The 72,089-nt window shown below is 41.3% G+C and overlaps 1 protein-coding gene across 1 annotated transcript; it reads right to left on the reverse strand.

Moving 5' to 3' along the window:
- Positions 1-27,327: 27,327 nt before the first annotated feature.
- Positions 27,328-51,445, reverse strand: KLF15 (KLF transcription factor 15). Its single transcript, XM_053720847.1, has 3 exons — positions 50,756-51,445; positions 42,229-43,315; positions 27,328-31,629 (listed from the first exon to the last, which is right to left on the reverse strand). The coding sequence occupies exons 2-3, from the start codon at positions 43,251-43,253 to the stop codon at positions 31,461-31,463; spliced, it is 1,194 nt and encodes a 397-aa protein (XP_053576822.1). The 5' UTR covers positions 43,254-43,315; positions 50,756-51,445; the 3' UTR covers positions 27,328-31,460.
- Positions 51,446-72,089: the final 20,644 nt, after the last annotated feature.

A 72,089-nucleotide genomic window follows, 5' to 3' on the forward strand; every position in this document is an offset into this window, starting at 1 on the left:
AATTTGGCACTATCTGACTACTTTTGCAAGTTAGCAAACTTCTAACAGGTACGCTCGCCACTATTCCGGCCCAGCGTACCTGATTTACAATCTGCCACCCTGGAGGCTGCGGATGCCAAAGGAATCAATGGGAGTCTGAAAGCAGCGAAAGCTCATGTTCGATGCTGCCAGATATTCCATTGATTTCTATTCTAGAATAAAAGTTACGTTTACACCTAACACCCTAACATAACCCCTGAGTCTAAACATCCCTAATCTGCAGCCCCGACATCGCCGCCACCTACATAATGTTATTAACCCCTATTCCACCGCTCCCGGACCCCACCGACACCTACATAATCTTATTAATCCTAAACAGCCACTCCCAGACCCCACTGCAACTACATAATGTTATTAACCCTTATACCGCCGCCCCTGAAGCCCTCCACAACTAAATAAATGTATTAACCCCTAAACAGCCAGCCCCCACATCGCCATAAACTAAATTAAAGGGCCATTATACACTCATTTTTTCTTTGCATAAATGTTTTGTAGATGATCTATTTAAAAAGCCCATAACGTTTTTTGTTTTTTTTTAAATGTATAATGTTGCGTATTTTAAAATAACATTGCTCTGATTTTCAGACTCCTAACCAAGCCCCAAAGTATTATTTGAATACCATCAGCTACCTTCTCCAGCTTGCTCCTGTTTGTGTAAAGGGTCTTTTCATATGCAAAAGAAGGGGGAGGGGGGGGAGTGTCTTATTTCCCACTTGCAGTGGGCTTTCCAACTGCCTTTTCAACAGAGCTAACCTGAAAGCTTCTAAGTACGTTTTTAAACCATTTTATACTGGATTTTTATATCAGTATCTGTGCATCTTATTCTTTAAAGTAGTGTCTATTACATGCAGTTATATGAAAATGAGTGTATACTGTCCCTTTAAGCTATTAACCCCTAAACCTAACAACCCGCTAACTTTATATTAAATATTAATTCATCCCTATCTTATAATAAATTTAAACTTACTTTTAGAATTAAATTAAACTATATTAAACTATTAATTAACCTACCCTAACTATTATACTAAAATTACATTAAACTATATTACATATTTAAATACCTAACCCTACTCAAATTATTTAAATCTACAATAAAGAATTACTAAGTTACAAAAAACTGACAACTAAGTTACAAAAAATAAAAAACACTAAGTTACAAAAAATAAAAAATAAACTATCAAATATTTAAACTAATTACACCTAATCTAATAGCCCTATGAAAATAAAAAGCCCCCCAAAATAAAAAAAAACCCTAGCCTACAATAAACTACCAATGGCCCTTAAAAGGGCCTTTTGCGGGGCATTGCCCCAAAGAAATCAGCTCTTTTACCTGTAAATAAAAATACAAATACCCCCCCCAACAGTAAAACCCACCACCCACACAACCAACTCCCCAAATAAAAGCCTATCTAAAAAACCTAAGCTCCCCATTGCCCTGAAAAGGGCATTTGTATGATCATTGCCCTTAAAAGGGCATTTAGCTCTTTTTCCTGCCCAAACCCCTAATCTAAAATTAAAACCCACCCAATAAACCCTTAAAAAAACCTAACACTAACCCCGAAGATCCACTTACAGTTTTTGAAGACCAGACATCCATCCTCAACGAAGCGGCAGAAGTCCTCAGCGAAGCCAGCAGAAGTCTTCATCCAAGTGGTCCGAAGTCTTCATCCAACCGGGCAGAAGTCTTCATCCAGACGGTATCTTCTATCTTCATCCATCCGGCGAGGAGCAGCTCCATCTTCAAGACATCTGGCGCAGAGCATCCTCTTCTTACGACGTCTTCTTTACAATGAGGTTTCCTTTTAAATGACGTCATCCAAGATGGCGTCTCTTACATTCCGATTGGCTGATAGAATTCTATCAGTCAATAGGAATTAAGGTTGAAAAAATCCTATTGGCTGTTGCAATCAGCCAATAGGATAGAGCTCGCATTCTATTAGCTGATTGGAATAGCCAATAGAATGCAAGCTCAATCCTATTGGCTGATTGCAACAGATTCAAGTTCAATCGGATTGGCTGATCCAATCAGCCAATCAGATTGAGCTTGCATTCTATTGGCTGTTCAGATCAGCCAATAGAATGGAAGCTCAATCTGGTTGGCTGATTGGATCAGCCAATCGGATTGAACTTGAATCTGATTGGCTGATTTAATCAGCCAATCAGATTTTTCCTACCTTAATTCCGATTGGCTGATAGAATCCTATCAGCCAATCGGAATTCGAGGGACGCCATCTTGGATGACGTCGCTTAAAGGAACCTTCATTCGTCGGTAGTCGTCGGTAGGAAGAGGATGTTCCGCGCCGGAGGTCTTGAAGATGGAGCCGCTCCTCGTCGGATGGGTGAAGATAGAAGATGCCGCTTGGATGAAGATGTCTGCCGGTCCGGATGTCCTCTTCTGCCCGGATAGGATGAAGACTTCTGCCGCTCCGGATGTCTTCTTTTGGTCCATCGGTGCTCGGCTGAGTGAAGACGACTCAAGGTAGGGAGCTCTTCAGGGGGGTAGTGTTAGGTTTATTTAAGGGGGGTTTGGGTTAGAGTAGGGGTATGTGGTGGTGGGTTGTAATGTTGGGGGTGGTATTGTGTTTTTTTTACAGGCAAAAGAGCTGATTTCTTTGGGGCATGCCCCGCAAAAAAGCCCTTTTAAGGGCTGGTAAGTTAATAGAGCTGTTAACTATTTTAATTTAGATTAGGGTAGGGAATTTTTTTATTTTGGGGGGCTTTGTTATTTTAGTAGGGGGCTTAGAGTAGGTGTAATTAGCTTAAAATTCTTGTAATCTTTTTTTATTTTTTGTAATTTAGTGTTTGTTTGTTTTTTTTAATTTAGTTTAGTTTATTTATTGCATGTAATTGTAGTTAATTTATTTAATTAATAGTGTAGTGTTAGGTTTAATTGTAACTTAGGTTAGGATTTATTTTACAGGTAATTTTGTAATTATTTTAACTAGGTAGCTATTAAATAGTAAATAACTATTTAATAGCTATTGTACCTAGTTAAAAAAAATACAAAGTTGCCTGTAAAATAAATATAAATCCTAAAATAGCTACAATATAATTATTATTTATATTGTAGCTATATTAGGGTTTATTTTACAGGTAAGTATTTAGTTTTAAATAGGAAGACTTTAGTTAATAATATTTAATTTATTTTGTTAGATTAAAATTATATTTAATTTAGGGGGTGTTAGGGTTAGGGTTAGACTTAGCTTTAGGGGTTAATACATTTATTAGAGTAGCGGCGAGGTCCGGTTGGCAGATTAGGGGTTAATACTTGAAGTTAGGTGTCGGCGATGTTAGGGGGGGCAGATTAGGGGTTAATACTATTTATTATATTGTTTGCGAGGCGGGAGTGCGGTGGTTTAGGGGTTAATACATTAATTATAGTGTCGGCAAGGTCCGGTCGGCAGATTAGGGGTTAATAAGTGTAGGTAAGGTAGCGGCGACGTTGGGAGGGGCAGATTAGGTGTTAATAAATATTATGTAGGTGTCGGCGATGTTAGGGGCAGCAGATTAGGGGTACATAGCTATAATGTAGGTGGCGGTGGTGTCCGGAGCGGCAGATTAGGGGTTAATAATATAATGCAGGGGTCAGCGATAGCGGGGCGGCAGATTAGGGGTTAATAAGTGTAAGGTTAGGGGTGTTTAGACTCAGGGTTCATGTTAGGGTGTTAGGTGCAGACTTAGAGAGTGTTTCCCCACAGGAAACAATGGGGCTGCATTAGGAGCTGAACGCTGCTTTTTTTGCAGGTGTTAGGTTTTTTTTCAGCCCAAACTGCCCCATTGTTTCCTATGGGGGAATCGCGCACAAGCACGTTTTTCCAGCTAGCCGCTACCATAAGCAATGCTGGTATTGAGAGTTGAAGTGGCGGTAAATATGCCTGTACGCTCCCTTTTTGGAGCCTAACGCAGCCCTTCAGAGAACTCTAAATACCAGCGTTATTTAAAAGGTGCGGGGGGGGGGGAAACACGCGTAGCTAACCCACCCCTTTGGCCGCAAAACTCTAAATCTAGCCATTAGTGTTTTTTATTTTATGTAGCTTAGTGTTTTTTATGTTTTGTAACTTAGTTGTTAGTTTTTTGTATCTTAGTCTTAGTAATTCTTAAATAATTTGAGTAGGGTTAGGTGTTTAAATATGTAATATAGTTTAATGTAATTTTAGTATAATAGTTAGGGTAGGTTAATTAATAGTTTAATATAGTTTATTTTTATTCTAAAGGTAAGTTTAAAATTATTATAAAATAGGGATGAATTAATATTTAATATAAAGTTAGCGAGTTGTTAGGATTAGGGGTTAATAGCTTAATTTGGATAATGGTGATGTGGGGGGCTGGAGGTTTAGGGGTTAATAGGTTTATTAAGTAATAGAGATGTGGGAGGTCAGGGGTTTAGGGGTTAATACATTTATTTAGTTGCGGAGGGCTCCGGGAGCGGCGGTTTAGGGGTTAATAACTTTATTTAGTTGTGGTGGGCTCCGGGAACGGCGGGAAAGGGGTTAATAACTTTATTAGAGTTGCGGTGGGGTTCGGGAGCGCCGGGATAGGGGTTGAACATTTTAGTATAGTGGCGGTGTTTAGTGACAGGGTATAAACAAAGCTGGGGAAAAGCCCTGAACCTTACCCTAACACCCCTAACTTAAATATAATTAAAATAAATCTAAATAAACCTTACAAATATTACCTAAATAATTCCTAATTAAAACTAAATACATACTTATCTGTAAAATAAAACCTAAGCTAGCTACAATATAACTAATAGCTATCTTAGGTTTTATTTTTATTTTACAGGTAAGTTTGTATTTATTTTAACTAGGTAGACTAGTTAGTAAATAGTTACATCCATTCTCATCCAGGCGGCAGAAGTCTTCATCCAAGCGGGCAGAAGTCCTCATCGAATCCGGCAGAAGTCTTCATCCAAGCGGGCTGAAGTCTTCATCCAAGCGGGCAGAAGTCTTCATCCAGACGGCATCTTCTATCTTCATCCATCCGACGCGGAGCGGGTCCATCTTCAAGACATCCGGCGCGGAGCATCCTCTTCTTCCGATCGCCGCTGTAGAATGAAGTTTCCCTTTAAGTGACGTCATCCAAGATGGCATCCCTTATATTCCGATTGGCTGATTCTATTCTATCAGCCAATAGGAATTAAAGGTGAAAAAATCCTATTGGCTGTTGCAATCAGCCAATAGGATTGAGCTTTCATCCTATTGGCTGATCCAATCAGCCAATAGGATTGAGCTCGCATTCTATTGGCTATTCCAATCAGCCAATTTTTTTTATTTTATTGTAATGTTAGTTTTTAGTGTAAGGCAGGTTCGGTTTTAGTTTACAGGTAACTTTGTATTTATTTTAACTAGGTAGTTAGTAAATAGTTAGTAAACGGCCCTTCAAGCTCCGTTCGGAGCTTGATAGATAGGCCTCCTAATCTGTTGGCGTGAACATCGCCGCCACCTACCTACACTTAATCTGCCACGCCCAATGTCAACGCCACTATACTAAAGTTATTAACCCCTAAACCTCTGGCCTCCCACATCACTAACACTACATAAATATATTAACCCCTAACCCTAACGTAACCCTAAGCATAAGTCTAACCCTAACTTAACCCTGAACCTATCCCTAACACCCCCTAACTTAAATATAATTAAAATAAATCTAAATAAACCTTACAAATATTACCTAAATTATTCCTTTTTAAAACTAAATACATACTTACCTGTAAAATAAAACCTAAACTAGCTACAATATAATTAATAGCAATCTAATAGCTATCTTAGGTTTTATTTTTATTTCACAGGTAAGTTTGTATTTAGTTTTAAATAGGAATTATTTAGGTAATATTTGTAAGGTTTATTTAGATTTAATTATATTTAACCCTTTCATGACAGGGTTAAAGTGTCTACATCGGAACACCTGTTCCGATGTAGACAAATTGAAACTACGCGATCGTGCATACGATCGCGAGATTTCAATTATTGGATCACATCTGGGGGGCGTCCCTACAACCCTAGGAACGCCCTCCAGACCGCGATCAAGTCCTTGAAGCACAGAAGGCTTCAGGACAGCCGTTTGTTATGACGTTCTATTCCGTCATAACGGCTTTAAAGCCCAGTGTAAATATGACGGAATAGAACGGCATAACGGCGTTAAAAGGTTAAGTTAGGGGGTGTTAGGGATAGGTTCAGGGTTAAGTTAGGGTTAGACTTATGCTTAGGGTTACGTTAGGGTTAGGGGTTAATATATTTATGTAGTGTTAGTGATGTGGGAGGCCAGAAGTTTAGGGGTTAATAGGTCTAAAGACCGCTGCTCCATAACCCTGTCCACCTGCTCTGATGAGGCGGACAGGAATCGCCGGAATTCAACCCGATCGAATACGAATCGGGTTAATTGACACCTCCCTTCTTGGCCGCGAGTCTGCAGGGGGGGCATTGCACCAGCAGCTCACAAGAACTGCTGGTGCAATGCTGAATACGGATAGCGCATTGCTCTCCACATTCAGCGAGGTTTTGCAGACCTGATCCGCACTGTCGGATCAGGTCCGCAAGACCTTTAATTAATTGACCTCTAGGGGTTAATAACTGTAATGTAGGTGGTGGCGATGTTAAGGGCGGCAGATTAGGGGTTAATAACATTATGTAGGTGGCGGCGATGTTAGGGGCAGCAGATTAGTGGTGTTTAGATGTGTTTTTTATGTTAGGGTGTTAGGTTTAAACATTTCTTTTTCTTTCCCCATAGACATCAATCAGGCTGTGTTACGGAGCTTTTATTTCCGCAATCGCAGGTGTTAGGCTTTTTTTTTAGCCGACTCTCCCCATTGATGTTTATGGGGAAATCGTGCATGCACACGTCAAAGCAGCGCTTGTATTTGGGTGAGGTATGGAGCTCAACGCCACCATATCGCCCGTACAAGCTGGGTTTTACAAAACCTGTAATTGCAGCACTATAGGGAGGTGAAATACCGCCACTTTTGTATTTAGTTTTAAATACGTTATTTAGGTAATAATTGTAAGTTTTATTTAGATTTATTTTAATTATATTTAAGGTAGGGTTACATTAGGGTTAGGCTTAGGGTTACGTTAGAGTTAGGTTTAGGGGTTAATATATTTATTTAGTAATGCGGGAGGGTGGCAGTTTAGCGGTTAATAGGTTTATTATAGTGGCAACAATGTCGGGGAGCGGCGGAATAGGGGTTAATACATTTTTTAAGTGGTGCGATGTCCGGAGCGGCAGATTAGGGGCTATTAACTTTATTTTAGTGTTTAGGGGTTAATAGGTAGTTTATGGGTGTTAGTGTACTTTTTAACACTTTAGTTAGGAGTTTTATGCTACAGCTTTGTAACTTAAAACTCATAACTACTGACTTTAGATGGCGGATCTTGTCAGTATAGAGCGTACCGCTCACTTTTTGGCCTCCCAGGCAAACTCGTAATACCGGCGCTAGGAAAGTCCCATTTAAAAAGGACTTTTTTAAAAGTGAGGTACTGACATTGCGTGACGGCCAAAAAGGTGTGAGGTACACCTATACCTACAAGACTTGTAATAGCGGCGTTAGGGGAAAAGCATCGTTATGAAGCATAATGATGCTTTTTTACTCATAACACAAAACTGGTAATCTAGCTGATAGAAAATAATGCACTTTTTTATTATTAAATATATATTTCTATATTTATCTGATAATGTTCATGTAAAATGCATATCTATAAATATATATTTATAGGAATACATATGCAGGTATGGGTATATACACACAAATATAGAAATATGTATTTAAGAACCCAGAAGCAGAACTTTTTTTCATTTTCTGCGATGAGATTTTTTTTAGTGAAAATTTTTCTGCAGTGTCTTTAACCTTTTAACGCCGTTATGCCGTTCTATTCCGTCATATTTACACTGGGCTTTAAAGCCGTTATGACGGAATAGAACGTCATATCAAACGGCTGTCCTGAAGCCTTCTGCGCTTCAAGGACTTGATCGCGGTCTGGAGGGCGTTCCTAGGGTTGTAGGGACGCCCCCCAGATGCGATCCAATAATTGAAATCTCGCGATCGTATGCACGATCGCGTAGTTTCAATTTGTCTACATCGGAACAGGTGTTCCGATGTAGACACTTTAACCCTGTCACGAAAGGGTTAAAAAGCAGGTGTTGCTGTGTCTGTTGCCCTTATTCGGTGTGCATGAGGACAGGTTCATGTACAGCCTGTGTATACACCATATACACAGGGCCGCCATCAGGGGGTGACAGGGGTGACTCCTGTCAGGGGCCCAATGAGCCAGGGGGGCCCCATGAGGCAAGAACTAAAAAAAAAAATTTATTTTTTTTTAAAAAATTTTTAAATTTTGCCAGCCACCAGTGGGTACACTACAGCAGAGTGCTAATTGAGCATGGGAAATGTTATTACAAGGAGTAAAGTATTAGCATTTGAGAGGATTTCTGAGTGTGCACTAAACCACTATGCACAGTGAGACAGACTTGGCACTTTGTTTGTACAGTGTGTGCCTGAGTCAGATGGCAGATCACTTTCATTTGCAGAGGAGGTAGGACTTACTTAGCAAATGTTTTTTTATTTCTTTGTGCAATTTCGGATTCTAACTTCAGTGTGGTAGTAGTAGTATAGTGGGTCCAGGGGTCCATCATTTTTTTTTTTTAGCAGTAGTGTATTATGATTATTTGACAATGCTGTAGAAATTCTATATTTAAAACCATGCAGAAATTTTTCCTCCTCAATACACAAATGGTAGGTGCCCTTTTGGCAAATAGAAATTTATATATATATATATATATATATATATATATATATATATATATATATATATATATATATATACGGAACAAAATGCTTGCACTCACTGGTCTTTTTTGAAAAACTTTTACTTAGAACAAAAACTGTGACGTTTCGAGGACAATATCCCCTTCTTCAGACAACGCGTACATCAAACAATAGTGACTTTATACAATGTTGCAGACAAACCCCTCCCCCCAATTATAGCAAAAAACCGCCAAACTAGTAACCATGGTGACCTCTGCGTCACACTGTAAACAATCAAGTGTTAACATATTATTAACAAGTTATGTATAAGCCATTCTGGCTACAAAATTAAAAGTGACTGCCCAAGTGATGTATAGGGGAACTGTGGAACAATAGAAACTGAGGCGGATAGCACACAGAACAGAAAAAGCGGAATGATAGTGTACATTCGAACATTCAACTAACGCTTTCAGCCCCATATCGGTCAAACAAGGGGTGCATTAACTCATATCACCTTACATATCGGAAGATCTTTCGAAACATCCACTGTAAACGTATGTCCACACACCACCATACGTGTTCCTACAAACTAAATGCTGGGGCTGGTAATATTAGTTATAAACCTCAACTGCGTACTCACTACCAGAGCGCATACACGTTGAGCCCTTTAAATTGATATGTCTGATGTATTAACTTAATAAATTGCTGACAATGGAATATGGCCATAATAGACCCATCCATGCCACAATAGGGGTTCACCTAAGCATCTACCATCCATTCGAGCGCGCATTCATATAGTAAAAAGTGTTGGAACATGCAAGTACCAAGACCCACTATTCACCAGTGGGGACTATGGAAAGAATAGGCAGCAAAGGTGTATAAAGGTTAATGCAGCTCCAGTGGAGATAACTGTAGTATTGTATGATAGGTGGACTCTCTTGGTCCGTCATAAGAGGTTAGAAGATGATGACATTCAGCAAGAGCTGTCCGTCAGAGCAGCGTACATAGCTATAAAAAGCAGTGCCAGTCAAACATTGTGTTTAGTCCATGGGGCTGCAAGGTGTTTAGCCGGAAGATCCACTTGGCCTCAATCTGTAAGAGAAGTGTATCTCTATCACCCCCTCGCCTTAATGGGGGGACATGGTCTATCAAGGTGAATCTAAGGTCCTGGAGACCGTGCGTGCCCTTTTTCCACAAAATGCCTAGCCACAGGTTGGTCGCTTGAACCCTTCTTGAGGGATGTCCTAATGGAAGACCTATGGTTGGCAAACCTCGTTCTGGCATCATCAGTGGTTTTACCCACATAGAAACGCCCACAACTGCAGTTTAATAGATAAACCACATGTGTGGTAGTGCAGGTCAGCACATGTCTGATCTTATATCTCTGGTTACGATGTGGATGGCCAAAAGTGGCCCCTGGGATCATAGAACTGCAGGTGGTACATCCCAAGCACCTGTAACATCCCGGTTTCTTTTTTCTTCCTGATAACCATGTCTCAGCAGTATAACAATGGGTTGGATCTGTCAACATCAAAAGATCTTTTAAATTCTTATCTCGTTTATAACCCACTCTGGGGTGTTGCCAGCCATTAAAGGGAAGTCGAGGATCACCTTGTACGATGTGCCAATGTTCACGCAATGATTTACCCAAAGATCTAGTTATGGGGCTGTATATAGTCGTAAAGGTCAATCTCTGCTCGTCTTTACTCCTAGTAGTGGTTGAGGCACGGTTCTCATTCTCAGCTGTCACTCTACTTTGCTGAATCAAGTGGGGGGTTGTATCCCCTTTGTGTGAAGCGTTGCTGCATTTCCTCTAGTTGTTGGTCTCTTCTAGTTACATCACTGTTGTTCCTAACAGCCCGACACAGTTGGGCTTTCGGGATTGCTTTGAGCAATGCTGTTGGATGGTTGCTGGTGGCGTGTAGAATAGAATTTCTGTCTGTAGGTTTTCTAAACAAGGAGGTTCCTAGTTGGCCATTATCCATTTTGAAGATGTTCAGGTCAAGAAACTCAATACTTGACATGTCATACTTCAGCTTAAACTTTACCGGATTAGAAAGGGAATTGAGATACGCAAACCATGTCTCCAGCTCGGGTACTGTACCTCTCCAGACAATCAACAAATCGTCTATGTACCTTTTATAGAATAGTACTTCAGGTTTCTGGTATATCTCCATCACTGATATTTCATAATGCTCCATATATATGTTGGCTAGTGAGGGGGCCACGTTCGAACCCATGGCCGTACCCGATATTTGTTGGTGGTACCTGCTTAGGTGAACCCCTATCGTGGCATGGATGGGTCTATTATGGCCATATTCCATTGTCAGCAATTTATTAAGTTAATACATCAGACATATCAATTTAAAGGGCTCAACGTGTATGCGCTCTGGTAGTGAGTACGCAGTTGAGGTTTATAACTAATATTACCAGCCCCAGCATTTAGTTTGTAGGAACACGTATGGTGGTGTGTGGACATACGTTTACAGTGGCTGTTTCGAAAGATCTTCCGATATGTAAGGTGATATGAGTGACCCTCGTAGCGGTGTTGGCTGATCCTCTATGATTGTACCCCCTGTGTATGTGGCTATATCTGTTATGGTAAAGATTATAGACTGTAAATCTTTGTTGACAGTGTGATTGTCTCCTCTAGTCCCGTAGCTGCTGTGTATGGCTCGGTGTGATCAATCACCATGGCAGCAGTACACAATTCCTGTGATTGGCTTATCGCCCCCCACGTGATTGACTTGGCTAGTTCCGGGTTTCTGTACACGGCGTTGTGTGGTGTTGCAGCGGTATGGGTCTGTAGCGATCAAGGATGTGTCTCCCCTGGTGAGTGTTTAAACCCTCTATTTTTCTGAGTTAATGCACCCCTTGTTTGACCGATATGGGGCTGAAAGCGTTAGTTGAATGTTCGAATGTACACTATCATTCCGCTTTTTCTGTTCTGTGTGCTATCCGCCTCAGTTTCTATTGTTCCACAGTTCCCCTATACATCACTTGGGCAGTCACTTTTAATTTTGGAGCCAGGATGGCTTATGCATAACTTGTTAATAATATGTTAACACTTGATTGTTTACAGTGTGACGCAGAGGTCACCATGGTTACTAGTTTGGCGTTTTTTTGCTCTAATTGGGGGGAGGGGTTTGTCTGCAACATTGTATAAAGTCACTATTGTTTGATGCACGCGTTGTCTGAAGAAGGGGATATTGTCCTCGAAACGTCACAGTAAAAGTAAAAGTTTCAAAAAAGACCAGTGAGTGCAAGCATTTTGTTCCGTATATCCAAGTCTCACTAGCACCCTGGCAGTCGGCGATAAGTGAAAGTGCACATCTTCGCTATAAATATATATATATATATATATATTACATTTCAGTTTACTGCCCCTTTATTAAGGACTTTCCAGGACTTTCCAGATACAAGGAGGCATTTTATCTAAGATTTTTACATCTGCATAAAATGTTATAATCTCAGACTAAGATTGCTCAGTGTTTGAAATGAGACAGGTTATCTTAAAACTGTTCAGTTTACACTACAGCTGACTTAATTTTGAAATACATACCAACAAGCCTAAATCCTGCATTTTACCAGATCTAATGGTATGAGTACCACAGCTTATGGTTTCACAAAGACCATATAGAGTACAGCATTTTAAAAATCCATAAGTACAGCTGACAGATGGGAACATTTGTACACTATATTTGAAGTGATGCTCTTGGTTGGGGAAAATGGAGAAAAAACAAACATATGTCAACCTTTTAAAAGTACTTTTCGTCATCTAGCCATATACCCAGATCATTAATGTACAATTTTGAAATCACAGAATTATTTTTGTTTACACATTTACAAATATCATTCTTTAAAAAGTGATCTCTTAATTTCTGCAATTTTTTTATCATGCATGTCACACACTGTTGATTTAGGGGATGCAAGGTACATAAATGTTTCCTCCTGTGAGTGTTTCTGTGGGTGTCTGTGTTTATGTCTTTGTGCTTTGGTTTGTGTCTCTATGAGTGTGTATTTTTTTCTCTGTGGGTCTCTCTTTGAGAGTGGGTGTATGTCTTTGAGCTTTTTCTATGGGTGTCTCTGCGAGGGTGTGTGTATGTTTGCCTTTGTGTATTTTTTCTGGATGCCTCTGTGAGGGTGGGTGTGTATGTCTGTGTTTTCTGTGGATGTCTCTGTGAGGGTGTGTGTTTTCTGTGGGTGTCTCTGGGAGTGTGTGTGTATGTCTGTGTTTTCTGTGGATGTCTTTGAGGGTGTGTGTATGTATGTCTTTCTGTGTATTATGTGGTTGTATCTCTGTGTGTATGTCTTTGTGTGTTTTCTGTGGGTGTCTGTGTGTGTGTGTATGTCTTTGTGTGTTTTCTGAGGCTGTCTCTGTCAGTGTTTCCTTGGGTGTATGTGCAAGTTTGAGTTTGTGTGTGTGTGTCCATTGCCTGTTCCTTTTTAGGACATTTTGACCTTACTACTGATTATTCACATCTTTCTACAGACTTTGAGATCAATGAGACCTTTACGGAAGTCACCAATACACCATTTAACCTTTAAATTATTGTTTAGGTAGTTCAGGGCCCTTCCTTTCAGCCACTGCATGCTGTTGTCATCATTTAGTTGGCATCTTCCTTTACAAAAAGATAATCAGAACTCCATATTTTGTTTTCTAAATCTCCTTTTTTTTACAAAACTGTAGTCTACCTCATTACTTGTCAGGTCAATGTAATCAAGTGCTGAGTGTCTGTTTGGGTGTCTGTGTCTGAGTGTGTTTGTGTGTTTCTTTGCGTTTCTGCTAGAGTGTCTATATGTGAATCCTTATGTGTGAGTGTGTGTGTGTTTCAGTGTATGCGTGTGTCTGTGTGTTTGTATGTTACTACCTTTACAACATTTCCAAGTTTAAATAGACACTTAAGAATAAAGTGCATATACGTTTTAGTCACTTGGTCAAAAATTGCACATGTCAAGAGGGGGGGGGGGGGGGCTGATCAATGGTTAAGTCAGGGGCCCAAAAATTTCTAGTGGCGGCCCTGCATATACACACACACACAAACATATACACACACACTATACACACACCCATACATCATACACACACCATATATATACACACACACCACATACACACACACCACATACACACACACACACACACACCACATACACCATACACACACAACATACACACACACACACACAACATACACACACCACATACACACACAACATATACACACACACACACACACACACACCATACACAAGTGTGGAATTACAAGCAGAGTACTATAAGCAGGTAGTGTATCTGCATTCTGTAAACAGACATATGATTTTACATTACAAATATGTTATGGAAATTATTTGCATAAAATTGACCCTAATCTATAATTGGGTATGGAAAATTCACACATAAAATCAATGTAAAGAAAAAAGATGGCATTGAAAAACCTAATCCTGAGGGGACTTCCGGTGGGGGCGGAGCCGTTAGACACGCTGTACGGCTCACGGCGCTCTAGAGAAGGGAGCGAGGAAATCTCCCCCGGCTAAAAGTTGCTTGCACTATCCGGAATCCTTGGGACCGGTGGCAAGTTCCACAGACGCTGTCTACGTCTGAGCTGAGGAAGCCCTTGACTGGCGGAAAAGCCTAGCGGTGGATACCGCAACTACCGCAGAGGAAAACCGGCAGACCGAAGGAAAAGGACAGTAAAGTCGGGTAAGAGAAATATTACCCGTGAAGTGACTGGCCCTGCTGACTGGAGTAGCCGCTTGTAGGAGGGGGTAGTCTGCCTGCAGAGAGATCTGTAGGGAGCGCGCCCTCCTCGCGGTGAAGAGTGTCACAGCTGCATATTTGTTTGGCCTGACTGCCCGATAGCGGGAAGGAACCCCGGCTTTACCCTTACAAGGTTTTTCAAAGCGGACTGCCTAAGGTTTCTCTATACCTAATAAAGTACACCTGGTTTACAGGCATAGCGTGTACATATGGGATATTTTGGCTCCTATGAGCTGAAGATTCACAGGAGGTGGATGAGGCTAAGTGATTCATTTGAGGGATTGAATTAACACAAGTTAGGGAGAAGGGTTATTTCCCCTATTCTGGTGAACTATCCTCCCGCCCCCCTTCTTCCACGTATTAATCACCCTGTTGATGGTTGTGGGGTAACAGGAGCCTGAAGTGTTCTCTAAAAAAAAAATTAGGAGTACCTCTCACACCAAAAGTGCCAAAGTACAACTGGTCTATTTATAACTGATGATACTTAAATTCGCCACAATTAGCTTATAAAGCTGGACTTTACCTCAAGATACAAGACGCAACAGTACATCGGTCCTTGAGTATTTTGAAAATTGGTGTTTCTTATTATCCAGGTTATTTCTACACTTCCTGCAGGCTTATAGAGAGCCAAGAGACTAGGCCTGGACAATCTGGCTTTTTTTCCCCTTAAGCTGCATATTCCTCAAGATTGGTGCATTTATCTGCTGTTTAACAGTCTCCCTCTTTAGGAGAGAAGAGAGAGAGGGATTTAGATGGTTAATTAATGGCTAAAATTGAGTTAAATATATTGACCCTGGTTTTTCTTTTTCTTTTTTTTTTTTTGTTTTTTTTTATGTCGATATTGATGGGTATATGCAATTGCTTTTCTGTTAACATAAGCTCATTAACTGCTTTTGAGAAATAATTCACTATAACACCATAGATATCTTGGTTAAATTATGAATGTTTAAGGGATATGGCCCTTATTGATCAATTGCTGATTTTTACAGGTGTCCGCTTCTCATAATTATAATTTGGGTGAGATATTAGGCCGTAACTACACTAACCCTTATGAATATACACTCACAGTCCTTAGTTTAACACACATTCACGCTTATAATATAAAAAAAAAAAAAAAAAAAAAAAGAGGAAAAAAAAAAAAAAAAAAAAAAACACATACACACACTTGAACCAGAAATTAACTAGGTCCCTTTTGGATTTGTTCACTTTTTCTTTTTTTCACATTTTCTTTCATTTTTTTTGCTTCTCACATTCACTATTAGTATTCACAGAATATATGGAAAGATATATTATACACACGAAACAGAGTTCTCCCATAATGCCACCCAAGGGCAAGGATAGAAAGGTTAGGAGTGCGGATACCTCTTTGGACCCCGTATCAGAGGGGGCTATATCCCATGTGGACATTGGTAGTTTAGTATCTCAATTAACCGATGTTTTTACCCCACAATTTGATATTATTAAGAAGGAGCTTAGCAGTATTTCAATAGATATTATCTCTCTATCAAACGAGGTTAAGCAATTCGCTTCAAGGATATTAGAGGCGGAAAATAGGATCTCTGACTTAGAGGACCGGGTCAATGTACAAGATAAAGTAATCCAAGATTATGATGGCAAGATTACTGGTTTACAATTCCGTCTGGAGGATCTTGAGGATCGCTCCAGACGGAATAATATAAGAATCATTGGTCTTCCTGAGTCCCCTGAGTATGAAGATCTTATAAAGGTTACCTCTTTATTATTACCCAAAGCTTTAGGTTTCTCTGAACAACAATTACCCTTAGAGGTAGAGAGAGCTCATAGGGTCGGATATAGTAGAACAAATATGGCTAGGGGCGATAGAAGCAGAATGTGCATTTTTAAGTTGCTTAGATTCCAGGACAAAGTAAATCTGTTAAAAGCATATAGAAAGATGGGCGAATTTGTATTTGAAAAAAACAAGCTATTAATGTTTCAAGATTTCTCAATAGAAACATCTACCAAAAGAAAACAGATGATTCCGCTATGTACTAAGATTATTGATAAAGGGTTTAAGGCCTGGGTTGTGTACCCTGCAAAGATTATGTTAGATGAAAATGGGGTTAGACGAATCCTCAATAATCCTCAAGAGGCCCACGAATTTATTAGTACCCTATAATATACTAGGGAAAATAATTCAGGTTTAGATAGGGGAATTTATGCCAAGTAAGATGGATATGCAATGTGTCTGGGTACGCGCTGATCTTTGGTGCGTTTTTTTTTCTTTTTGTTATTACTTTGTGCTTACTACGAGGATTATAGATATGTTTTTGATATTTGTGGGGCACACTGATAACGTTAAATGGAAGAAAGAATCTATATTGTTGCTGAGCACTTACTATTTTAAAATTGAAATTATGTTAAGTAGGATAGAAGCGCTATGTGTCTGGGTAAGCGCTGATTTTTCTGTGTGTTTTTTCTTTCTTTCTCTTTATGTACTCACTATGATGATTATAGTTATGCTCTTGAGGATTGCAGTGCACATGAACAGAGTTAAGTGGAAAAAAGAATTTATATTGTTGTTGAGCACTTATTATTTTAAAATTGAATTTCTCACAGGTATAGAACGAGCAGTTTTCCTTTTATTACGTAGGGTTTCCCATTTTTTTTTTTTTTTTTTTTTTTTTTTTTTTTTCTTCTCTCTCTCTCTCTCCCTCGCCGGTCCTCTCGCCTCTCTCTTCCCCCTCCCACCACTGGGGCTAAGTTAATTCAGACCACAGCTTAAAAATAGCTTTTAAGTGCACATATATTTTTAATATGTTTAATGGCAGTTAGGATCAATATGCTTTCTTGGAATGTAGGGGGCATTACGTCGCCTAGAAAACGCAAATTGATTATTAAACATCTGCTGAAGTTTAGTCCCAATATTGTGTTGTTACAGGAAACACATTTGAATCTGGCAGAAGCTATGAAGTTAAAGTGTAAATGGGTAGGGGAATGTATTGCAGCTCCAGGAGTTAAAAGAAAATCAGGGGTAGCCATTTTGTTTCATAAAAATTTAGATTATAATATTGTGAAGAAGGAGACTGACCCAGAGGGAAGATACCTGATACTACATATTCAGATTAATAGATGTAATTTTATCATCTGTAATATATACGGTCCCAATTCTTTTTCGCCCACTTTCTGGGAAAATATTAGAAGTAAATTATTTCTGTTTTCAGCAGCTAATTTAGTTTTAGGGGGGGATTTCAATATGACGTTATGCCCCATTTTAGACAGATTGTCCTCAAAAAACCAACGAGAAAATAACAAAGTAGCAAAATATTTTAAGTCCTTTTGTCATGAATTGAAATTAATTGATATATGGAGATATAAAAATCCAGAAGTCCGTAGCTTTTCATGTGAGTCTAAAACCCACATGACATTTTCGAGGATTGATATGTTTCTAATTTCTAAACCACTTGCCTTATGCAGATCAGAAGCTAATATCTATGATATTGCTATCTCTGATCATGCGGTAATCTCTTTCACTTTGGTGGCCATCTCCCCCCCTAAGGCCCAAAATACGTCTTTTTTTTCCCCCGATTTTTGACGGATAGTCCTAAGTTCAGCAACTGGTTAAAACAGAAGTGGAAGGATTATGTTACCTTCAATATAGGACAATTTAGTAAACCAGAGGTATTCTGGGAAGCAGCGAAAGCTGTATTAAGGGGGGAAATTAAGCTTTACTTATCTACTTGGAAGAAGAAAAAGCTGGAGCTAGAATTACAGTTAACAGCACAAGTTAGAAATGCGCTTAGAAAGTTTTATCTCGATCAGACAAGAGATAACTGGGATAGATATTGCAAATTGAAAAGGGAAAGAGATATCTTCTTCAAACAAAGGTCACAGGAAGATGAATTGAAAATAAATTATCAATTTAGAGGTCATTATGGGGCCTCAGCTAAATTTCTGGCTAAAGTAGCTAAGGTGAGAAAAAGTAAGAATATTATCTCGACTATTAAAAGGGGGAATATAAAATATACTAATACAGAGGATATTAGTCAGACATTTGTCAACGTATTCCAACAGCTTTATGCAGAAACACAGGTTAATGCGGACAACGCATTACATTTCTGGGCGAGTGTCAATCTCCCCAATATTTCGGAGGAGAGTTTATCAGAGCTTAATAGACCTATTTCAGAGGAGGAAGTTCTTGAGGCTATACAATCAGCCAATCTTAATAAATCACCAGGACCAGATGCTATTCCGATAGAATTTTATAAAATTCTGAAGGAGGAAGTAAAATTATCATTAGTGAATCTGTTTAATTATTATTTTTCTGCTGGCAATTCTATGTCTAATTATTTTTCGGCTGCCCGTATATCTCTGATTCTAAAGAAAGGTAAGGACCCGGAAGATCCAGGGTCATATAGGCCTATATCAGTACTCAATGCTGATTATAAATTGCTGACCGCTATTATCTCGATTAGGCTGGCCAAGGTATTAGACGGGATTATCCATCCAGATCAAACTGGATTTATGAGGGATAGGAATTCGCTTAAGAATATACGTCAAGTGACTACATTTCTAGATTATGCATGGAATTTAGATCCCAAGAACGAACAATCTAAAAAGATTTCTGAAGCAGCTATCTTAACAGTAGATGCTGAGAAGGCCTTTGATGCAGTGAACTGGAACTATTTATTTACGGCATTGGAACGATTTGGATTCAAGAAACAGTTCCTTGAATTCGTCAGGAATTTATACAAAAATCCGATTTCATTTCTCTGCATCAATGGCCATTCCTCCCCTTATATTTCACTTAAAAGAGGGACAAGACAAGGGTGCCCCCTCTCCCCTTTACTCTTTAATTTAGCTTTGGAGCCTTTTGCTATCTTATTGCGGGATAGGCTACTAGGGTTTCAACTCGGTTCCTTTAGTTTAAATACTCTCTTATATGCGGACGATTTGTTAATATTCTTGGACAAGGCGCAATATTCCATCCCCATATTGTTACAATTTTTTAAAAATTTTTCCTCCTTCTCAGGTTATAAAATAAATTTTGATAAGAGTGAACTCCTCTGGGTAGATAAGAAAGGATCCAACTGGAAAGATCACCCCTTTAAAGTGGTTGAGTTCTTTCGATACCTTGGTATTATCTTTCATAGAAACCCAACAATTTGGTATAAGTTAAATTTCCCTCCGATATTACAAAAAATTAAAAATGATCTCGAAAACTGGGCCTCGCTTCCCATCTCATTGTCTGCTAGAATTAATCTGATTAAATCTATTATCTTTCCTAGAGTTCTATATCTGCTCCAGAATCTCCCGTTATTTATGACCAAAAAAGATATTGGTAATATACAGTCCTGGGTATCTAAATTTATATGGGGTAATAAGAAGCCAAGGATTAGTCTTAGTAAACTGATGCAGAAAAGTCCTAGGGCAGGCCTGGCCCTGCCAGACTTCAGGCTTTACAATTTGGCTAGCCTGGTCAAACTGGCTCTCGATTGGATCACAGGGGTAGATAAGTTTGTGACAACAGAGTTAGAATCGTTCCTCATCTCCCCCTTTTCATTGAAAGCGGTTCTTCATTGCCCGGTACCAAAGTTACCCTCAAATCTTAGTAAACTAATTTCCTTTAAAAATGTTATTATAGCTTGGCAAAAAACTTGTCGAATATTAAAAGTCTCCCCATTCTTTTCTGAATATCTCCCCATAGTAGGTAACCCTGAATTTATTCCGGGCATAAATCAGAGAGTGTTTGGACTATGGGCTGAAGCTGGACTGATTTATGTTTTTCAGCTATTTGATGATAATCAGTTATTACCCTCAGAATTATTATTTCAAAGGTTTAATCTACACTGTTCGAATTTATTTGCTTATTTTCAACTAAGGCACTACATATTCACACAAAAATGGAATGTGGAATTTCTAAGGGATTGGATAGACATTAAAAATATTATCCGGCAATTCTCTCTGGGTCAGTCCTCGATATCACTGATCTATGATATCCTCCTGGCTAGACAGGGTGAATTAGGTGTAGATAAGCTATATAACTTCTGGAAGAAATATTTGCCAGAACTAGGGGAGAACAGGATTGAGCGAAGCTTCACAGAGTTAGAAAAATTACAAGTTTCCATATCATGGAAAGAAGCGCATTTAAAACTAGTCAATAATTATTATCTTTCCCCAGATAAAATGGCCAGATTCTATCCTTCTCAGAATTATGCCTGTCCAAGATGTTCCTTGGATAGGGCGGATATTTTTCATATGTTTTGGTCTTGTCCAAAGATTCAACAATATTGGCAAAAGATAAGATTCTGGTATAGTAAAATCTATAGAGATATGGCACCATTCACGGCTGATGAGGTAGTTTTTCTAACTAATGCTGAGTTACGCCCTAAGAGGGCGATAAAGATATTCAACACAATTATTATAATTGCGAGACAGTTAATCACTAAAGGCTGGAAAGATCATATAGCTCCTACAATCACAGGGTTCTTGAAAGAAATCCAGTTCCAAATCTTATTTGAATCCTTTCATACTAAATTCACAGCTGAACGTAAGGTCAGGGCTTTTCTTCTGGATTGGTCCCCATTAATTACTTCTTACCCATTACAGATTCAAAGACGTATTTTACAACCCTTCTTAAATTCTTTAGCTTTCTTGGAATTGGTTATATTAGAAGTATTCCCGTCAACATGGATATCGGGTCCCCGGGAGATAACACTATGAAATAGTAATTGTGAAATAATAAGTAAAGAAAGAGAAGAGGTGGGGTTAGTAGGGGAGATGGAGGGTGGGTGGGCGGGCGAGGGAGAGAGGTGTATAGAATAGAGAATTTTTTTCTTCTTTTCCCCTTTTTTTTTTTTTTTTTTTTTTCTCTCTTTTTCTTTCTCCCCCTCCTCATTAGTGGTTTAAATATTTATAAAATCTCCAGCGATATAATTGACTAGATGCTAAAAAGTCAGGTATTAGCATTCACTTGTTTCTTTGTATGTTTGCTTGATATTATTCACTATGGTCATTATTTGTATTTCTGTTTTTCTATATGTATGATGGCCTTGCATGGCATAATGAAATACAATTCGACATATATTTACTTTTTATGTTCTGTTTGTTGCTGGAACCAATAAAGATATTTGAAAAAAAAAAAAAAAAGAAAAACCTAATCCTATCAGGCAAAATATAGTTAGACCTAGCTATATAGAATATTCTTGTGCAATATATACATTTATTTTATTTTAATGTGACCCCATTCTATCATTACCAGCTCAGATGACAAATATAAAGTCCCCTATCTACCTTTTGTGCATATATGCTTAAAGAACCACAATAGATTTACCATTCCTTTTTTTTCCCAAGAACAATAAAAATAAAACCAAGGTTTTGATATACATTTTAAATCTTAATAGAATTTTTGTTCTGTTAATATTTAAAATGTATATCACAACCCTGGTTTTATTTTTACTGTTCTTGTTGAGGAACCACTGCTATAGTAGGCAAAAGTAGACTTTCATCAGAGAAACTTACGCTAATAAAATACTACCACTAATTATATTAGTATTATTATTTCTATTATTTACAATTTGCAAATAAAAAGGCTTTGGCTGTTCATTCATTGTTAAAATCTGATACCAATATTTAGTGAGGGAAGGTGATAATAAATAACTGATGTGTCGCTGATCTAAATTTGCTAGCATAACCCCTTGGTTTTAAAAGAGGAATGTGCATACCATTTAGCCCCTTCTGACAAACTGATCACCACAATAACCAAAATACCGCCAACCTAACACTAACAGTGTCTTAGGGCGAGTTTAGAACATGTATTGGCATCATTTGTTTGTTTTTTCCAGAGAAGCATTTTAAAAAAACAAGTTTATTGCAGTAATGCCAAAAGAACCTGAAATGTACTGGAATGTATTCTTTACACTCACACAGCCAGTGAACAAACTTAAAAAAATAAATTCAAACTTTTTTTTTTTTTTAAAGCAAGATACATAGACACACAGGGTGTGAGGACAGGAATGAAACATTTGTAAAGGAGATGAGTTTTGGTAACACTGGAGAAATACTGGATTATCAGATAAAATGACGGGAGAATTGAATTTTGGCCCCAGGGCGGCTTTGGCTAGGGACATGGAAGGAGTAAATTAATTTAGCAATTTCCTCCCAGTGATTACCATAGTACAAACAAAAATCTGCTTAATCTGTACTGACCGGAAATTCAGGGGTAGACAAATTTTATTTTCTACTTAAACTGTGGGTGTGACGTCACAAACCGAGGGTCTGTTTCAGCTGGCTGGGGTTTCCAGAAACTTGAGTTCAGCTAGCTGGAAAAGAGTGCCAAGCTGCAGCCTTCCATTCACCGTTATATGTGTGCTACGAGGCTGTGTATAAGTGTATCCCTCAAGTAGCTCTGGGCCGCTGTCCCGGCTGCTTCTTGACTTTGCTGCCTGAGCTATAAAGCCTATAGCCAGTGCTTTGCAAATGAGCTTGATTTCCATACTGAGACTAAAATGATTATAATAATTTATATAATAATTTGCGATTTATATAGCGCTTTTCTCCCTGTGAGACTCAAAGCACTTTACAAATATACTGTACCAACATAAGACATAAGAGTTAGGAGTTTCTGAAGGTCAGATAAGCGGACTGAATGCCTGATGGAGAGGTGGGTCTTTAGCTTTTTTTTAAAAGTCTGTAAGGACGGTGCCTCTCTGATTGCGCATGGTAAAGAGTTCCAGAAAGTAGGGGCAGCGTGGCCGAATGCTCTGGAGCCTGAGTTTGTCCTTATTCTTGGCACTGAGAGGAGGGATGTGTTGGCTGACCTAAGTGAACGGGATGGGATGTAGGGTGTCAGGAGCTCTTTCAGGTACTGTGGGCCTTGGTTGTTTAAGGCTTTGAAGGTGATTGCACATCATCTGCATCCTCTCCCTGTCTTTCTCCAGTCTTATGGCTCAGGCAGCAAATAATTGATGCAGTCCTTAAAACGGAGGCGGTCCCCCTCTCTACTGAAGCCCGCGCCCAGGCTGTAAACATTTGCTGTGCGCTAGCTTCTTTTCCTGCTCTCACTCAGCTCTCTTCTCACACTACCGCTGCACCACCGCTCGGCGCTATTGAAATAACAATAATAATAATAAAAAAATTAAAAAAAGCTTTTATCCCTTCTGCTTGCCCGCAGCAGGGCTAAAAGTAAAAAAAAAAAACACATGCCCTGCGCCCAGAACTGCATGTCCTGGGCGTTGCACGATAGGAATTGTGCATCCCTGCACTTACTTCCGAGTCGCAGAAGCCGTTCTGATGGGTAAAAATAACAATAATATTGCATCTAAAAAGCATCAATTTCAGGAGCAGAGCAGCCATTAGCCAATAATTTCAAAGTACTGCACTAAAAATGTGCCGGTTGTCCATTTGAAAGCACTGCACTGGCCAGAAAAAAAAATTCCTGTTGAAGAAAATTCTCTGTTTAACGGACCTGGCCATTCTTTCTGCAGGCAGGCTCCAGTTTCTGCAATAATATCGTAGATCGCACTATGTTCTGCCTTGGGGTTTAAGAATAAAAAGACATTATACTCTAAGTGAAGAGCATTGGAAAGTTGAATATATACAGTAAATATACATTAGAGTAAATATATATATATACACACATATACAGTATATATAAATACGCACATATATTCATGTATATAAATGCACACACACATATACAGGGAGTGCAGAATTATTAGGCAAGTTGTATTTTTGAGGATTAATTTTATTATTGAACAACAACCATGTTCTCAATGAACCCAAAAAACTCATTAATATCAAAGCTGAATAGTTTTGGAAGTAGTTTTTAGTTTGTTTTTAGTTATAGCTATTTTAGGGGGATATCTGTGTGTGCAGGTGACTATTACTGTGCATAATTATTAGGCAACTTAACAAAAAACAAATATATACCCATTTCAATTATTTATTTTTACCAGTGAAACCAATATAACATCTCAACATTCACAAATATACATTTCTGACATTCAAAAACCAAAACAAAACAAATCAGTGACCAATATAGCCACCTTTCTTTGCAAGGACACTCAAAAGCCTGCCATCCATGGATTCTGTCAGTGTTTTGATCTGTTCACCATCAACATTGCGTGCAGCAGCAACCACAGCCTCCCAGACACTGTTCCGAGAGGTGTACTGTTTTCCCTCCTTGTAAATCTCACATTTGATGATGGACCACAGGTTCTCAATGGGGTTCAGATCAGGTGAACAAGGAGGCCATGTCATTAGATTTTCTTCTTTTATACCCTTTCTTGCCAGCCACGCTGTGGAGTACTTGGACGCGTGTGATGGAGCATTTTCCTGCATGAAAATCATGTTTTTCTTGAAGGATGCAGACTTCTTCCTGTACCACTGCTTGTAGAAGGTGTCTTCCAGAAACTGGCAGTAGGACTGGGAGTTGAGCTTGACTCCATCCTCAACCTGAAAAGGCCCCACAAGCTCATCTTTGATGATACCAGCCCAAACCAGTACTCCACCTCCACCTTGCTGGCATCTGAGTCGGACTGGAGCTCTCTGCCCTTTACCAATCCAGCCACGGGCCCATCCATCTGGCCCATCAAGACTCACTCTCATTTCATCAGTCCATAAAACCTTAGAAAAATCAGTCTTGAGATATTTCTTGGCCCAGTCTTGACGTTTCAGCTTGTGTGTCTTGTTCAGTGGTGGTCGTCTTTCAGCCTTTCTTACCTTGGCCATGTCTCTGAGTATTGCACACCTTGTGCTTTTGGGCACTCTAGTGATGTTGCAGCTCTGAAATATGGCCAAACTGGTGGCAAGTGGCATCTTGGCAGCTGCACGCTTGACTTTTCTCAGTTCATGGGCAGTTATTTTGCGCCTTGGTTTTTCCACACGCTTCTTGCGACCCTGTTGACTATTTTGAATGAAACGCTTGATTGTTCGATGATCACGCTTCAGAAGCTTTGCAATTTTAAGAGTGCTGCATCCCTCTGCAAGATAGCTCACTATTATTGACTTTTCTGAGCCTATCAAGTCCTTCTTTTGACCCATTTTGCCAAAGGAAAGGAAGTTGCCTAATAATTATGCACACCTGATATAGGGTGTTGATGTCATTAGACCACACCCCTTCTCATTACAGAGATGCACATCACCTAATATGCTTAATTGGTAGTAGGCTTTCGAGCCTATACAGCTTGGAGTAAGACAACATGCATAAAGAGGATGATGTGGTCAAAATACTAATTTGCCTAATAATTCTGCACTCCCTGTATATATATAAAAATACGCACATATATTCATGTATATAAATTCTCATACACACATTATATATATATATATCTATATATCTATATATATGTATAAAAATAGACACACATACATATTTAGACATGTATATGTATGCGTGTCTATGCAGCATTTTTTCCTAACACCTGATACCTCATATATATACCCCTTATAACTTTTTATTGCAATTTTATTTACTAATTTTTGTTAGATGGTGTAATTTTGAGTGTAACGGTACTGTAAAATGTATTTTTGATGTTTTTTGTGACACTTTTTATTCAAGCATAACAGTTAACCAGATCTCATAGGTCATGCTATCCTGAATCGCATTAAATTCAATTGCGCTCAAGTGATCAAGTTTACTTTTAACTTGTAATACATGCGCTACTTGTGTGTGCGTGTGTGTATGTATGTATCTGTGTGTGTGTGTATGTATGTGTGTGTATATATGTATATGTATGTATGTGTGTGTGTATGTGTGTGTATGTATGTATATGTATGTATGTGTGTGTATGTATGTATGTATATGTATGTATTTATGTATGTGTGTATATGTGTATATATGTATATGTATGTATGTGTGTGTATGTGTATATATGTATGTATGTGTGTGTATGTATGTATGTATATGTATGTATGTGTATATATGTATGTGTATGTATGTATGTATGTATATGTATATGTATGTATGTATGTGTGTATGTGTATATATGTATATGTATGTATGTACGTATATGTATGTATATGTGTGTATGTATGTATATATGTATGTGTGTATGTGTATATATGTATGTATGTGTATATACAGTATGTATGTGTATGTATATGTATGTATATGTGTGTATGAATGTGTATGTATGTACATATATGTATGTATGTATGTATATGTGTGTATGTATGTATGTGTGTGTATGTATGTGTATGTATGTACGTATATGTATGTATGTGTATGTATGTGTATGTATGTACGTATATGTGTGTATGTATGTACGTATATGTATGTATGTGTGTATGTATGTACGTATATGTATGATTGTACGTATATGTATGTATATGTATGTGTATGTATGTACGTATATTTATATATGTATGTGTGTGTATGTATGTGTGTATATGTATGTATGTATATGTGTGTATGTATGTATGTGTATGTATGTGTGTATGTATATGTATGTGTGTGTGTGTGTGTATGTATATGTGTATGTATATGTATGTGTGTATGTATGTATGTACACATACACACACACACACTAATTGCTCCCTGCGCTATCAATAGTGCTCTAATTCTAGACCAGTATGTGTGTTACTTCTCTGCCTTTGCAACATGCCTGCTGCTTTTGTACTCTGTGTCTGGTCAGGTTCCAGTAGTCTCTAACATCAGCGGGGGTTTTCTTCCCTCCCAGAAATCGTCTAATCACAATAACTTTCTACGTGTCGGCAATGCCCAGTCACACATTCATTACTATAGGCCATATAATGTTTTATTTCCGTTTTTATACTGTAAATCAGATGAAAAATATGAGCTGCCCTAGACAAGAATCACAATAGAACCAAGTTGTCATTTAATTTTTTTATTGTCAAATATAGTATATATATATATATATATATTTCTTTATAAGGAACGTAGGAGAAAATACAGTATTATTATTTCTGTACAACGTCTTCATAGAGATATAGCTTTGATTTAATTTACATAAAGTTCTTAAACTTTAGAAAGGCATTTGATCTTGTGACACCTATATACATTTATTTACATACATTCAGAAGAAGAGACGTAAACCGCTTGTTACACGTTTGTCTTATTAACCTGGCTCTGCAGTTACGGAATGCACAACCTACTTAGCCCCTCGACAGCAGCAAAGTATTTATATTCAATATGTTGCCACCCTCACTGGCACCCGGGGGTTAACCTCTCTGCCACCACAGTCATTCACTCATTACAAATCACAGCTTTGCTTTGGTGACAAAGAGGTTAAAACAGTTTATGTAAAATTGTGCTTTATTTCCATTTGTCTAGATTAAGGCAGAGTGGGTGATATTCACATCAAACATCACAGGAAAAGAGCAAAAAGATAAAAAAAATGAAGAGCTAATACATTCAGCAGCCGATCCTCCAGAATAAAGGCTCAGCAGAGGCTGATAAGTATCCTAGAGTTACCAGCAGTGGGTTAATATGGTGCTCTTGGCAGTCTGAATTTATAGCCTCTGTCTATTACAAGTTAGTACAGAGGCTAAAACCAGTATCAGAATATCCACAGTGGGGTGTAGTTAGCTCAGCCAGTATAACTGAGTCACTATTTAAACACAAGGTAGGGATGTCCTCTAATCCGCTTGTGTTTGCTTGCTCAAGGGCTGGGGCACCTTTCTGCTATGTAATCATGTGCATATATTTGCCCGGTAACAAAAAAAAAAAACACAAAAAACAGCAGCTCTGTAGAACATACCAGGAGGATTTAATATAAAAATAAAATATAAAAAGAAAGAGTGGTTGCTCTGGCTAAAGACACTGTAACACTGATTGGGGGTAGCAGTGCCCCTTCGCCTGTCAACCATTTAAACAGCACCAGTTAGAGAAAAAGAACAGAACTGGAAAATCATGATGGACTGGACTGTTCACAATATTAAATGCACATTATAAATGTATAAATGCAAATAAAACACTTGATTCTAGATAAATAGTGTGCTGCCTCTCACATAGGCCAACCATATTGCTGCTTTTAAAAGGGACACATATGAAAAATACATATGTCAGGGCTGTATAAAGAAATTTTTTGAATAATGTTCCATTATATGAACTCTGACATATGTATTTTTCATATGTGTCCCTTTTTAAAGCGGCAATATGGTCACCCTACTCGCACATCTACTCATATTAGTTCCTGGGGGGGATTCTAGCATCAGCAGCTGCATTTACAATGATTTTACCTACAGGATGACAGTCTTCTTGTAATGCCAGGATAGCAGCATTAGAAATCACAACAAGCTATTGTTGTACGTGGATTCTAAGGCATCTGTAGAGCATAGATCCACCTGGGAGCTGGCATTTTGTTCTTTAGCTATAAATGTACGTAAATTCCTTCTCCTCACTTAGCAACAGAGCTATATATTGTGTAATAACATGTTTAAAGTACTGTTACCGCATTCGGGGAGCAAAGGACAAAAGAGACATAAGTAAAACAACAGAAAGAAGATCTTTATATTGCGTTATATACTCTTTAACCGTAATGATAGTTACAATAGTGTGTGCTTTATAGGATTCCAGCTTAGGTGTGGCAACAGCATGGTTTGTGTTCCAGTACATATGGTGCTGAACATGCCCATCCTATGCCACGATTGGTGCTGTCCACTGTCTGCTGGGTACAATACCAAGCAGAGAGGGACTAAAAAGCCTGTTGCTGGGGACCTAAATGGACATAATTTTATATGTATACTTGATATGTTTCAGCAATTAAGTGCAATTTACAGGGTTTTGCAGCCTAGGAAATACCATTTAAATATGTTTATCTTTTTAGCACTGGGCAGTTAGGCACATGTATAAATGAGCTCCTGCACTGATCATGCCATTGCTGTTAACATGTTGCAGGGTCACAGTTCTGAGGTTTACAGGATACACTCCAGTCCCCTCTGGAGAAAATGAGAAAAGTTCAATATCCAGCACTGAATAGCAGAAAATAAAGAATCACTGCACATAATTAAACACAGGTAATTCATTTTTTAATTTTCTGCCCCTTTTTCTCAAGCTTCACATTAGAAAGAGACTGTGTTCCTGTTGTCCATGAGCACTTTATACCGATTCCCTGGCTTTGTACATACAGGCAGTGATAGAATGTGAGGTATAAAAACAGACATGTTTATCTGTAATAAATATATTTAGTCTTCAGCAACAACAGGAACCTTTAAGGAGCTTGGTGGCCAAGCATGAGCATCCGGTAATTTCCTGGCTATGAGCACATATATGTCTAACATTTATAGACAACAGGCGGGTTCCATACGTTTCCAGCATTAGATACATGAAGAGCCCCTTTAATCAGGTGGCCAAGGAGGAACCTGAAAGCACCAGACGCAGTTATTGATGTCCAGTAGATGCAGGTCTTGTGGCTTAAACAAGTCCCTGGTGTTTATGTTGTTCTCTCTGCCTATTAAATACTGATATGGTTTATCTCCCACAAAGGGACCATGAAATATGTATGAAGTGAGGTTCCTAACGAGCTCTGATACCAACTGCCATTCTTAGCATCACTTGCTCCTCAGAGTTCTAGGTGCCCCAGGGCCAGATGTTATCACTACAGCTTGTGATCAAGACAAACTGATAAAATAATTCTGCATTTCTTGGTCAACCACTAAAAATATAAAAAGTACAGAACACAAATAACCAATAAATTAAATCTAGTGTTTTATGGAAGACTTCGGATCTGTAGTGTTTGCAACTAGACAGTAAACTGTTATTTATGTTTGGCTTTGCTGCTTAGAGTCATTTTTGCTACTGTTGATTAATACTTTATATATTTTAAACTTCTATCAGTAATTTCAGGCACTTTTGTAAAAGTGACACATTACTTATTAGCAGCAGATATACTAGTCTTATAAATGTACCAGTCTTGATCTGTTACTTATCTCTTGGCCCCAGAGCCACTAGAAAGTCAGATGCCAAATCTTGGTCTTGAAGGCCTATTTATTAGGTAATGGATGACCTATTTATTAGTGGCCCTGATGACTGGAGATGAGCAACACTGGTCTATTCTACTGGTTAACCTATCCATATGGACACAGAGAAGCAAGTAAACAGTCAACCGGTAGGGACACATGATATGGAGCAGGAGATCAATTTGGCCCAGCCAGTGTGCTCCAATGTAATGCCCAGGCTCTGTACTAATCTTTGCTATGTCTTCTCCTCAATCGCCCACACACAGACTTCTGTAACTTCCACCTCCTGTTCATACCCACTACTCCTCTTTAATATAACACTGTAGTCTTTGGATTTTTCCATACTTGTAGAATCTCAGCGATGCTCTCTCTCTTATTTGGGCAGAAAGTATATAAAAAAAAAAAAACTTTTCCAGTAAACCCAGACTAAGCTGAATGGTTTAGAACTCTCTCATATGGCTTTAAAAAGAAAGAAGACCCCATATTCCCAAATTAACTCTACACAGGGAAATGGTTTTGATATCAGACCAACTAAGGCATCAGACGGTTTAAGGAAGAGCACTTATAAACTAGCGGAGGAGAAAGAGCAAAACATTACAGGATGATTATTTGTAAAATAATCCCAAGTGCCTCTACACTATGTCAGTACCATATTCCGTCATTACAAAAGACAGAGCCTTCTGTTTGGGGCTGATGTTGTGTATTACAGACTTCTCTACTACAATTTAAAGCACATTGGTTAGCCCTAGACTTGATCACATTAGTGATTCAGCTTTTTGAGGGAGATCTTGTTCCGTCTCCTTCCAAACCCTCTTGCTGTATGGGGCAGCAATGTTCTGAGGCCCACTTAGGAGATCTAAGCATGTGTCCATTCCCAGGTTCCTGCTGGAGCAGACAGTTCATTTGTAACCATATTATATTAGAGATGAGTTCTAAGACTGGTCTATGTCAAGGTCCATTCCGAGTCTGTTCCACATGTAGTAAGTCAGGAAGATGGACAAAGTGCTGGATGTGTCGCACACTTCATGCAAGGCTCAAGGGCTGTCAGTTTGATAAGCGTGTGGCGCGGCTGCTCCGAGGGAATCTGTGCACTTTAATGTGTTTAGACAGGTGGTCACTGCGGGCGAATTTCTTCTCACAGACAGCACACTGGTAAGGCTTCACCCCAGAATGTGAGCGGCGGTGCCGAGACAGCTCGTCTGACCTGGAAAACCTACAAAAACAAAAGAAAGGACATAACTATAAATTCCTGGGTTTAATTTAATCCAGAACCACATAACAATCTGGTGCATTGTGCAAGAATCAAACAGGACACAGTAAACCAATATATCTAATATCTGCCCATATTATGAAAATTAAACATATTTCTAAAAAAAATATATAACTCAGAGCTACAAGTATAATTGTGCTAATATCACACTCATGTCAAGCACCAAAAATATATTTTAAAAAAAGTTCAAAATTTTTATAAAGTAAAAGGAGAAGTCTAATGTCAAAAGCATTTACTGTATGTACCTGAGCAAAAGTATCTTTTGGACTATCCTGTAGGGTACAGCACGCCCAGCTTATGACTGGTGGTGTAGCCAACTTACAGAGTTAAATGTATAAAATACTCATCATCTGTATTTAGATCTAGCCCTGGTGTTAGTGTATGTTAAAGGAACTATATAGTAAAAATTAAACTTTCATGATTCAGACAAAGCAAATAGTTTTAAACAACATTTCAATTGACTTCCATTATCGTTGGCTTTGTTCACTTGGTATCCTTTGCTGAAATGCATAGATAGGTAGTCTCAGGAGCAGCAACGCACTACTGGAAGATAGTTGCTGATTGGTGGCTGCATATATAATGTCTCTTGTCATTAGCTCACCCGATGCATTAAGCTAGCTCCCAGTAATACATTGCTGCTGCTTCAACAAAGGATACAGAATGAAGTAAATTTTAAAATAGAAGTAAAATGCAAATCTGTTTAAAATTGTATGTTCTGTCTGAATTATGAAAGAAATTTTCATGTTACTTTATGGTTAAGATGTACAATTCTCGCAACACAGGAGATAGATATATTTCTAGGTAATACTTTGATTGGCTGAACCTAACACACCCTTATGTGAGCACTGTTAGTCCTAAAATGTGCACTTTCTGTATAATAGCAAATGATTGCTCCTTGTGATGTAAAATTGCCAGCAGCTAGTGCTGTATCTCTGGTCTGCGCTCTCTGATACTTTGTATACAGTTACTTCCGCTGTCAGATGCTTCACATGACCTTGTGAAGCGCTATATCTGGGTGCTATATCGCTGTTCCTATCAGTAGTGCTTCATCTGTATTCTGTACAGCAGATTATTCAGACCACACTCAGTAACAGGGTACAATTTATTAAAGGGACACTGAATCCAAAAATGTTCTTTCATGATTCAGATAGAGCATGAAATTTTAAGCAACTTTCTAATTTACGCCTATTATCAATTTTTCTTTGTTCTCTTGCTATCTTTATTTTAAAAGCAGGAATGTAAATCTTAGCAGCCAGCTCATTTTAGGTTCAGCACCATGGATAGCGCTTTCTTATTGGAGGATTACATTTACCATCCAATAAGCAAGCATAACCCAGGTACTCAACCAAAAATGGGCCGGCTCCTATGCATCACATTCCTGCTTTTTAAATAAAGATAGCAAGAGCACGAAGAAAAATTGATAACAGGAGTAATTTAGAAAGTTGTGTAAAATTGCATGCTCTATCCGAATCATGAAAGAAAACATTTGGGTTTAGTGTCCCTTTAAGAGGTTTCTTCAGGATAATAAGGTTCACCAGTGATATTCTATGCAGCAGATTCATTAAAGCTCATTCCAGCCTCCTCACCTCCTATGTTACTCTATACAGATGGTTTACTATAAAGCTCAGTCATCTCTCCAGTCTTTAGTGAATCAGCTGCATAGAAGAACAAAGGATTTGGGGCAGCTGAAGAGGATGGTGAGGCTCCTGTGCTGCAATACACGGCAGCTGTTTGTCACTGGTGGCTTTCTGTTGTGTTTACAGTGAGGAGAAGACTCCATAGGAGTCTATAGGACCTCGGGTATTCTGCATGTGACTGTGGAGCACAGACTTACTCTAGTGAGTTTTGTTTCAGTTAGGAGACTTTAGTAATGAAGATTTTAACTCCAGAATCATCTGGTTGCAGCTTCAGAGTGACAGTCTCCACTGCCCTTTGCACACACAGTTCTATATAACTATAGATTAAATCTATGTCCCCCAAGCTGCTAAGACGATAATATAGCAGAGCAGATATACAAGTAAACTGCACTGAAGCTTTAATGCCTTACTCTACCTAAATAGAAATTACATTTGTGTTTTGTTCACAGAAACATCTGTATCCATTTAAAAAAAGATGAAGCTACAGAAGTGAGCAGCCAACTGGATTGCCTCGTTATGAACGGAACCAAAGCCCTCCTCTTGGAAAACTCTTGTATGGGTTATGGCAACCACAGTTGTAAAAAGAATAAAACAATTGGTTTACAAATTGTGAGCCAAGATCATATGTGAACACAAAGCCAAACGCAATTAATGTCAAAACTACAATTTGACCACAAGTTTTCTTGTTATATTATTACATCAATATCACTGTGATATGCCTGAGACTGGGTGTCCGCTGAGTGACATGTCTTTTCCGTCTTGTAATGAAGCATCTGCTTGTGTCTTGCAGAACTGGATCCATCAGCTTTACAGGCATTTCAGTTACAAACCCACACAACACTACATCAGCTGCTCAATACTCTTGCACAGCTGCCCAATACACAAGCACAGCTACCAAATACACATGCACAGCTGCCCAATACACATGCACAGCTGCCCAATACACAAGCACAGCTGCCCAATACACATGCACAGCTGCCCAATCCACATGCACAGCTGCCCAATACACATGCACAGCTGCCCAATACACATGCACAGCTGCACAATGCACATGCACAGCTGCACAATGCACATGCACAGCTGCACAATACACATACACAGCTGCCCAATACACAAGCATAGCTGCCAATACACAAGCATAGTTGCCAATACACAAGCACAGCTGAACAATACAGATCCACGGCTGATTAATACTCAAGCACAAACAAATGCATGCAATCACAAACCCCATATACAATGTAACCTCCCCATCACAAATAAATACTGTCACAACCCCATATACACTGTCACATTCCCATCACATATACATACTATCTCAACCGTATATATACCGTCACCTCCCCATTACAAATACAGTACATACTGTCACCTCCCCATCACATATACATACTATCTCAACCGTATATACACTGTCACCTCCCCATTACAAATACAGTACATACTGTCACCTCCCCATCACATATACATACTATCTCAACCGTATATACACTGTCACCTCCCCATCACATATACATACTATCTCAACCGTATATACACTGCCACCTCCCCATTACAAATAAATACTGTCACAACCGTATATACACTGTCACCTCCCCATTACAAATATATACTGTCACAACCGTATATACACTGTCACCTCCCCATCACATATACATACTATCTCAACCGTATATACACTGCCACCTCCCCATTACAAATAAATACTGTCACAACCGTATATACACTGTCACCTCCCCATTACAAATATATACTGTCACAACCGTATATACACTGTCACCTCCCCATCACATATACATACTATCTCAACCGTATATACACTGTCACCTCCCCATTATAAATACAGTACATACTGTCACCTCCCCATCACATATACATACTATCTCAACCGTATATACACTGTCACCTCCCCATCACATATACATACTATCTCAACCGTATATACACTGCCACCTCCCCATTACAAATAAATACTGTCACAACCGTATATACACTGTCACCTCCCCATTGCAAATACATACTGTCACAACCGTATATACACTGTCACCTCCCCATCACATATACATACTATCTCAACCGTATATACACTGTCACCTCCCCATTACAAATACAGTACATACTGTCACCTCCCCATCACATATACATACTATCTCAACCGTATATACACTGCCACCTCCCCATTACAAATAAATACTGTCACAACCATATATACACTGTCACCTCTCCATTACAAATACATACTGTCACAACCCCATATATACTGTCACCTCCCCATTACAAATACATACTGTCACAACCATATATACACTGTCACCTCCCCATTACAAATACATACGGTCACAACCGTATATACAGTCACCTCCCCATTACAAATACATACTGTCAAAACCGTATATACAGTCACCTCCCCATTACAAATACATACTGTCACAACCGTATATACACTGTCACCTCCCCATTACAAATACATACTGTCATAACCGTATATACACTGTCACCTCGCCATTACAAATACATACTGTCACAACCGTATATACACTGTCACCTCTCCATTACAAATACATACTGTCACAACCGCATATACACTGTCACCTCCCCATTACAAATACATATTGTCATAACCGTATATACACTGTCACCTCCCCATTACAAATACATACTGTCACAACCGTATATACACTGTCACCTCCCTATTACAAATACATACTGTCATAACCGTATATACACTGTCACCTCCCAATTACAAACACATACTGTCATAACCGTATATACACTGTCACCTCCCCATTACAAATACATACTGTCACAACCGTATATACACTGTCTACTCCCCATTACAAATACATACTGTCACAACCGCATATACACTGTCACCTCCCCATTACAAATACATACTATCACAACCGTATATACACTGTCATCTCCCCATTACAAATACATACTGTCACAACCGCATATACACTGTCACCTCCCCATTACAAATACATACTGTCACAACCGTATATACACTGTCACCTCCCCATTACAAATACATACCGTCACAACCGCATATACATTGTCTACTCCCCATTACAAATACATACCGTCACAACCGCATATACACTGTCTACTCCCCATTACAAATACATACTGTCACAACCGTATATACACTGTCACCTCCCCATTACAAATACATACCGTCACAACCGCATATACATTGTCTACTCCCCATTACAAATACATACCGTCACAACCGCATATACACTGTCTACTCCCCATTACAAATACATACTGTCACAACCGTATATACACTGTCACCTCCCCATTACAAATGCATACTGTCACAACCGTATATACACTGTCACCTCCCCATTACAAATACATACTGTCACAACTCCATATATACTGTCACCTCCCCATTACAAATACATACTGTCACAACTCCATATATACTGTCACCTCCCCATTACAAATACATACTGTCACAAACGTATATACACCGTCACCTCCCCATTACAAATGCATACTGTCACAATCGCATATACACTGTCACCTCCCCATTACAAATACATACTGTCACAACCCCATATATACTGTCACCTCCCCATTACAAATACATACTGTCACAACGCCATATACACTGTTACCTCCCTATCACAACCACATATACATGGTGACCTCCCAATCACAAATACATACTGTCAAAACCCCATATACACTGTCACCTCCCCATTATAAATACATACAGTCACAACCCCATATACTCTGTCACCTCCCAATCACAAACAAATACATATGGACACAACCGCATATACGTCACCTCCTCATCACAACTACATATACACTGTCACCTCCTCATCACAACCACATATACACTGTCACCTCCTCATCACAACCACATATACATGGTCCCCTCCTCGTCATAACCAAATATATACTGTAATCTCCTCATCACAGCCACATATACACTGTCACCTCCACATCACAACTACATATACACTGTCACCTCCACATCACAACTACATATACACTGTCACCTCCTCATTATAACCAAATATATACTGTCACCTCCTCATCACAACCACATATACACGGTCACCTCCTCATCACAACCACAAATACACTGTCATCTCCCTATTACAATCACATATACACTGTCACCTCCTCATCACAACCACAAATACACTGTCATCTCCCTATTACAATCACATATACACTGTCACCTCCCTATCATAACCACATATACTGTCACCTCCTCATAACAAGCAAGCCCATATACACAGTTACAGGCCTACAAAACCTTTGATATACTCATAAGCATTTGGATCACTGTCACATTAACCTTTACCAGCTACACCATGACTTGTGAATGGGGGAATGAAGTTTACATGAAGAATAAGTGACAGGGTCCTCTCTCAGATTGTGCTGTGATGGTACAGAATTAATGCCCATGACCCAAGAATAACCTTAGATTACTCCTTGTACAAGAATCCTTGCAACACATGATTTGTTCTGAATTACAACACAATTGTTACACTGTACAAATATATCTCCAGCCTACAACACAAGCTTACTGTGAATAAAGGGATCTTGCTAAATCAGATGGCCTGAAAATGACCTCCGCCTAACATGGCACTGAGCCAGAATCAGCGCTCATCTCAGACATCACATTTTTATTTCCGAAAAACCGAGTCTTGGCCAATAGATAACAAAAAAGTCATATAAAGGGGATTCTCCCTTAAATCAGTGATCTCCCTGCTCACCATGAAGGATGAACAAAAAGCGAGCTGTGCTGTAATGTTTGTCCTTTAATGTGTTTGTTGGATATAGCTTAATCTTAAACAATTTGTTACTGAGCTGAATTGCCCCAATTGTGTAAGGAGTTTAAATGGAACTAAAACAGCCTTTACACTCAAATACATTTATTTGTACAAACGGGGGTACAGTAAATTGAATCAAACCCTAAATGATTATTTTTCCAACAAGCATGTAGCAAGATAAGATTGAGAATGCTGTGTTCAGTAGGCGCCACTCTGGAGAACAAATGAGAATCAGCCATACATACAGTATGTATGCTCCAATCACTGGCTATATCCTCATCTGAAGCAGAATGAGGGAATTCCTTTTTGAAGTAGTTAGTTACATCTATACAATAAATGCATTTGTAATGTCCGTCGCCGCCGGAAGTTGCGCACACATCCTCAAAGGAATGTTGGCAGCGCGAGGCAGCCAACAGAATGTTGGCTGCGCGCGCAGCCAAAAGAATTCACCTGGATGCAGCTAAGCTGCATCCAGGTGGATTCCGAAAATGGCAGGGTGGTGAAAGAATCCATCTTCGGTGGTGGATTCTTTCACCACCCTGCCATTTTTGGAATTCACCGGGATGCAGCAAAGGCAAACAGAGCATTAAAAAAAAAAAAAAAATGCCTGCAATAACGTATGAAGTATTAAGAAAAAATAAACTAACCGCCCGCGCAAAGTATTAAGAAAAAAACAACAACTACCTAATAAAATTATTAACCCCTAAATCCGCAAACCCCAACATCGCAAACTACCTAATACATCTATTAACCCCTAAACCGCCAACCCCCCACAACGAATTGAACCTAATTGACCTATTAACTCCTACACCGTCAACCCACAACGCAAAAAAATAATTTAATGACTAAGCCTCCTAACCTAACACCCCCTAAATTAACCCCTTAATTACAATAAAAATAAACTACATTACAATAAATACAAAAAAATTACATTAATCTAATTACAGAAAATAAAAAAGGCTAACATTACAAAAAATAATAAACACATTATCCAAAATAAAAAAATTAAACCTAATCCCTATGAAAATAAAAAAGCCCCCCCAAAATAAAAACACCCCCTAATCTAATGCTAAACTACCAATAGCCCTTAAAAGGGCATTCAGCTCTTTTGAGATTTGCCCAAAAAAAAACTTAATCTAAAAAAACAACCCCCCCCCCAAAAAAAAAAAATAAAAAAATACTAAAGCCCCAAATAGGTACTCACGGTTTCAGAAGTCCGATGAAGAAGGTCTTCTTCCAGGCGGGTCCAACATCTTCATCCACAGCGAAGGCGGCGCGGAGTTGAAGTCCGGAGCGGTCTTCCCAGAAGTGATGATCCTCGGCGGTAGTCATGGGTGGCGGCGGTTCTCTGCAAAGGCGTGGAGGTTCCTCTTCATGTGATCGTCCGCCGCACATTGAAAAAAGAATTTAAGGTACTCCATATTTATAGGGGTACCTTGAATTCCTATTGGCTGAAATTTTCAAAATCAGTCAATAGGATGAGAGCTACTGAAATCTTATTGGCTGATTTGAACAACCAATAGGATTTCAGTAGCTCTCATTCTATTGGCTGTTTTGAAAAATCCAGCAGTCAATAGAATGAGAGCTACTGAAAACTTATTGGCTGATTTGAACAGTAAAATAGAATTTTAATAGCTCTAATCCTATTGGCTGTTTTGAAAATTTAAGCCAATCGGAATGCAAGGTACCCCAAATTGATTGCAATACCTTGCATTCAATATTCAGTATACCACGGATATTGGATGAAGAGGAGCCACCATGTTGCCGAGGACCGCCGTCGATGAGGATCGCCACCTCTGGGAAGACCGTTCCGGACCTCCGCTCTGTGACGCCTTCGCTGTGGATGAAGATGATGGACCCGACTGGAAGAAAACCTTCTCCGCCTGACTTCTGAAACAGTGAGTACCTATTTGGGGCATTAGTGTTAGTTTTGTTTTTAATTTTTGCAGGGTTTTGTTTTTTTAGATTCGTTTTTTTTGGGAAATTCTCAAAAGAGCTGAATGCCCTTTTAAGGCCAATGAAAAGGAGCTGAATGCCCTTTTAAGCACAATGCCCATACAAATTCAATTTTCAGGGCAATGGGTAGATTAGGTTTATTAGTGTTAGTTTTTTTTATTTTGGGGAGTTTGGTGGGTGGGGGTTTTTACGGTTAGGGGGGGACTTTGTTTATTTTTAATATAAAAGAGCTGTTGGGGCAATGCCCTACAAAAAGCCCTTTTAAGGGCTATTGGTAGTTTAGTATTAAATTACGGGGGGGGGGGGTTTATTTTGGGGGGGATTTTTTATTTTTATAGGGGTATTAGTTTAGTTTTAATTTTATTATTTTTGATAGCTTTGTTTATTTTTTTCTGTATTTATATTTTTTTTAGCTTGGGGGGTCACCTAATAGTAAAATAAATACATTTAATAATAAAAAGCTCTAATGAAGAGCAGCACCTACAGTTTTGTGGGAAAATTTATATCACATTTATCTTGGTCACATGATCTAGAGCAAGGTAAAACAAATCTCATAAAAACACAACACACGTTGTACTGAAATTACATGACCAAAGCAGATTATGCAGAGATTATTTAAAGGGACACTAACCCCAATTTTTTTCTTTCATGATTCAGATAGAGCATGCAATTTTAAGCAACTTACTATTTTACTCCTATTATAAATTTGTATTCGTTCTCTTGCTATCTTTATTTAAAAAGCAGGAATATAAAGCTTAGGAGCCGGGCCATTTTTGGGTTCAGAACCTGGGTTACGCATGCTAAATGTAGCCACCAATAAGTGCTATCCAGGGTGCTGAACCTAAAATGGGCCTGCTTTTAAGCTTTACATTCCTGTTTTTTATATAAAGATAGCAAGAGAACGAAGAAAATTGATAATAGGAGTAAAATAGAAAGTTGTTTAAAATTGCTGCTCTATCTGAATTATGAAAGAAAAACATTTGGGTTTAGTGTCCCTTTAAGACACAATGAGTTCTGCTGTATCGTCGGCCTTTGTCAGATGTGGACAAATGACACATTACAAAAAGCACTGGATAATAGACCAGAAGCCGCTGATTTAAATGACTAAAAAGCGTTCAAGGTGCATTTTACTTTGCTTAGCAAAGATTAAACCTACAGGCCTGAACCTTAACGATTTTTGTTGAGTGATAAGATAACGCTTCCACTTTTGCTTCTTCGCCAGAACTTTTGATATATTTTGGCTTTAAACTGACACGATAAGGAGTAATGCTGCACAGTCAGTAATGTTAGCATACAGACATAAATGACCTTGCATATGGATGGCAATGAGATATGTACATTAGAAATAGCTACATCTCATAGACTCAGATTACAGATACATCACAAGGTTTGTATTTCTGGTAAGCATGGTCATCAGATATGGCCTACATGTGTGCTGGCTCCCCATGGAATTCAGAAAGGATTACTGTAAATGTAGGCGTGAGCCCTCTATTTCCAGCAACTTCGGGGTTAAAAGACACATGATTCACTAACACTTTCTCATGAAAGTTGTGTTAGTCACATGTAACAACTGGTTGGGCGTGCTAAAGCAGGTCTAATCTGCAACAACAAAGAGAGTTTACTACAGGTTACAGACCATAACTGACACTGCAGCACACCCAGCGCAAACATCTGATAGGCAGCACTCTAACTAATCTGCGCTCATTTCCAAGGGAGAAAGCATTTACTGGAGACCTTGAAGCCTTTTCCGCATACCAAAATCCTGTAAACTATATCCTCAAAAGTTCCTTTGCTTTTGTTCCAGTGATCTGCATTGTCTGCTTGTTCATTGTTAAGTTGTGGGACAGGTGGCACGGTGTGGCAGGATGTAAGCTGTGAGCACATGCAGATAGTAACCTGCCAATTGTCTACATGTACATAGTGAGTGCCCACTCTTCAAACTGTAAGTCTTCAAAGGATATTGAGACAACAACATACCTGTACATAACGCTCTCTGTGATTTACCTTCTTATAGGAACTATTCATACTGAGCAATGGTTGCATGAGATTTCATTCTTACCAATATAGACCCAAAAGAGCAGCAATTAACAAATGACCTAGACATAGAATTCATTTGACAGTCTGATATACTTTTGATATTCAGTGATACTCACCGCCACCCACATCCTGGCCACGTACAGGCAAACGGTTTTTCACCCGTGTGTCTTCTCAAGTGGGCTTTAAGGTGACTGCTCTTAGTGTACATCTTGGTGCATCCTTGGAAAGTACACTTGTGCATTTTTATAAGTTCTGTGGCTGGATTCTTTTGGAACTTCTGTCCCACCATTATTCCAGAATGACCTTGAATAATGCCCCCGGGGCCCAAGGGTTTAGCAGCAATAGGCACCGGAGCTATGCGGACAAACTTAGAGGATAAGTTTGATGACTGAACAAGTTGTGGGACTAGAGCAAACGTCTGCCCTTGAATGTTGACCAGAAGTTGTGCAACTTTAATGTTGTCTGGAAACTGTGACGGGGAAACCTGACCGACATTTGACTCCTGTTTGATCTCTATAGGTTGTATTTGAAGGATGACAGGAATTCCGCCTTCAACAGCTAGTGCACTGGAGTTTTTAGCATTTTGTTCTGCCTGCAATTGATTGTTTCTTTGCTCACATGTATTCTCATTCATGTTATTGCTTTCAGCAGTTTCTTCCTTATGTTGGTCACCACAATTTCTTAGTTCCTGGCTATTGTGATGAGACCCATCTTTAAAGTCACTTTTCATGTTCTCCTCTAGAAACTCTTCAATCTCATCCAGAGTTGGGTGAAATGAAGATGTCTCCTCCATGTCTACACCAAACTCTGGGACCTTGTAGATCTCCTCTTTGACCATGGACTGCTGCCTGTGTTTATCCCACCACACAGTAGAAGTGGTGCTCAGTGATGTGTGTGAGAGAAGATAGTCTAAGATACTGTCCTGACTCTCCACACTGCAAGTGCTGCCATAGCTGGAGCTCAGCACTTGGGACTCTGGACTGGAACAAGAGCGAAAGCTGGAAGAGTCACTGTCATCCTCAGACATAGGGGATGGCAGCATTTGATAACTACGCTCTTCCATTAACATTTCTGTTGTGAATCCAACGGTAGAGTGAGGGTGTGAGAAGCTTTCATCTGTGTAAGGCAAATGATCCACCATTCCTGGATAATTATCTGAGAGGGGCCCCCAGCATAAGCAAGTCTTGGACGCTATGAAGGATCCTGAAAACAGAACAAAAAAACATTCAGATAGTGTTGTATCTTCTTATCCCAATCCATTAATATACTTCCCAAGAGCAGAATGATTGTGTTAATGCACTGTAGCATATAATCTTATGTAATGTACAGTAACCAAACACATATAGCAGCTTTCAGAGACTATACACATATAGCTACTGGCCTCTTTCTGTACACACATACTGCAGGACAGACACACCATGGCTTCTTTCTATACACATATACTACAGGACAGACGCCCCCCCTGGACTCTCTCTATATACACATATACTAAAGGACAGACACACCACAGGCTTTTCTCTATACACACATATACTACAAGACAGACATGCTGCAGCAGTATTAGTGCAGTTATAAGCACAAGCTGCAGCAGTATTAGTGCAGTGACAAGCACAAGCTGCAGCAGTATTAGTACAGTGACAAGCACAAGTTGCAGCAGTATTAGTACAGTGACAAGCACAGGCTGCAGCAGTATTAGTGCAGTTATAAGCACAAGCTGCAGCAGTATTAGTGCAGTTACAAGCACAGGCTGCAGCAGTATTAGTGCAGTGACAAGCACAGGCTACAGTATTAGTGCAGTGACAAGCACAGGCTACAGTATTAGTACAGTGACAAGCACAGGCTGCAGCAGTATTAGTACAGTGACAAGCACAAGCTGCAGCAGTATTAGTACAGTGACAAGCACAGGCTGCAGCAGTATTAGTGCAGTGACAAGCACAGGCTGCAGCAGTATTAGTGCAGTGACAAGCACAGGCTGCAGCAGTATTAGTGCAGTTACAGGCACAGGCTGCAGCAGTATTAGTGCAGTTACAAGCACAGGCTGCAGCAGTATTAGTGCAGTGACAAGCACAGGCTACAGTATTAGTGCAGTGACAAGCACAAGCCGTAGCAGTATTAGTGCAGTGACAAGCACAGACTACAGTATTAGTGCAGTGACAAGCACAGGCTACAGTATTAGTGCAGTGACAAGCACAGGCTACAGTATTAGTGCAGTGACAAGCACAGGCTGCAGCAGTATTAGTGCAGTGACAAGCACAGACTGCAGCAGTATTAGTGCAGTGACAAGCACAGACTGCAGTGACAAGCACACAGTATTAGGGCTTTGTGTAGCTGTCTATCTGCTGTATACAAGGTACGATTACTGGCTCCAGTGAACAGAGGGATAAAGAGCCCTTTTTAGGAAACAGCAAGTGCATTACAAGGCTTACAGTCATGTCCTATCATATGAGTGTGTGAAACCTTTTAGTCATGCTGCCCTCAGCTTTACCCACGTTACACTGCAGCTCTGTCCGACACACACAACATGAATAGTCAATAGGGGATTATGTGCACCTCATATGCATTCTGTGATGTGATCCCTCTGCACTCTCTCAGCACATGTCTGGCATAACTGAAAGCAGCACCCGGTGCCAACCTAGAACACATGGGTCAGGTTTATAGATCAGTATGTGGACTAAAGCTCTTCATGCCCTCATTGTGCTTATGTGTCTTATTCATCTGCCAGAGGCTACATGTCTGAAGATGTCACAAACAAAACACAGAAATCAACTGCACTCTCAAACCAGACCAGGTGCACATCCCATGACCCTACAAAACTCAAAAAGTCCCATAGCATGAAATATGTCACATATTTTAAGCAACTTTTACTTTCTAATTTACTCCTATTATCAAATTTCTTCATTCTCTTGGTATCTTTATTTGAAAAGCAAGAATGTAAGTTTAGATGTCCGCCCATTTTTGGTAAACAACCTGGGTTGTTCTTGCTGATTGGTGGACAAATTCACCCACCAATGAACAAGTGCTGTCCAGTGTACTGAACCAAAAAGTGTCTGGCTCCTTAGCTTAGATGCCTTCTTTTACAAATAAAGATAGCAAGACAATGAAGAAAAATTGATAATAGGAGTAAATTAGAAAGTTGCTTAACATGGCATGCTCTATCTGAATCACAAAATAAATAATTGGGTTTAGTGTCCCTTTAAAGGGACATAAAAATGAAAATTTCATGGATCCAACAAAGTATGTCATTTTAAGACTCGCGATTTTACTTCTGTTATCAAATTTGCTTCACTCTCTTGTTATCATTTGTTGAAAAGCATACCTAGGTAGATTCATTAGAAACAATGCACTACTGAAAGCTAGCTGCTGATTGGTGGCTGCACATATATGTCCCCTCTCATTGGCTGAGCAGATGTGTTTAGCTAGCTCTCAGTAGTGCAGAGGTTAAACACACAGTTTTATGCAGTGCAGTAATACAATGCTTTAAGACACTTATAACTTTGCACTTTTATGACATTTAAGAGATAGAAAAATGCAGCTGCAATCCTAACAAAAAGCTTAGTGGTAATGTAACTGTGCCATGATGGCACTGCCACCTGTAACTAGACGCACAAGAAAATCCCACAAGGCACTGCTCTACACATTTGTAATTAAGTTATTGTTTAGGATGAAATGTAAATATTGCAGTTGTGGCAAATAATCAGAAACCAGTGAAGATAAAGTATCTATACCTCTCTGTTTGAGGAGTCATACAGGATGCCTTGCTGGTCTAGTTATCAAACTCAGGGTCATCCCATTCAATTAGAAAACCCAGTAACAGTAGGGTTTCCACAAAAAAACTGGATGACCTTTAAGTGCCAGGTGAGGTCACACAATGGTTCCTTAGGCAACACCACACATTTTTCACAACAGGGCAGTGATGTTATCCCCTTGGCTGCCGATAACACAACATTGATTTTATCCCCTTTAAATACACAAACACACCAGTATTGTTACCCTCCTATGATTCCCAGTAAAAAGAAACAACAACAAAAAACAGAACATTGACAGTGGTTACATATGAAACACAGGACAGTGTTTTTATCCCTCCTGGGACTTCCAGCAACACACAGGGGTTTTTATTTTTACCATTATTGGCTGCTACTAACAAATAGGAGCAGCACAAATGCACCGTTGCTTCTTTCAAGGTCATACATAACATTTAGTGAGAAAAAAAGGCATTTAACATTTACCTGCCCTTGAGGAACTTAGAAATCTGGAAATGTATGTGTCCAGTATTTGTGTGAAGATTGTACTGGACAGCTTGCTAAAATACTGTAATGTCCCGTTAAATACTGGACACCTAGCATCACTAAAAAACAGCCTGTGACTCACACAGTGCTAATGGTCATTTAATGGTTTAATAAAGAAGCTAAACTTATAGCCCAAGTTTCACTTTTATTTATTTAAATGTTTTACCAGGAAAAATGCATAGAGGTTTCTCTCTTTTCAAGTATATCCTGGGTCTTGTACCCAACTTAGTTATGATCATTACAATCTCCCCTTGTGCAACTGAGAGAGTCTGTGTGTTTAAAACAGTTATTTACAAATTTTACTCAAATGATCAAAAATCACTAATTGTGCAAGTGACATGAATTGATATTATTGCTTAAAGGGACACTGAACCCAATTTTTTTCTTTCATGATTCAGATAGAGCATGCAATTTTAGGCAGCTTTCTAATTTACTCCTATTATCAATTTTTCTTCATTCTCTTGCTATCTTTATTTGAAAAGCAAGAATGTAAGTTTAAAAGCCGGCCCATTTTTGGTTTACAACCTGGATTGTCGTTGCTGATTGGACAGCACCAATAAACAAGTGCTGTCCAGAGTTCTAAACCAAAAATTGGGTGGCTCCTTAGCTTAGATGACTTCTTTTTCAAATAAAGATAGCAAGAGAATGAAGAAAAATTGATAATAGGAGTAAATTAGAAAGTTGCTTAAAATTGCACGCTCTATCTGAATCATGGAAGAAGAAAAAATGTAGGTTTAGTGTCCCTTTAAGTGGAAAAAAATGTATTAAAACACATTGGCCGTAACTATCTATACTGAAGTAGCTGCTATGTTTTACTTTCCATGACTGTTGGTGAAAATATCTGGGGATCCCTCTTGAGAAGTCAGGGAAACTCCTGTTATTTGTAGTTCTTTTTAGCTGTTAACTAGATGTTGCTGTTGTATAATATTAATATTAATTAACACAACTCTTCTTGCAGATCAGACATGGCTTAGAAAATAAAACAGGAATTGCTGGGGTGCCATATCACTGGCACAGGGAACTACTCCAGACATTCTGGATATGCTGAACCTCTGATAGTGAGGGGTGATATTATTGGTTGTGTGTTTCTTATGAATGCTTTCAGTAAAGTCTGTGTATCGCAGTGTCACTGCCCAGGTTAGCCATATACACTGTCACTCAGTATGACACTGGCTCTAATGGTGACAATAATTCCAAGTTAGCATTCATTAGCACCTGAATATGGGTAAAGCGGAGGAACATCCTGAGAATTCAGCAGGTAACTGTAGAACTTGTTGGCTTTTGCAAACTGTTCTCACAGCCTTTGAAGAGTTACTGATTAACGAGCCATGTGACATGCCGTGTGCCCTTCTGTCATATCACTGACCCTGCTCCAAGTGCTGCAACACTCCAACCTGTTTGGTCACTTATGGAGCAAGACGGCTCTGTCTCCTATAACACAGGACCAATTTGTCCCCAAGCATAAGTAAATAACATACATGTTCTGGGTTCTGTGATATGTTATTCAGAGCACTTCTCATGAGTTATAGCGTAAATTACACTTATTGGGATATAGGACAGGGACATTGTCACAGGTCTAGTCTGTTCCTGCACAGGACAAGATTAGGTTTTCCTGTAAAATTCCAATAGAGAAGTAGCAATGACTTATTAAATCCGTGCACACTGAGATTTCACTGCGAGATAAGCTTGCAGGATATTAAATAATTAGCTTTGTACAGAAGACACTGTATGACCATATGGTCCTTGTTTACATACTTGTTTCATCCTCCACCAGACCTGGCTGTGAGCTGTGACACTGTCCCTTGCAGTAACAGCACTGGTCAGGACCTCTTGTTCTTGCAGCTGTGATGAGCAATAAAAGCAAATAGAAACAAGCTGGTAATCAGCACATTAAACACACAGTCCCCAGATTTGTTGATTTCTGGATGTAATTAAAATACTTGTGCTGCTCTGGCTGGAGGCGACTGATCTGTGGGATCATGTAACATTCCTGAGACTGAGCCCTGGGCTGTGTGTTTACAGGTTACAGTCATCCCACAGGTTTCATGTGCAACTTGTGGTGCACAAGGGTTAAATGGCACAATCATCTATCACAGTAACAATACATACTACACAGCTGTCATGTGACAATACATATTACACAGCTGTCATGTGACCACGTGACAATGCATATTACACAGCTGTCCATGATCACGTGACAGCCATGTAATATGTATTGTCGCAATACATATTACACAACCGCCACGTAACCATGTGACAATACATAGTACACATGTCACTTGACCATGTGATAAGATATTACACTGCTGTCATATGACAATATATATTACACGGCTGTCGTGTAACCATGTGACAAAACATAATAAATGGCTGTATTGTGACCATGTGACAATACAAATTACACGCCTGTCACTTAACCATGTGACAATAGATATTACACTGGTGTCATGTGACAATACATATTACACGGCTGTAATGTAACCATGTGACAATACATATTACATGGCTATCATGTGACAATACATATTACATGGCTATCATGTGACAATACATATTACACGGCTGTCATGTGTCAATACATATTACACAGTTCCTTACAGTGAAGGTAAAGTGACAGTAGGTAGCTTGCTTATTACAAACTCATCTGATTCTCTCTCTGCTTTAAAGCAGCTGACATTTAACTCTTCATGCACCAAAAGGCCAGCAAAGCGCTTGAACAAGGCAGTTGTTACAGTAAGAGGTGCAAGAGATGGCACAAAATAGCTTAAATGTTTCTTCAGTCTCATAAAGAAATGAAACAAATAGGATTTGCTTTTATATTTAGGTGCTGTAAGCTCATGGGCTGAGCACACTCAGCTCCTCTTATGATAATATAACAGCAGTGAATAGGTTAAAGAATCCTATATTGCCCTGGCAGCTCACGGGTTAAGCAGGCTGAGCTTAGCTGCTGTTTGTGAATGGTGCATTGTACAGTGTGTTATTGAGAACTTTCTGTTATTCTGCTCCCTTCCCTGGCCCCCAGTGATGAACATGACCGCTAGTAACCCTCTCCCTATACAGATCCTCTTGTCAACATGCTCACTGTAACAGGCACAGGCAGCAATGCCAGCTCTGCCCAAGGAGAAGCCATGCCAGCTCTGCCCTCAGAGCAGCAATACCTGCTCTGCCTAGGCAACAGCAATGCCAGCTTTGCACAAGGGGCAGCAATGCCTGTTCTGTCCAGGGGTAATGCCAGCTCTGTGTACACGTCACTAAACAACTTTGTAATAATTATTGCACCAAGATAAATAACTAAGCACAAACACATGTACACACATCAATATACATTAACATGTATATATAGATGCACATTACACAGGAGTACGCTGAAATAGCTATATACTTACATACATATATACACTGACATACATACATATATACACACTAGTGCATAGATATGCATGTGGGTGTAAACAACACATACATACACTCTATACATACCCAGCGTTACTATAATTTGTAGTTGATACAACAATTACTTAGCAATAATGTTATAATGACTTTAAAAATAAGCAAAACACTTCAGTACATAGAATGTACACAGTGCAATAATCACATGCACACAGCACAATAATCACATGCAAACATGTACACAGCACGATAATCACATGCACATATGTACACAGCACAATAATCACATGCACATATGTACACAGCACATTAATCACATGCACACATATACACAGCACATTAATCATATGCACATATATACAGCACATTGTAAGATGTAAACACTGCACAGTATAATACATATACAGAGCACACATGTACACAGCACGGTATATCACATGTACACACAGACATGTACACAGCACGGTATATCACATGTACACAGCACAGTATATCACATGTACACACAGACATGTATACAGCACACTATAAGATATCACACAGCACAGTACAAAGTATATCACATGCACACAGCACACACAGACATGTAAACAGCACAGTATATCACATGAACAGTGCCCACGTGTACACAGTACATCACGCAGCACAGTATATCACATGTGCACACACAGCATGTATACAGCACACACAGCATGTACACAGCATACACAGACATGCACACAGCAGAAATACAGAATAAAAGCAACATACAATAAAAAGACAGTGGAGATGAATGTAAGGAGCAGAAACCCAGAGGCAGCATGACCCTGAGATAAGCTACAGCATGTTAAGGAGAGGGAGTAACACACACAGCAAATACAGATGTTTATTCTCTCATATGATCCATTGTCATGCATTTGGCTGTCACATACACCATATGCCAGAACATGGCTCAGGGTACCCATGTGTAGGGCCTGCTTCCTCCTACCTGTCACTCCACTGATACAGTAGATACCAGGTTGTAGGTGACACTTGGCCCCCTGGTAAGAGGGAGCACTTGGTACTTATGCAGGGGACTGTAGAAAGGAGCTGTCACCTGGTGCCCACGCAGGCGGCTGCAATTGTCCCTTGTTTTTAAAAGAAGCTGTATATGAGTTTGGCAGAGGATTTGCCAGTCCCTTTGCTGTCCTTGCAGGCGGCTCAGTGTCACTGAGGCACGGGTTATGCCAGTCCCTTTTCTGTCCTTGCAGGCGGCTCAGTGTCACTGAGGCATGGGTTATGCCAGTCCCTTTGCTGTCCTTGCAGGCGGCTCAGTGTCACTGTGGCAGGGGCTATGTCAGTCCCTTGCAGAGATCTGTGTGTGGCAGAGGCTATGCCAGTCCCTTTGCTGTCCTTGCAGGTGGCTCAGTGTCACTGTGGCAGTGGCTATGGCAGTCTCGTGATGCCCTTTCAGAGTTCTGAATGTGGCAGAGGCTATGTCAGTCCCTTGCAAATATCTGTGTTTGGCAGAAGCTATGCCAGTCCCTCGCTAAGATCAGTGTGTGGCAGAGGTTATGCCAGTCCCTTGTAGAGATCAGTGTGTAGCAGAGGTTATGCTTGTCCCTTTCTGTCCTTGCAGGGAGCTGTGTGCAGCGGTGTCACTGTCACTCAGTGTGAGCATAATCAGCACTCACTGCAGCCAGCGTTAGTACTAGATGGCGTCACGTGACCACGTGTGGGACAGGGAGAGGCTTGTTAAGGGCTCGTCTCCAGCTTGTCAGAGCATTGGCTGATGCTAGAGGGGGCGGGGCTTGCCGTTATTCGTCAATGGGAGGATCTGGTGCCCAACACGCTTACTCTGAACCAGCCAGGAGTGGGCAGGGATATCCCTTTGCTGTGCCCCTGGCATCATATGCATCAGTAGTGCCCAATATATGCAGTGTGAGCATATCAGGAGTGGGCAGGGATATCCCTTTGCTGTGCCCATGGCATCGTGTGCATCAATAGTGCCCAATATATGCAGTGTGAGCATATCAGGAGTGGGCAGGGATATCCCTTTGCTCTGCCCCTGCATCATGTGCATCAGTAGTGCCCAATATATGCAGTGTGTGCATATCAGGAGTGTGCAGGTATATCCCTTTGCTGTGCCCCTGCATCATGTGCATCAGTAGTGCCCAATATATGCAGTGTGTGCATATCAGGAGTGTGCAGGTATATCCCTTTGCTGTGCCCCTGCATCATGTGCATCAGTAGTGCCCAATATATGCAGTGTGTGCATATCAGGAGTGTGCAGGTATATCCCTTTGCTGTGCCCCTGGCATCATGTGCATCAGTAGTGCCCAATATATGCAGTGTGTGCATATCAGGAGTGTGCAGGTATATCCCTTTGCTGTGCCCCTGCATCATGTGCATCAGTAGTGCCCAATATATGCAGTGTGTGCATATCAGGAGTGTGCAGGTATATCCCTTTGCTGTGCCCCTGGCATCATGTGCATCAGTAGTGCCCAATATATTCAGTGTGAGCATATCAGGAGTGGGCAGGGATATCCCTTTGCTGTGCCCCTGGCATCATGTGCATCAGTAGTGCCCAATATATTCAGTGTGAGCATATCAGGAGTGGGCAGGGATATCCCTTTGCTGTGCCCATGGCATCATGTGCATCAGTAGTGCCCAATATATGGAGTGTGAGCATATCAGGAGTGGGCAGGGATATCCCTTTGCTGTCCCCCTGGCATCATGTGCATCAGTAGTGCCCAATATATGCAGTGTGAGCATATCAGGAGTGGGCATGGATTACCCTTTGCTCTGCCCCTGCATCATGTGCATCAGTAGTGCCCAATATATGCAGTGTGAGCATATCAGGAGTGGGCAGGGATATCCCTTTGCTGTGCCCCTGGCATCATGTGCATCAGTAGTGCCCAATATATGCAGTGTGTGCATATCAGGAGTGGGCAGAATAATCCCTTTGCTGTGCCCCTGGCATCATGTGCATCAGTAGTGCCCAATATATGCAGTGTGAGCATATCAGGAGTGGGCAGGGATTACCCTTTGCTCTGCCCCTGCATCATGTGCATCAGTAGTGCCCAATATATGCAGTGTGAGCATATCAGGAGTGGGCAGGGATATCCCTTTGCTGTGCCCCTGGCATCATGTGTATCAGTAGTGCCCAATACATTCAGTGTGAGCATATCAGGAGTGGGCAGAATAATACCTTTGCTGTGCCCCTGGCATCATGTGCATCAGTAGTGCCCAATATATGCAGTGTGAGCATATCAGAAGTGGGCAGGGATATCCCTTTGCTGTGCCCCTGGCATCGTGTGCATCAGTAGTGCCCAATACATTCAGTGTGAGCATATCAGGAGTGGGTAGTAATTTCTCACTACTGTGCATTGATTTATTGTGACCTAGTCAGGCATATGGCAGAGATATTCCCTTTCTGTGCACCGCTTGCATCATCATGTGCATAAGCTGTGCCCTTACAGACAGTGTGACTCAATAAGGGGTTCCAGGGATAGTCCCTTGTTGTGCCCCTGGTACCATATGCATATGGGGTTCCAGGGATATTCCCTTATTGTTCCCCTGGTACCATGTGCATAATATGTACCCCATAAATTCAGTGTGACCCAACCTGGAATTGGCAGGATATCCACACTGTGCCCTTGGCAACATACTACATCACAGCTATAAGTGGTCCGGAAATGACTGTGCCATGGCATCAGTGCCCCTTACATTTTGTAGTGGACATCTATTTGCCTTTTCTGCGACCCTGGCACCATATGCATCACTTGTACCCTATAAATTCAATGTGAGCAATACATGGACAGACACGGAAATTCCCTTACTGTGTCCTTGGCACCCTGAGCCTCATATGTGTAGCATAAATTCAGTTTGCCCAGCCAGGAGTGGGTAGAAATGTCTCAATGTGCATTACTTGTGCCCTACTAATTCAGAGTGAGGTAGTTAGGAGTTGAAAGGACATTCCAGTGCTGTGTCCATGGCACCATGGCAAATTATCGGTAGTCTCACAGAGGAAGTAGTGCCTGTAAATCTAACAAGCTGTAGTTGAACATATTGGTTTCATTATGATGTGGATGTGGAAAGCGACTCACTATTAGTAAAAAAACTAAATTTATGCTTACCTGATAAATTACTTTCTCTTGCAGTGTATCCAGTCCACGGATTCATCCTTTACTTGTGGGATATTCTCATTCCCTACAGGAAGTGCCAAAGAGAGCACACAGCAGAGCTGTCCATATAGCTCCCCCTCTAGCTCCACCCCCCAGTCATTCGACCAAAGGTTAGGAAGAAAAAGGAGAAACCATAGGGTGCAGTGGTGACTGTAGTTTAAACAAAAAATTTTTACCTGACTTAAATGCCAGGGCGGGCCGTGGACTGGATACACCGCAAGAGAAAGTAATTTATCAGGTAAGCATAAATTCTGTTTTCTCTTGCAAGGTGTATCCAGTCCACGGATTCATGCTTTACTTGTGGGATACCAATACCAAAGCTTTAGGACACGGATGAAGGGAGGGAACAAGACAGGTACCTTAAACGGAAGGCACCACTGCTTGCAAAACCTTTCTCCCAAAAATAGCCTCCGAAGAAGCAAAAGTATCGAATTTGTAAAATTTGACAAAAGTATGCAGTGAAGACCAAGTCGCTGCCTTACAAATCTGTTCAACAGAAGCCTCATTTTTGAAAGCCCATGTGGAAGCCACTGCTCTAGTAGAATGAGCAGTAATTCTTTCAGGAGGCTGCTGGCCAGCAGTCTCATAGGCCAAACGGATGATGCTTTTCAGCCAAAAGGAAAGAGAGGTAGCAGTCGCTTTCTGACCTCTCCTCTTACCAGAATAGATAACAAACAAGGAAGATGTTTGTCTGAAATCCTTAGTTGCTTGTAAATAGAACTTTAAAGCATGAACTACATCAAGATTGTGTAATAGACGTTCTTTCTTCGAAGATGAATTAGGACACGTAGAAGGAACAACTATTTCCTGGTTAATATTCTTGTTAGAAACAACTTTAGGAAGAAAACCAGGCTTGGTACGCAAAACTACCTTATCTGCGTGGAACATCAGGTAAGGTGAATCACACTGTAAGGCAGATAATTCTGAAACTCTTCGAGCAGAAGATATAGCCACCAAAAACAAAACTTTCCAAGATAACAACTTAATGTCTATGAAATGTAAAGGTTCAAACGGAACCCCTTGAAGAACTGAAAGAACTAGATTCAAACTCCATGGCGGAGCCACAGGTTTATAGACAGGCTTGATTCTGACTAAAGCCTGAGCAAACGCTTGAACGTCTGGTACCTCTGCCAGATGCTTGTGTAACAGGATAGACAAAGCAGATATTTGTCCTTTTAAGGAAATAGCTGACAATCCTTCCTCCAATCCTTTTTGGAGAAAAGACAATATCCTGGGAATCCTAACCTTACTCCATGAGTAACCCTTGGATTCACACCAACAAAGATATTTCCGCCATATCTTATGGTAGATTTTCCTGGTGACAGGATTTCTAGCCTGAATCAGAGTATCTACAACTGACTCAGAGAACCCACGCTTTGATAGAATTAAGCGTTCAATCTCCAAGCAGTCAGACGTAGAGAAATTAAATTTGGATGCTTGAACGGACCCTGTATCAGAAGATCCTGCCTCATTGGCAATGTCCATGGTGGGACAGATGACATGTCCACTAGGTCTGCATACCAAGTCCTGCATGGCCACGCAGGTGCTATCAGAATCACCGAAGCCTTCCCCTGCTTGATTCTGGCAACCAGACGCGGGAGGAGAGGAAACGGTGGAAAAACATAAGCCAGATTGAAGGACCAAGGCGCTGCTAGAGCATCTATCAATACCGCCTTGGGATCCCGGGACCTGGACCCATAGAGAGGAAGTTTGGTGTTCTGACGGGACGCCATCAGATCCAACTCTGGAGTGCCCCATAGCTGAGTCAGCTGGGCAAATACCTCAGGATGGAGTTCCCACTCCCCCGGGTGAAAAGTCTGACGACTTAGAAAATCCGCCTCCCAGTTGTCTACTCCTGGGATGTGAATTGCTGAGAGATGGCAGGAGTGATCCTCCGCCCACCTGATTATTTTGGTTACTTCCGTCATCGCTAGGGAACTCTTTGTTCCCCCCTGATGATTGACGTAAGCTACAGTCGTGATGTTGTCCGACTGAAATCTGATGAATTTGGCCGCAGCTAGTTGAGGCCATGCCTGAAGAGCGTTGAATATCGCCCTCAGTTCCAGAATGTTTATCGGGAGAAGAGTTTCTTCCCGAGACCATAAGCCCTGAGCTTTCAGGGAGTCCCAGACCGCACCCCAGCCTAACAGACTGGTGTCGGTTGTTACAATGATCCACTCTGGCCTGCAGAAACATATTCCCTGAGACAGGTGATCCTGAGACAACCACCAGAGAAGAGAATCTCTGGTCTCCTGGTCCAACTGAATTTGAGGAGACAAATCTGCATAATCCCCATTCCACTGTTTGAGCATGCATAGTTGCAGTGGTCTGAGGTGTATACGAGCAAAAGGGACTATGTCCATTGCCGCTACCATTAGTCCGATTGTCTCCATGCACTGAGCCACAGATGGCCGAGGAATGGAATAAAGAGCTCGGCAAGTAGTTAAGAGTTTTAGCTTTCTGACCTCCGTCAGAAATATTTTCATTTCTACCGAGTCTATCAGGGTTCCTAAGAATGGAACTCTTGTGAGGGGGGAGAGAGAACTCTTTTTGATGTTCACCTTCCACCTGTGAGACCTCAGAAAGGCCAATACAATCTCCGTGTGAGACTTGGTTCTTTGGAAAGTCGACGCCTGAATTAAGATGTCGTCTAGGTAAGGCGCCACTGCTATGCCCCGCGGTCTTAGAACCGCCAGGAGGGACCCTAGCACCTTTGTGAAAATTCTGGGAGCAGTGGCCAACCCGAAAGGAAGAGCCACAAACTGAAAATGCTTGTCCAGAAAGGCGAACCTGAGAAACTGGTGATGATCTTTGTGGATGGGAATGTGCAGATATGCATCCTTTAGATCCACGGTAGTCATATATTGACCCTCCTGGATCATTGGTAAGATTGTCCGAATGGTCTCCATCTTGAATGATGGGACTCTGAGGATTTTGTTTAGAATTTTGAGATCCAGGATTGGTCTGAAAGTTCCTTCTTTTTTAGGAACCACAAACAGGTTTGAGTAAAACCCCAGTCCTTGTTCTGCAATTGGAACTGGGTGGATCACTCCCATTGTAAGTAGATCTTCTACACAGCGTAAAAACGCCTCTTTCTTTGTCTGATCTGTAGACAGACGAGAAATGTGGAACCTTCCCCTTGGAGGAGAGTCCTTGAATTCTAGAAGGTATCCCTGGGCTACAATCTCTAATGCCCAAGGATCATGTACATCTCTTGCCCAGGCCTGAGCGAAGAGAGTCTGCCCCCTACTAGATCCGGTCCCGGATCGGGGGCTACCCCTTCATGCTGTCTTGGTGGCAGCTGCAGGCTTTTTGGCCTGTTTACCCTTATTCCAGCCCTGGTAAGGTTTCCAGGTTGCCTTGGGCTGTGAAGCGTTACCCTCTTGCTTTGCAGCCGGAGAGGATGAAGCGGGGCCGTTCCTGAAATTGCGAAAGGAACAAAAATTAGCTTTGTTCTTTGTCTTAAAGGCTTTGTCCTGAGGGAGAGCATGGCCTTTTCCCCCGGTGATATCTGAAATAATCTCTTTCAATTCAGGCCCGAAGAGGGTCTTCCCTTTGAAAGGAATGTTCAAAAGCTTGGATTTAGACAACACATCGGCCGACCAGGACTTTAGCCATAGCGCCCTGCGCGCCAAAATGGCGAAACCTGAATTTTTCGCCGCTAACTTAGCTATTTGGAAAGCGGCATCAGTGATAAAAGAATTAGCTAGCTTTAGAGTCTTAATTCTATCCATAATTTCCTCATATGAGGTCTCCATCTGGAGCGAGTCTTCCAGCGCCTCAAACCAGAAAGCAGCTGCAGTAGTTACAGGAATAATGCAGGCAATAGGTTGGAGAAGAAAACCTTGTTGAACAAAAATTTTCTTAAGTAAACCCTCTCATTTTTTATCCATAGGGTCTTTGAAAGCACAACTGTCTTCAATTGGTATGGTTGTGCATTTAGCTAGTGTAGAAACAGCCCACTCCACCTTAGGGACCGTCTGCCACGAGTCCCGCATGGGGTCAGATATGGAGAACATTTTCTTAAAGACAGGAGGGGGGACAAAAGGGACACCTGGCCTATCCCACTCCCTAGTAACGATATCCGCAATCCTCTTAGGGACCGGAAACGCATCCGTGTAAACAGGGACCTCTAGGTACTTGTCCATTTTACACAATTTCTCTGGAATCACCAAAGGGTCGCAGTCATCCAGAGTAGCTAATACCTCCCTAAGCAAAACACGGAGGTGTCCTAGTTTAAATTTAAAAGCCAATGTATCTGAATCTGTCTGAGGAGGAACCCTTACTGAATCAGAGACTTCTCCCTCAAACATCAAATCCCTCGCTCCCACTTCAGAGCGTTGTGAGGGTATATCGGATACGGCTACCAAAGCGTCAGAATGCCCATAATCTGTTCTTAAAACGGAGCTATCACACTTTGCAGGTAACACAGGCAGTTTAGATAAGAAGGCTGTAAGAGAATTATCCATGACTGCCGCTAAGTCTTGTAATGTAAAAGGGTTAGACGCACTAGAGGTACTATGCGTCGCTTGGGCGGGCGTAACTGGTTGTGACACTTGGGGAGAGGCAGACGGGCTACCCTCGTTACCTTCAGTCTGAGAATCATCTTGGGCCACATTCTTAAGTGCAACAATATGATCTTTAAAGTGTATAGACATATCAGTACAAGTGGGACACATTCTGAGAGGGGGTTCCACCATGGCTTCTAAACACATTGAAGAAGGATTTTCCTTAGTGTCAGACATGTTTAACAGACTAGTAGAGTACACAAACAGGCTTGGAAATCACTTTAATAAAAAAAAAAAAAACACAATTTGAAAAAAACGTTACTGTGCCTTTAAGAGATAAAAAGAGCACACAATTTTACAAAACAGTGAAAAATGCAGCAATCTTTCTGAAATTTTCACAGTATGTAGCTAAAGCCTTAATAAGATTGCACCACAAGTTTCAAAACGATTAACCCCTTAATGCCCAAACAGGAGCAGCCTAAAGCCAACACCTGGTTAAATTACTACAGCACCTTGCCACAGCCTTGCTGTGGCCCTACCTGCCCTTAGGGATCAGATTTGGGGGAATATAGCTTCTTTTAGGCCCTCAAACATCAGCAGGACCCTCCATGTGAAGCAGCATGAACTTCTCTGCAATTCTAAGTGCGCATCTGAGGCGCAAAATTAGGCCCCTCCCACTCTACTCCGGCGCTGTGAGGCCTAGTAAATCACTCCTAAGTGACTAAAAAACAGCCATGTGGGTAATAACCCCAGAAAGAACCCAAAAGGGCTTTCAAAGTGTCTTGCAAAACGATGTTTCCTTAGCCAAACAATCGATTGCCCTGAATAAGTGTCAACCAGTATATTAGCCCTATTATGTAAGCATTCAATTCCTTACTAAGTCTGTGAACATAGCTTACCCTCCCCTCATGGGGATATTGTCAGTCTCTTCTAGCATTATCTCAGTCTTGTCTAGAAATAAATGACTGAACATACCTTATTTCAGATCACCCTGCAAACTGTTCCCCCCAACTGAAGTTTTCTGGTACTCCTCAGTCCTGTGTGGGAACAGCAGTGGATTTTAGTTACAACATGCTAAAATAATTTTCCTCTCAGCAGAAATCTTCATCACTTTTCTGCTAGAGAGTAAATAGTACAAACAGGTACCATTTAAAATAACAAACTTTTGATTGAAGATAATAAAACTACAATTCTAACACCACATTCACTTTACACTCCCGAGAGAGACCCTAGTGCTTAGAGCCGGCAAAGAGAATGATGGGGGGTGGAGCTAGAGGGGGAGCTATATGGACAGCTCTGCTGTGTGCTCTCTTTGCCACTTCCTGTAGGTAATGAGAATATCCCACAAGTAAAGGATGAATCTGTGGACTGGATACACCTTGCAAGAGAAAATCATTTTTAGATTTGCTAGTGAAAATCAGTGATACAGACTGGGGGGGGGGGGTGACATAAGACGGTGTAGATCTTCTACAATAATGTTTTCTGCTTAGACTGTTTACTAATCTGTGTAAGATAATAGTAAGTCATTTCTGGATAGACAGGAAGCTCTGACCTTTGTGATAAAACCATTGGACCTAGTTACATAGGTAATGAGAGGAAAAACAAGAGGCCAAGAATGTGAATTTGTGTGCAAGGTCACCTGTCGCTTCTTTTGCTATTTCATGGTTTACCGTCACCTGGGTCCATTCTTCAGCTATCTCATGGTCTGCAAGCTCATGTGACAGGCCCAGAGGTCACCTGTGTCCCTTCTTCAGCTATCTCATGGTCTGCGGTCACCTGGGTCCCTTTTTTAGCTATTTTATTCTCTGGGAGCTCATGTGTAAGACCCAGCCGTCACCTGTGATGGTTCTAAGGGGGATCAAGGGGTGCACAGCTCCCACAATCTACTATTTTGCACCCCCATTGGGCTGAGGAGAAGGGTTAACTAGAAACAACTACTACTCCCTGCCCCTGTCCTTTTAGACAGGCCACATCCCACAACTGTCTAACCACAACTGAGTCTGCCCTCAGAACACTTGAGACTATGGAACACCTGTAAGTACACCTCCACCTACCCTATCTTTACATGTTAAACTCCCATGACTCCGCCTCCCCCTGCCCTGTCCCCACCTGTGTGATGCCTGCAACTTTACCTCCCCCTGTCCCTGTAAATGGAACACCCATAACTACACCTCGACCCACCCTATCCCCACTTGTGGTGCAGTTCCACCAAGGAGTGTCTGTCCCTTATAAAAAAGTTTCTGGAACAGCCACTGGCGCTTACTCGCATCAGTAAAATACGTACAGGCCATTCACCAGTTTAGATGCCCACATAATTGTAAACAAAAGCTTAGTTACGTGTAGGGTTGCCAGCTATCCTACACAAAAATATTGGACAATCTATTGGTGAATAGTCACAGTAGAAGGTGGGGTCACACAACTTCCCTGCAAAAGTCCACACTCTTGATCCCACCATGTATATTTTTCCCAACTGACCAGTCATTGTACCCCTTGGCCAACAGTAACATTCAAATCAATAATTTTATGTCTTTGAATACTAGTAACACATGCAAACAGTAGTGATTTGACCCCCTTACCTGCCCCTCATCTATTTCTGATCCATGTGTGCATTGAGGGGGGCATAAGAGAACCTTTATATTTAGCTAACAATCCGAGACTTTAAAAAAATGGGCATTTGAGTGTCTAGTATTTTTGTGAAGATTTTACTGGACAGCTTGCTAAAATACTAGACTGTCCAGTTGAATACTGGACACCTGGCAAACTAAGTTACGTGCAGTAATGGGGCATAAACTAGTTGTGGTTTGTACATATTAGTTTTCAGGAGGGAACATCTTCATAAGATCCATGTGCCCCTGAGCGTACTAACCCTTTAATGCCCTGGGTCTTTGGGAGGGCTCATTTAGTACCAAATAGACATATGTAGAAAAGTACTCCAACCACCAGCAAGCTTTCTTGTTTAAAAATAACTTTATTCTCATTGGTTGAGTCCAAAACTTACAGGAATAACTTTTTGAGCCTGCAATAGGCTCTTAGTCTTTTTCTCATTTAGTACCAGTCAATAGACTTGGTATCTGTCCTCGTGGATTGCATAAAGATGGTGAAGTTGGCAGCTCTTGAGTGTTATTGCATAAGCTGTGGATCAATCCTTGGCACAAAGTTCACCTGTTGGGTCACACTCAGAGTAGCTACTGGACCTCATATGCTGCTACCTGTATATATTAATCCTGCATCTCCCCTCTCTCTGCTCTGCCTACACAACTGGGCATGTAAACAGGCACTGCCCTGCACATTTGGGGCTGCTGGCTCCTGTAGAGTTACAGTTAACAATGGGGACACAGCCACATAAAGCAGCAGAATGCATGCACCAAGCGAAACTTGTAGATAGGTGGAAGACAAAAAAAATGTATTTAAAAATTAGGCTATTTGGCCCCAGGAATGGATAATATTAGACATGTGAAATTAATTATGGTTACACATTGTGTTTCTGCTTGTCCTTATTTTACCTTCTGTTTGCTCCAAGGGAACGTACTGAAAGGCTGAGTGTTACGTACTATGTGTGGGCATTATGTGTCTCATTAAAGACTTGCTAGTCCCATGTTATTCAGTTTTATGTCCTTTGTAAAGGTGCAAGTTATAAGAGGGGTATGGAGGGTCAGATGAGATATTGGGGGGCAGAAAGGATAAATTAATAAGGAGCTGCTGTAACCAGGACAAGAGAAGAGATAATTAGTGATCTGCTTGTGCAGGGAAGGGATGAGATGAAGAGCAGGTGATTGTATCAGGAGTCGTGCATTGTTTGGTGTGCAGCAAGAGAGAAAAAACAGGCATGACACACAGCACCTTATACTCTTCTCAAAGCGCTTGGGTGCTATGCACAAAGTAACACAACTTAAGGATTGCCACTTTGGCAAAAACTAGTGACAGACACTAGAACCATGCACCCTCCGTCTTAACCTTGTTACCTGCTGATTCACCCACACCAGGCTGGTGGCTGTGAGTTGACACAGAAGAGGAAATGAGAGCATAGCAAATCTGACAGTTTATGGTTCTGGTACACAGCTCAGGGGAAGTAAGGGGGCTTAAGAATGTGGTGGGTACCAAACATAATTCAGGGAGGCCTACCCACCTTAAAGAAACAGTAACAGCACCACTATCAGTGGTGATTACAGCAGGAGCGACAAGAGGCTGATGAAACGACCGGAAGGTCGCGAAACGTGTTGCTGTTTCCATTCTACTTTTAACTCATGTTTTAACAGTGATTTTATCTAAATAAATTTGTATCTTCGATATCCCCGCTCTCCGTGTACTGCTTCACGGTTGGTCCGGCTACCTGCCTCTCATACTAGGAGCTCACAGTGATTGGTTGATATCACTGACAATCTGTCTGCCTTGACGCTCCCACTATCTGTAGCTGTGGATTGGTCTCTGGAGTTCCGGTCACTTACCCCTATTGGTCTGTCTGGCGGGCGACTAAGGTTCCCTCCTGCTTAGTGAGGCATACGTTTATGCCATAATCCTTGTGAGTACCCTGTCATTCAGTGTTTGCTATCCCCTGTATCTTCGATGCTGCACAACGATACTGTCCCATAAGGCGCCTCTCTTTTTCTCTGCTTCCACAGATTTTTACCACATCTCATACAGCTGTATTAGTGCTCACTGACTGACAGACACATCTCATATAGCTGTATTAGTGCTCACTGGCTGACAGGCACATCTCATACAGCTGTATTAGTGCTCACTGACTGACAGACACATCTCATACAGCTGTATTAGCGCTCACTGGCTGACAGACATCTCATACAGCTGTATTACTGCTCACTGGCTGACAGACACATCTCATACAGCTGTATTAGAGCTCACTGGCTGACAGGCACATCTCATACAGCTGTATTAGTGCTCACTGGCTAACAGGCACATCTCATACAGCTGTATTAGCGGTCACAGGCTGACAGACACATCTCATACAGCTGTATTAGCGCTCACTGGCTGACAGGCACATCTCATACAGCTGTATTAGTGCTCACTGGCTAACAGGCACATCTCCTACAGCTGTATTACTGTTTACTGGCTGACAGGCACACCTCATACAGCTGTATTAGTGCTTACTGACTGACAGGCACACCTCATACAGCTCTATTAGTGCTCACTGACTGACAGACACACCTCATACAACTGTATTAGTGCACACTGACAGGTACATCTCATACAGCTGTATTAATGCTCACTGACTGACAAGCACATCTCATACAGTTGTATTAGTGCTCACTGGCTGACAGGCACATCTCATACAGCTGTATTAGTGCTGGCTGACAGGCACATCTCATACAGTTGTATTGGTGCTCACTGGCTGACAGGCACACCTCATACAGCAGTATAAGTGTTCACAGACTGACAGGCACATCTCATACAGCTGTATTAGCGCTCACTGGCTGACAGGCACATATCATACAGCTGTATTAGTGCTCACTGGCTGACAGGCACACCTCATACAGCTGTATTAGTGCTCACTGACTGACAGGCACATCTCATACAGCTGTATTAGCGCTCACTAGCTGACAGGCACATCTCATACAGCTGCATTAGTGCTGACTGACAGGCACACCTCATACAGTTGTATTAGTGTTCATTAGCTGACAGGCACATCTCATACAGCTGTATTAGCGCTCACTGGCTTACAGGCACACCTCATACAGCTGTATTAGTGCTCACTGACGGACAGGCACACCTCATACAGCTGTATTAGTGCTGACTGACTGACAGACACATCTCATACAGCTGTATTAGTGCTCACTGACAGACAGATACATCTCATACAGCTGTATTAGTGCTCACTGACTGGCAGGCACACCTCATACAGCTGTATTAGCGCTCATTGGCTGACAGGCACATCTCATACAGCTGTATTAGCGCTCACTGACTGACAGGCACATCTCATACAGCTGAATTAGTGCTCACTGACTGACAGACACATCTCATACAGCTGTATTACTGCTCACTGACTGACAGGCACATCTCATACAGCTGCATTAGTGCTCACTGACTGACAGACACATCTCATACAGCTGTATTACTGCTCACTGACTGACGGGTACATCTCATACAGCTGTATTAGTGCTCACTGACTGACAGACACATCTCATACAGCTGTATTACTGCTCACTGACTGACAGGCACATCTCATACAGCTGCATTAGTGCTCACTGGCTGGCAGGCACATCTCATATAACTGTATTGGTGCTCACTGACGGACAGGCACACCTCATGCAGCTGTATTATTGCTCACTGGCTGAAAGGCACATCTCATACAACTGTATTAGTGCTCACTGATGGACAGGCACATCTCATACAGCTATATTAGTGCTCACAGACTAACAGGCACATCTCATACAGCTGTATTAGCGCTCATTGACTGATAGACACATCTCATACAGCTGTATTAGCGCTCACTGGCTGACAGGCACACCTCATACAGCTGTATTAGTGCTCACTGACAGACAGGCACACCTCATACAGCTGTATTAGTGCTGACTGACTGACAGACACATCTCATACAGCTGTATTAGTGCTCACTGACAGACAGACACATCTCATACAGCTGTATTAGTGCTCACTGACTGGCAGGCACACCTCATACAGCTGTATTAGAGCTCATTGGCTGACAGGCACATCTCATACAGCTGTATTAGCGCTCACTGACTGACAGGCACATCTCATACAGCTGAATTAGTGCTCACTGACTGACAGACACATCTCATACAGCTGTATTACTGCTCACTGACTGAAATGCACATCTCATACAGCTGTATTAGCGCTGACTGGCTGACAGGCACATCTCATACAGCTGTATTAGTGCTCACTGGCTGACAGGCACATCTCATACAGCTGTATTAGTGCTCATGGACTGACAGGCACACCTCATACAGCTGTATTAGTGCTGACTGACTAACATCTCATACAGCTGTATTAGTGCTCAATGACTGACAGGAACATCTCATACAGCTGTATTAGTGCTCACTGGCTGACAGGCACACCACATACAACTGTATTAGTGCTCACTGGCTGACAGGCACACCACATACAACTGTATTAGTGCTCACTGGCTGACAGGCACATCTCATACAGCTGTATTAGATTTAGTGCTCACTGACTGACAGGCACATCTCATACAGCTGTATTAGTGCTGACTGACTGACAGACACATATCATACAGCTGTATTAGTGCTCACTGGCTGACAGGCACATCTCATACAGCTGTATTAGTGCTCACTGGCTGACAGGCACATCTCATACAGCTGTATTAGATTTAGTGCTCACTGACTGACAGGCACATCTCATACAGCTGTATTAGTGCTGACTGACTGACAGACACATATCATACAGCTGTATTAGTGCTCACTGGCTGACAGACACATCTCATACAGCTGTATTAGTGCTCACTAACTGACAGACACATCTCATACAGCTGTATTAGTGCTCACTGACTGACAGGCACATCTCATACAGCTGTATTAGTGCTCACGGACTGACAGGCACATCTCATACAGCTGTATTAGCGCTCACTGGCTGACAGGCACATCTCATACAGCTGTATTAGTGCTCACTGGCTGACAGGCACACATCTCATACAGCTGTATTAGTGCTCACTGACTGACAGACACATCTCATACAGCTGTATTAGTGCTTACTGGCTGACAGGCACATCTCGTACAGCTGTATTAGTGCTGACTGACTGACATCTCATACAGCTGTATTAGTGATCAATGACTGACAGGAACATCTCATACAGCTGTATTAGTGCTCACTGGCTGACAGGCACACCTCATGCAGCTTTAATACTGCTCACTGGCTGACAGGCACATCTCATACAGCTGTATTAGTGCTCACTGACTGACAGACACATCTCATACAGCTGTATTAGTGCTCACTGGCTGACAGGCACATCTCATACAGCTGTATTAGTGCTCACTGACTGACAGACACATCTCATACAGCTGTATTAGCGCTCACTGGCTGACAGACATCTCATACAGCTGTATTAGTGCTCACTGGCTGACAGACACATCTCATACAGCTGTATTAGAGCTCACTGGCTGACAGGCACATCTCATACAGCTGTATTAGTGCTTACTGGCTAACAGGCACATCTCATACAGCTGTATTAGCGGTCATAGGCTGACAGACACATCTCATACAGCTGTATTAGCGCTCACTGGCTGACAGGCACATCTCTTACAGCTGTATTAGTGCTCACTGGCTAACAGGCACATCTCCTACAGCTGTATTACTGTTCACTGGCTGACAGGCACACCTCATACAGCTGTATTAGTGCTTACTGACTGACAGGCACACCTCATACAGCTCTATTAGTGCTCACTGACTGACAGACACACCTCATACAACTGTATTAGTGCACACTGACAGGTACATCTCATACAGCTGTATTAATGCTCACTGACTGACAAGCACATCTCATACAGTTGTATTAGTGCTCACTGGCTGACAGGCACATCTCATACAGTTGTATTAGTGCTGGCTGACAGGCACATCTCATACAGTTGTATTGGTGCTCACTGGCTGACAGGCACACCTCATACAGCTGTATAAGTGTTCACAGACTGACAGGCACATCTCATACAGCTGTATTAGCGCTCACTGGCTGACAGGCACATATCATACAGCTGTATTAGTGCTCACTGGCTGACAGGCACACCTCATACAGCTGTATTAGTGCTCACTGACTGACAGGCACATCTCATACAGCTGTATTAGCGCTCACTAGCTGACAGGCACATCTCATACAGCTGCATTAGTGCTGACTGACAGGCACACCTCATACAGTTGTATTAGTGTTCATTAGCTGACAGGCACATCTCATACAGCTGTATTAGCGCTCACTGGCTTACAGGCACACCTCATACAGCTGTATTAGTGCTCACTGACGGACAGGCACACCTCATACAGCTGTATTAGTGCTGACTGACTGACAGACACATCTCATACAGCTGTATTAGTGCTCACTGACAGACAGATACATCTCATACAGCTGTATTAGTGCTCACTGACTGGCAGGCACACCTCATACAGCTGTATTAGCGCTCATTGGCTGACAGGCACATCTCATACAGCTGTATTAGCGCTCACTGACTGACAGGCACATCTCATACAGCTGAATTAGTGCTCACTGACTGACAGACACATCTCATACAGCTGTATTACTGCTCACTGACTGACAGGCACATCTCATACAGCTGCATTAGTGCTCACTGACTGACAGACACATCTCATACAGCTGTATTACTGCTCACTGACTGACGGGTACATCTCATACAGCTGTATTAGTGCTCACTGACTGACAGACACATCTCATACAGCTGTATTACTGCTCACTGACTGACAGGCACATCTCATACAGCTGCATTAGTGCTCACTGGCTGGCAGGCACATCTCATACAACTGTATTGGTGCTCACTGACGGACAGGCACACCTCATGCAGCTGTATTATTGCTCACTGGCTGAAAGGCACATCTCATACAACTGTATTAGTGCTCACTGATGGACAGGCACATCTCATACAGCTATATTAGTGCTCACAGACTAACAGACACATCTCATACAGCTGTATTAGCGCTCATTGACTGACAGACACATCTCATACAGCTGTATTAGCGCTCACTGGCTGACAGGCACACCTCATACAGCTGTATTAGTGCTCACTGACGGACAGGCACACCTCATACAGCTGTATTAGTGCTGACTGACTGACAGACACATCTCATACAGCTGTATTAGTGCTCACTGACAGACAGACACATCTCATACAGCTGTATTAGTGCTCACTGACTGGCAGGCACACCTCATACAGCTGTATTAGAGCTCATTGGCTGACAGGCACATCTCATACAGCTGTAATAGCGCTCACTGACTGAAATGCACATCTCATACAGCTGTATTAGCGCTGACTGGCTGACAGGCACATCTCATACAGCTGTATTAGTGCTCACTGGCTGACAGGCACATCTCATACAGCTGTATTAGTGCTCATGGACTGACAGGCACACCTCATACAGCTGTATTAGTGCTCAATGACTGACAGGAACATCTCATACAGCTGTATTAGTGCTCACTGGCTGACAGGCACACCACATACAACTGTATTAGTGCTCACTGGCTGACAGGCACATCTCATACAGCTGTATTAGATTTAGTGCTCACTGACTGACAGGCACATCTCATACAGCTGTATTAGTGCTGACTGACTGACAGACACATATCATACAGCTGTATTAGTGCTCACTGGCTGACAGGCACATCTCATACAGCTGTATTAGTGCTCACTGGCTGACAGGCACATCTCATACAGCTGTATTAGATTTAGTGCTCACTGACTGACAGGCACATCTCATACAGCTGTATTAGTGCTGACTGACTGACAGACACATTTCATACAGCTGTATTAGTGCTCACTGACTGACAGGCACATCTCATACAGCTGTATTAGTGCTCACGGACTGACAGGCACATCTCATACAGCTGTATTAGCACTCACTGGCTGACAGGCACATCTCATACAGCTGTATTAGTGCTCACTGGCTGACAGGCACATCTCATACAGCTGTATTAGTGCTCACTGACTGACAGACACATCTCATACAGCTGTATTAGTGCTTACTGGCTGACAGGCACATCTCGTACAGCTGTATTAGTGCTGACTGACTGACATCTCATACAGCTGTATTAGTGATCAATGACTGACAGGAACATCTCATACAGCTGTATTAGTGCTCACTGGCTGACAGGCACACCTCATGCAGCTTTAATACTGCTCACTGGCTGACAGGCACATCTCATACACCTGTATTAGTGCTCAGTAGTGGACCTTCTTAGCAGAGGGCCTTGGGGCAAATGTTTTTTGCCCCCCTCCAAAAAGTAGCTTAGTAGTAACCAAAAGTAAAAATATACATGCTTCTCTGTATAATGATTTTGAGGGCAGGCAGGCAGGCAGGCAGGCAGACAGGCACACCTCATACAACTGTATTAGTGCTCACTGACTGACAGGCACACCTCATACAGCTCTATTAGTGCTCACTGACAGGCACACCTCATACAGCTGTATTAGTGCTCACTGACAGGCACATCTCATACAGCTGTATTAGTGCTCACTGGCTGACAGGCACATCTCATACAGCTGTATTAGCGCTCACTGGCTGACAGGCAAATCTTATAAAGCTGTATTAGTGCTCACTGACAGGCACATCTCATACAGCTGTATTAGTGCTCACTGACTGACAGACACACCTAATACAGCTGTATTAGTGCTCACTGGCTGACACACACACCTCATAGAGCTGTATTAGTGCTCACTGGCTGACAGGCACACCTCATACAGCTGTATTAGTGCTCACTGGCTGACAGGCACACCTCATAGAGCTGTATTAGTGCTCACTGACTGACAGGCACATCTCATACAGCTGTATTAGCACTCACTGGCTGAAAGACACATCTCATACAGCTGTATTAGTGCTCACTGACTGACAGGCAAACCTCATACAGCTGTATTAGTGCTCACTGGCTAACAGGCACATCTCATACAGCTGTATTAGTGCTCACTGGCTGACAGGCACATCTCATACAGCTGTATTAGCGGTCACTGACTGACAGACACACCTCATACAGCTGTATTAGTGCTCACTGGCTGACAGGCTCATCTCATACAGTTGTATTAGTGCTCACTGACTGACAGGCAAACCTCATACAGCTGTATTAGTGCTCAATGGCTAACAGGCACATCTCATACAGCTGTATTAGTGCTCACTGACTGACAGACACATCTCATACAGCTGTATTAGCGCTCACTCACTGACAGACACATCCCATACAGCTGTATTAGTGCTCACTGACTGACAGGCAAACCTCATACAGCTGTATTAGTGCTCACTGGCTAACAGGCACATTTCATACAGCTGTATTAGAGCTCACTGACTGACAGACACATCTCATACAGCTGTATTAGTGCTTACTGGCTGACAGGCACATCTCATACAGCTGTATTAGCGCTCACTGACTGACAGACACATCCCATACAGCTGTATTAGTGCTCACTGAAGGACAGGCACAACTCATACAGCTGTATTAGTGCTCACTGACTGACAGACACATCTCAAACAGCTGTGTTAGTGCTCACTGGCTGACACACACACCTCATACAGCTGTATTAGTGCTCACTGGCTGAAAGGCACATCTCATACAGCTGTATTAATGCTCAGTGACTGACAGGCACATCTCATACAGCTGTATTAGCGCTCACTTACTGACAGGCACATCTCATACAGCTGTATTAGTGCAGAATGACTCACACATCTCATACAGCTGTATTAGTGCTCACTGACTGACAGACACATCTCATACAGCTGTATTAGTGCTCACTGGCTGACAGGCACATCTCATACAGCTGTATTAGCACTCACTGGCTGACAGACACATCTCATACAGCTGTATTAGTGCTCACTGGCTAACAGGCACATCTCATACAGCTGTATAAGTGCTCACTGGCTGACAGGCACATCTCATACAGCTGTATTAGTGCTCACTGACTGACAGACACATCTCATACAGCTGTATTAGTGCTCACTGACTGACAGGCACACCTCATACAGCTGTATTAGTGCTCACTGACTGACAGACACACCTCATACAGCTGTATTAGTGCTCACTGGCTAACAGGCACTTCTCATACAGCTGTATTAGTGCTCACTGACTGACAGACACATCTCATACAGCTGTATTAGTGCTCACTGACTGACAGGCACACCTCATACAGCTGTATTAGTGCTCATTGACTGACAGGCACATCTCATACAGCTGTATTAGTGCTCACTGGCTGACAAACACATCTCATACAGCTGTATTAGTGCTCACTGACTGACAGGCACATCTCATACAGCTGTATTAGATTTAGTGCTCACTGACTGACAGGCACATCTCATACAGCTGTATTAGTGCTTACTGATGGACAGGCACACCTCATACAGCTGTATTAGTGCTGACTGCCTGACAGGCCTCTCATACAGCTGTATTAGTGCTCACTGGCTGACAGGCGCATCTTATACAGCTGAATTAGTGCTCATTGGCTGACAGGCACATCTCATACAGCAGTATTAGTGCTCACTGGCTGACAGGCACACCTCATACACCTGTATTAGCACTCACTGGCTGATAGGCACATCTCATACAGTTGTATTAGCCCGACTGACTGACAGGCACACCTCATACAGCTGTATTAGCGCTCACTGGCTAACAGGCACATCTCAACAGCTGTATTAGCGCTCACTGTATGACAGGCACATCTCCTACAGCTGTATTAGCGCTCACTGGCTGACAAACACATCTCATACAGCTGTATTAGTGCTAACTAACTGACAGACAAATCTCATACAGCTGTATTAGTGCTCACTGGCTGACAGGCACATCTCATACAGCTGTATTAGTGCTCACTGGCTGACAGGCACATCTCATACAGCTGTATTAGTGCTCACTGGCTGACAGGCACATCTCATACAGCTGTATTAGTGCTCACTGACTGACAGGCACATTTCATACAGCTGAATTAGTGCTCACTGGCTGATAGGCACATCTCATACAGCTGTATTA

This window comes from Bombina bombina, chromosome 7, assembly GCF_027579735.1.
Source record: "Bombina bombina isolate aBomBom1 chromosome 7, aBomBom1.pri, whole genome shotgun sequence".
Classification (NCBI taxonomy): domain Eukaryota; kingdom Metazoa; phylum Chordata; class Amphibia; order Anura; family Bombinatoridae; genus Bombina; species Bombina bombina.

Excerpts from the sequence above, each read along its gene's own strand:
- KLF15 (XM_053720847.1), bottom strand. The coding sequence starts at position 43,253 with ATGGTGGATCATTTGCCTTACACAGATGAAAGCTTCTCACACCCTCAC. Across the intron at positions 31,630-42,228 it reads TGGCCAGGATGTGGGTGGCG|GTTTTCCAGGTCAGACGAGC; the intron begins GTGAGTATCACT and ends TTGTTTTTGTAG.